General features: G+C 43.0%; 1 protein-coding gene and 2 long non-coding RNA genes across 4 annotated transcripts in view, besides 4 other annotated features; 1 reads left to right on the top strand and 2 right to left on the bottom strand.

Moving 5' to 3' along the window:
* Positions 2,553-3,054: an enhancer, noted in NCBI's record as "NANOG hESC enhancer chr8:8594010-8594511 (GRCh37/hg19 assembly coordinates)". NCBI's record gives its function as "activates a minimal SCP1, AML or CMV promoter by ChIP-STARR-seq in primed H9 embryonic stem cells {active_cell/tissue: H9 hESC(primed)}" and the evidence as "EXISTENCE:reporter gene assay evidence [ECO:0000049][PMID:30033119]".
* Positions 35,458-37,617, bottom strand: CLDN23 (claudin 23). The gene has a single exon (NM_194284.3). The coding sequence runs from the start codon at positions 37,153-37,155 to the stop codon at positions 36,277-36,279; it is 879 nt and encodes a 292-aa protein (NP_919260.2). The 5' UTR covers positions 37,156-37,617; the 3' UTR covers positions 35,458-36,276.
* Positions 36,824-37,791: an enhancer, noted in NCBI's record as "H3K27ac-H3K4me1 hESC enhancer chr8:8559273-8560240 (GRCh37/hg19 assembly coordinates)". NCBI's record gives its function as "activates a minimal SCP1, AML or CMV promoter by ChIP-STARR-seq in primed H9 embryonic stem cells {active_cell/tissue: H9 hESC(primed)}" and the evidence as "EXISTENCE:reporter gene assay evidence [ECO:0000049][PMID:30033119]".
* Positions 36,824-37,884: a biological region, named in NCBI's record as "H3K27ac-H3K4me1 hESC enhancer GRCh37_chr8:8559273-8560240".
* Positions 37,265-37,884: a silencer, noted in NCBI's record as "silent region_18900". NCBI's record gives its function as "represses an Ori minimal core promoter by ATAC-STARR-seq in GM12878 lymphoblastoid cells {active_cell/tissue: GM12878}" and the evidence as "EXISTENCE:reporter gene assay evidence [ECO:0000049][PMID:35858748]".
* On the top strand, positions 52,281-53,493 carry LOC105379225 (uncharacterized). 2 transcript variants are annotated; one of them, XR_948927.4, is made up of 3 exons: positions 52,281-52,648; positions 52,773-52,880; positions 53,415-53,493. It is a non-coding gene; the product is annotated as an uncharacterized LOC105379225 (long non-coding RNA). The 2 variants fall into 2 exon arrangements; XR_007060802.1 differs by having other exon boundaries at positions 52,281-52,880.
* Positions 53,494-67,651: 14,158 nt separating this feature from the next.
* LOC124901881 (uncharacterized) overlaps positions 67,652-71,691 on the bottom strand; it is a 6,823-nt gene continuing 2,783 nt past the window's right edge. The window contains exon 2 of the long non-coding RNA XR_007060801.1: positions 67,652-70,394. This is a non-coding gene — a long non-coding RNA (uncharacterized LOC124901881). The remainder of the gene's footprint in view (positions 70,395-71,691) is intronic.

The following is a 71,691-nucleotide window of genomic DNA, read 5'->3' as shown; positions in this document are numbered from 1 at the left end:
ACCTCAATTCTTAGAAGTCTATGATATAGAAACAATGCACAGAAAGATTAACTGGTTTGCTAAATGCCATACAGCATGTAAGTGTGAAGCTGGAATTTGAATATACTTGATCACACTTCAGAAATTATACTTTGTTTTTTTTTTTTTTTTTTTGAGATAGTCTGCTCTGTCACTGAGGCTGGAGTGCAGTGGCATGATCTTGGCTCTCCGAAACCTCCACCTCCCAGGTTCAAGCGATTCTCCTGCCTTAGCCTCCCGAGTAGCTGGGATTACAGGCACCTGCCACCACGCCTGGCTAATTTTTGTATTTTTAATAAAGATGGGGTTTAACTCTGTGGGCCAGGCTGGTCACGAACACCTGACCTCAAGTGATCTGCCCACCTTGGCCTCCCAAAGTGCTGGGATTACAGGTGTGAGCTACTGCACCTGGCCTTGGAAATTACACTCTTATCCACTCCTTGGAATCATCATTGACTTTCTCTTTTAGGGTAGGTTTTGTTTCCTCAATTAACTTTTAATAATTTTAGGAACAGATGATCCAATAAGGATTTATTTAATCTGTAAAATCACTTTATATAGAAGCTGGAGATATATTATTTGGACTTAAGAAAACATCTTTTTACCTACCCTAGAAGACAAAACACAGAAATGTTTTTTACCTGCCTAGGGTCATCACTACGTCTTTGATCTGGAAGATCTTTAAGGGAGAATAATCTGACTTAGAGGCTTATTCAATCACTTGCCATGAGGCAGAGGTTGAAGTAAGAGGGCTCTGAATCCTTTTAGCTGAGTCTGTGGAGTCTGGGAGTTCACTAGGCATCAAAGGAATATACCTCAAAATATTGAGAGCCGTCCATTTATGACAAACTCACAGACAACATCGTAGTGAATGGGCAATGTTATGTTGCTCAGGTTGAGTGCAGTGGCTATTCCCAGGCATGATCATGGCTCACTGCAGCCTTGAACTCCTGGGCTCAAGCAATCCTCCTGCCTCAGCCTCTCGAGTAGCTGGGACTACAGGCGTGAACCACTGCACCTGGATTTTAGTCTATGGATTCTGAGTGGCCAAGAGATTTTATCAAACAATAGCCTTGAAAATTGTATGGGTACACACATAAAGTGGATTTGGGGAGGGGCTTTCCTCTCCAAATGTGTACGTATTTATATGTCTCTACAGGGATATGTAAACATGTAGTACAAAGCATAATGTTTATTATATGTTTTAACTTGATAAGTGGGGATTACTGAGAGGAATGTGAAGAAAAAACAAAGACAGGGTGAAGACAAGCAAAGGAAAAGAAAAAAAAAAAAACTGCCCTGAACCTTCCCTCAGTGATGTATAATACAATCAAATTAATGCATTTAAAGTTACATTATTTAAATGAAATTGAAAACATAAACTTGAAAGAAATAGAAAGAACAATGAAAAGAAAGGCTTTCATTGCCTGTGGGTAAATTCTTTGTAGTTTTTGTGAAAAAGGATTCTGAAGAAGAAAAAACAGAAACTGACTTCAGATTAGTGCTGTTAGGTGACATCATACCCACAGCACACCCCGGGTTCCCCTTATGTCCCTGTGGATGCAGGTACTCTATTGTATCTTGATATGGTTTGGGTGGCTTGCAGGAGCATGTTGGAATAAATGAATGAATGAATGAACGAATGGAAGTATCTTTACCAAGAAGAAGAGCTCATTGAAGCTATTGTGGCCATTTAGTATGGGCACTTACTAATTTTTCTTCCGAAGAATTTAGTAGTTTCATGTGGTCAGTTGCTGTAGATTTTTTGGGAGTTGGACATTGATACCAACAGGAAAATACAGCATGAAAGTAACACATTTTACCCTTCTTCAAGGAAGGTTGTTCAAGTTGCTCGGCAATGGGGTTGATTTTTCCATGAATAAATCAAGGATGTCACACTCTGAAGAGTTGTTGAGTTTGAACTGCAAGATTTGGGTTTAATCCCAGAATCTATCATTTACTAGTTGTATTTTTTGGACAAGTTATTTGGTTTCTCTGAAACTCGGTTTGTTTCCTTGTCTGTAAAAAGAGGTGATGAGAGTTATTATCTCATAGTATTGTTGTGAATAATAAATGAGATAATGCATGGGGAAGATGCCGGGCACATAGGATGCATGGAATAAATGTGGGTGTTTGCAGTGAGAAGTGATGAATTTCCAGGCTGGAAAGATGGCATGATTCTGGGATTCCATGCTCAGTGGTCATCTCAGGGTCCGGCAAGGGAAGATATTCCTGGTGAGAATTAATTGCTTTACCGCTGTCCCTTATATGTAGAGGACGTGTCCCTGTAGCTCCTGTCTGGGGATACTTGCCATATTCATGGAGGCTGGATACTTACTTTGGTTCCTTGGGCAATTTGCAACGTAGACGCTATTTAAGGGACCTTTTGGTATGAGTCAAAAGTGGCATTAAGGGCAAAGTGTGCTGCCCAGATTGAGCCTGTAGGTGGCAGCAAAAACTCAGACTTGGAAAGCCAGCCCACAAAGCTCCAGGTGTATCCTAGAGGGTTCTGCTTTTAGTGGTTTATGGAAAAGACCTGGAAGCTGTAAGCAGCTGTAATTTTAGTGGCGTCAACACACCATTCACAGCTGTAGTCTTTTCTCCAGGGTGAGTAGAGATGTCTCAGATCATTAGAACAAACTTCAGAAAAATCACGTATGCACGTTTCTATACGTTAAAAAAAAAATCAGAACCGTCTTCTCGGCAATAGGAAATTAGGCTGTTAGTGAGAGACCGCCCCCAGATGATGACCAATGAAACCATCATTAATGCCATTTATGCTGGAACAAAGGGGTGGACTGGGTTGTTAAGGAAACGTGGCACACCCTCCTCGGGGTAGAAAGAAAATAGGGAGGTATCAAATGATTTCTCATCACCTGCAAACTCATGTGGCTCTCCTACAGCTGATAGCAAAGTCACTGCTTTTGAATTTCATTTTATTTAAATTATTTGGTTTGCCTGTGCTTGGTATCTCTGCCTATCCCTTAAGTTTCAAATTTTCTGTCAAAAGTTTTACATGTGTGTCTTGTAGGAAGCATATAGTTTGGTATTATGTCTTAATCCGTTCTGAGAGTCCTTATCATCTAATACTGGTGTTCAATCCGTTCACATTTCTCCCTGTATCTCATGGATTTGATTTCACATCTTCTTATTACTTTGCATTTTACTATTTATTATACCTATTGTTGTTCATGCTTTTCTCCTTTTCACATTTCTTCCAGATTAATCAGGACATTAATTTAAAAAACTCTCTGTGTCCTTCTAAAATATAAAGCAATACAAATTTTACTATATATCTTCTGTATTTTAACTCATAGGGTTAGAAGTCTCTGTGAATATGTGACTATACTAAAATAGTCACTCTGACTCTCTAAAGATTCATCATCATTCCTATTCCCCACCAACTACGACATTGAGAAGACATTCACTTTCCCCATGGGTCTCCCATTCCTAACCTCTATATTTTATTAATGAAGTTAAGAATTGAGTTATGGATAATTTTTATAACTTTTTTCTTTTTTGAGATGGAGTCTTGCTCTGTCGCCCAGGTTGGAGTGCAGTGGCACGATCTCGGCTCACTGCAGCTTCTACCTCCCGGGTTCAAGTAATTCTCCTGCCTCAGCCTCCAGAGTAGCTGGGATTACAGGCGCACACCACCACACCTGGCTAACTTTTGTATTTTTAGTAGAGATGGGGTTTCACCATGCTGGCCAGGCTGGTCTTGAACTCCTGGCCTCAAGAGATCCACCCACCTCAGCCTCCCAAAGTGTTAGGATTACTGGTGTGAGCCACCACACCTGGTCAATTTTTATAACATTTTTGAAAACACTTTATAATTAGTAAAATACAATAGTACAAAGAATACTGGTAATGCCCTTTACTCAGATTTACCTGTTATTAATATGTTATAACATTTGCTCTATTCATTTGCTTTCTCTCTGTACACACACACACGCACACACACATACACATGTGTGTGATTATTTTCAGAACCATTTGAGGGTAAGGTACGTATATCATGGCTGTTATCCCTAAACACTTCAGTGTGTACTTCCTAAGAAGAGTGACATTCTCTTACATATCCATAGTATAGTTACAGATTTCATAAATTTCTATTAATGTCATATTTTTATCTAATCTATGGCCCATATTCATGTCTTGTTGGTTGACCTAATAATGTCTTTCACAGGACTCCTCACTGCTCTCCAGGGAGGATCCAGGCCAGGGTTAAATATCACATTTAGTTGGCATGTCTCTTTAGCCTCCTTTGACCTGCAACTCCCCACAGCCTTTCTTAGTCTTTTATGACATCAATAGTTTTTAGGCATACATTCCCCTCTGACATTTTAAAAACAGAATGTTGTTTCGTTTGCATTTTTCTGATGATTCTATTGTGATTAGATTCAGGTTACACATTCTCATGAAGGGATTTTGTGTCTTCTTCAGGACATTCTATCTGGAGGCATGCAGCATCCACTGCCCTTCATGAACCATGTTAATTTTGATCCCCTACGCAGGTTGTGTCCCTGATAATTTTAATTGTTTCTGATATTTATCTGATGTGAATGTAGCCATTCTAGCTTTCTTTTAATTAGTATTTGCATAATGTATGCTTTCCATCCTTTCATTACATTTATCACATTTTAAAATATCAATGTCATTGCATTTAAAGTGGATTACTTACAGAAGGCATATAGTTGGGTCTTTTTGTAAAATGCATGTTTATAAATTTCTGTCTTTTAATTAGTTTGTTTAGATCACATCTTAGTCTGCTGGGTTTTTATAACAAAACACCATAAACTAGGTGGCTTATAAACAACATAAATTTATTCTTCAGAGTTCTAGTGGCTGGGAAGTCCAAGATCCAGGTGCTGGCAGATGCAAAGTCTGGTGAGAGCCCACTTTCTGGCTCACATGGTGGGAGGGGCAGGGCAGTTCTCTGGGACCTCTTTTATAAGGGTATTAATCCCATTCATGAGGGCTCTGGTCTTCATGACCTAATCACCTTCCAAAGGCCCCGTCTCCTAATATCATGACTTTGGTGATTGAGGCTCAACATATTAATTTTGGGGAGATGCAAACATTCAGATTATAACCAATTAGTATAATTTAATGTAATTATTTAAATGGTTAAACTTAGGTCTATCATTTTATTATTTGTTTCCTGTTTGCTTTATACGAAAAAAAGAAAAAACAAACCCTGGCAGGGGTGAAGGTTAATAAACACGTAAACCATACATGTGCAGGGGAATTGATCCATTAAGTAAATGCATGGCAGATGGTGGGAGCTAGTTTTCTCACTGTTGGAGTGAGATGTTACAGATAAGCAAGGGGAAAATGCTAGGATGATCCATATGGTAATGGATTAGAGATGCAGACATGACATTAGTATGAATTCATTTTGTTTAATACAAATACAGATGGTTGTAGATGGAAACATTGATAGATATATGTATATATAGGGGTTAGTATACACACATATGTTTCTTTGCTCTATCATCTGAGAAGGCCTGTAAGCAATAACCTGCCAGTGCAATGGGCATATGTTGCGTCCAGATCTTGATTTCGAATCCCATTCTCCAATAAAAGGAACTAGGGCTTCCTGAGAAATGGCTGATTCTAGGGCTTGAGCAGGAAATATACAAGATGAGCCTGGAGGCTGGGTGTGATGGCCCACGCCTGTAACCCCAGCACTTTGGGAGGCCGAGGTGTGTGCATCACCTGAGGTCAGGAGTTCAAGACCAGCCTGGACAACATGGTGAAAACCCATCGCTACTAAAAATACAAACAAACAAACAAACAAAAAAGCTGGGCATGGTGGTGGGCGCTTGTAATCTCAGCCACTTGGGAGGCTGAGGCAGGAGAATTGCTTGAACCTGGGAGGCGGAGGTCGCAGTGACCCGAGATCACGCCACTGCACTTCAGCCTGGGTGACAGAGTGAGAGTCCATCTAAAAAAAAAAAAAAGAAAAATAAAAAAACAAGATGAGAGTGGAGTATCTTGTAGCATCAGAAAGTGAGGAAATGCTCAAAGAACAGCAATAACAGTAACATTAATGAAGATATGTCAAAAGACTGCAGGAGCACTCTCAAAGGTCAACTTGAGCAACAGTTTTTCTTCTCATATTCATTTTTAAATTTTCATTCATTTTTATTGTAGTGCTTAAAAATATTACAAGATTAGAACAAATCTTTTTTCAAGTCAGTCTTGGAGTATACAAAAATATTAGTCATCTCTCTACCTTCTAATACCACATAGCGAAGAATGGATGTTAACAGCTGATGCATCTTTTTACATTTCTTTAAACTTTTATTTTAGATTCAAGGGTATATGTGCAGGTTTGTTACATAGGTAAACTCATGTCATGGGGGTTTGGGGTACAGATTATTTTGTCACCCAGGTACTAAGTATAGTACCCAATGGTTATTTTTCCTGATCCTTTCCCTCTTCCCACCCTTCACCACCAACATGCTTTCATGTCATGACCATAGCGAAAGGTGCACATAGAGAAAGTATCATTCCCTCCCAGGTTCCTCCTATCCATTTCCTGCTCTCCTCCACTCCTTGTAGGAAATCCACTTCTTTGATATCTGGTTTATCTTTCCTGCGTTTCTTTTTATAAAGATAAGTAGAGAAATGTATGTGTTCTTATTTTTCTTTCTTCTTACATGAAGGTAACATAAATATATGTTTGTTTGCAGTTTGATTATTTTTCACTTACAGTAATAATGTCACCAATTCCAGGTCATTAAAATTTTTTCCTTATAAGATATTTATTTTTCTGTTTCAAAAGCATTTATTATCACTCAGAGTTTACAATTATATTATTTGGGATATAACTGTAGGAAAGTGTCAGATAGGAAAATTGTTTCTTTTTTCTCTTTTTTTTTTTTTTTTTTTTTTTTTTGAGATAGGGTCTCGCTCTATTGCCAAAGCTGAAGTACAGTGGCATGACCCCGGCTCACTGCAACCTCCACCTCCCAAGCTCAAGCCTCATGCCTCAGCTTCCCAAGTAGCTGGAACTACAGGTGCACACCAACATGTTGGCTAATTTTTGTATTTTTTGTAGAGATGGGGTTTCACCATGTTGGCCAGGCTGGTCTCAAACTCCTGGCCATAAGTGATATGGCTGCCTCAGCCTCCCAAAAAGGAACAATTAACACTTGTGTGATGAGGTAGGACCCACAGGGAGAGTACAGACGCCTAGGTGTGCCACAGCAGAGACTTCACTCCAGAGTGTGATGGAACAGAGTGCGGGAGAGACTGCCAAAATTGGGAAGGAGAGAGTAGTGGAGAGTAGTCAACTTAAGAGGCTCAATGGCCTTCTTGAGAGGCACATGGCCAGCCCGGGAGACTTTGCCAGATGGTGAATGAAGACTCTGACCTCACTCTTCCCTTCCTTGAGACTCCTGATGGGGCTCCTCAGTGTCTGAACCCAGTGGTAGCCAGAGGACACAGGGCCTCATTGAAGAGTCCATGTCTGTCAGTCTCCCAGGCAGGGCGGGGAAGACAGAAGGTGACCTTCACACACTTTTGCAGTATCTAATGAAATTGTACTTTTTACAAGAATATATATTCCATTCCCAGTATTCTGTATTCTTATTTTGCTTCCCTGTCATTAAATCTTAGAATTGAATTAATCTTTACTTTCTTTTTGAGCATTTTGTGATTTTCTTTGTAGTGGTACAACAATGATCAACTTCTGAATTCTTGAAAGTCTAAAAATATCCTTTTTTTTTTTTTTTAAATGAGACAGAGTCTTGCTCTGTTGTCCAGGCTGGAATGCAGTGCCATGATCTCAGCTCACTGCAACCTCCAGCTCCTGGATTCAAGCGATCCTCCCACCTCAGCCTCCAAAGTAGTTGAGATTAGAAGCATGTGCCACCATCCCTGGCTAATTTTTGTATTTTTAGTACAGATGGGTTTTCGCCATGTAGCCCAGGCTGGTCTTGAACTCCTGACCTCAGGTGATCCACCTGCCTTGGCCTTCGGAAGTGTTGGGATTACAGGTGTCAGCCACTGCACCTGGCCTAAAAATAGTCTTCTTTTGCACTCATATTTGAACATGATGCATCTGTACAGGATTCTCAGCCCATGGGAAATAAGACTATCAATAGAAACTTCCATGTTTCTTTCTATCGAAAGTCTGAAATGAGAAGTTTGGTGCTAGCCTGGATTCTCTTCCTATTCAAGAACTCGTTTTCTCTGTCTAACATGTTGTACAGCTTGAGGGTCCCTAATCCGAGTATGCAAAATCTGAAAGGCTCCAATATCTGAAACTTTTTGAGTACCAACATGACTCCACAAGTAAAAAATTCCACACCTGACCTCATGTACAGAAAGTTTGTTTCAAGTACAAAGTTGTTAAAATAATGTATAAAATTACCTTCAGGCTATGTGTATCAGGTGTATATGAAACGTAAATGAATTTCATGTTTAGACTTGGTACCATCTCCAGGATATCTCATTATGCATATGCAAATATTCCAAAATCGGAAAAGATCAGAGATCTGAAACATTTCTGGTCCAAGCATTTAGGATTAGAGATACTCAATCTGTGTTTTCTCCATCCTCGGGGTTCAGAAATTTCAGTGATGTATGGCCGAGGATATCCAATCTCATTCATTTTGCTTGGGAATTAATGAACACTTTCTAACAGGAAACAAGTCTCTTCAGCTCAGGGAAGTTTTTCCTTCCTTCCTTCCTTCCTTCCTCCCTCCCTCCCTCCCTCCCTCCCTCCCTTCCTTCCTTTCTTTCTTTCTTCCTTTTTTTTTTCTTTTGAGATGGAGTTTTGCTCTTGTCACCCAGGCTGGAGTGCAATGGCGTGATCTCGGCTCACTACAACCTCCACCTCCCTGGTTCAAGTGATTCTCCTGCCTCAGCCTCCTGAGTAGCTGGGATTATAGGCACCTGCCACCTTGCCCAGCTAATTTTTGTATTTTTCTTAGAGACGGGGCTTCACCATGTTGCCCAGGCTGGTATTGAACTCCTGACCTCAGGTGATCCACCCACCTTGGCCTCCAAAGTGCTGGGATTACAGGTGTGAGCCACCGCAACTGGCTTTTTTTTTTTTTTTTTTTTTTGAGATGGAATCTCGCTCTGTCACCCAAGCTGGAGTGCAGTGGCACCATATTGGCTCACTGCAACGTCTGTCTCCCGAGTTCAAGCGATTCTCATGCCTCAGCTTCCTGAGTAGCTGGGATTACAGGTGCCTGCCACCAAACCCATCTAATTTTTGTATTTTTAGTAGAGACGGGGTTTTGTTATACTGGCCAGGCTAGTTTCAAACTCCTGACCTCAGGTGATCCGCCCGCCTCGTCCTCCCAAATTGCTGGGATTACAGGCATGAACCACCACACCCGGCCTCAGGGAAGTTTTCTTATGTATACATATGTGAACATTACCATTTCCTCATCAAGTGCTTTTTGTCCCTCTGAAACTGCTATTATTCGCAAAATTAAACTCCAGGCTAGGATCTCCATTCTTATCTCTTCTTTCATATTTTCTGTTTCCTTGTATTTTATTTGGTGTTCTCAGCTCTTTCTTCCATTTCTCCTCCCCAAATCACAGTTCATTTATCAATATTTTTCGTGTCCTTTCCATTAAGTGTATAAATCTGTAAATCATACTTTGAATTTCTGAACATCTTATTTTTGCTCCCATTACATCTCCTAAGTGTTCTCTAATGTTTTTTTTATCAACTTTCTCTCCTGTCTTATCAGTGAGTTCTGCCTCAGTAGAAACCACCTGTCTACCCTGGCCAGGCATCCTACCTGTGAGGCAGGTACTTCTTCAGTGTCTGCCTGTTCGTGAAGGTGGGCTCCCTCAGTCACCACAAAAGTCAGGATTTTGAAGAACAATGGCAAACGCTGGACTGGCAGGAAATGATGAATGAGATGGCAGATTGGTTTTATGGTGGACGAGAGGAGGCCTTATTATTTTGAGGGTGAAGAGAGGTGCAAGTTATGGGGCAAAGCTCAAGGGAGAGAAGAAAAGGCACTTACAACCATAGAGCCTTGGAACAAGTCATTTCTCAGCTGTCGCTCAGCCCAGGTTCTTCAGTCTCCCAAAAGATCACGTTCAGCAAACATGCAGAGTACCAAAAAAGGGACCCAGTAGAGTCTCTCAGTTGGACTTCAGCATTTGCAGCCTGTACCTTGGAGGTTCCCTGCTGGGGGGCAAAACCCATCTCATTAGCCTAGGCTTTCTGCTTTCCACATAGCATGTCAAGCTGTGAGTCTCTGCACCTGTCCATCCTCTGGAGAATTCAGTCCTCAGGTGCACTCAAGAATCCCTTTGGAGATCTGTGCTGCGCAAAGAGGGGACACGGGTCAATGGCATTAGCCTTACGTTGGAGTTTGTTAGAAATGCAGAAACTCATGCCTCACCCCAGATCTATTCAAAGGAATGTACATAGTAACAAGATCCCCAGATCATTTGTGTGCACCTTAAAGCATAACAAATGCATGCCCTTGGCCACTGCCCGCAGCCACGGGCACCTGCTGGCATGTCACCCTTATCTCAATTGTTGGGTAGTGCTTGCAAAAAGGTGGGAGGATGAAAGGTCAGGAAATTGCATGCTTAACCTGGCATTTTCTCTGAATCCCTTCCATGTAGATTTTCAAGCATGTTTTTAGACGTTTGTAACAATATGGTTTGGGATGTACAGAATACTGACGTTTGAAAATATCTGAGATGACTGGGTGTGGTGGCTCACGCCTGTAATCCCAGCACTTTGGGAGGCTGAGGTCAGGAGCTAGAGACCAGCCTGGCCAACATGGCAAAACCCTGTCTTTACTAAAAATGCAAAAATTAGCCAAGCATGGTGGTGGGTGCCTGTAATCCCAGCTACTCAGGAGGCTGAGGTAGAAGAATCCTTTGAATTTGGGAGGTGGAAGTTGCAGTGAGCCAGGATTGCACCACTGCACTCCAGCCTGGGTGACAGAGCAAGACTCTGTCTCAAAACAAAACAAACAACAACAAAAACTAAGAGAGGGCCAATCTCTACCTTCTGATTTTACATAAGAATCCCAGAGGGTCTAAGAAACTTAACAAAAATCATACAGCTAACAAGGAGCAGAGCAAGAAATAGAATTCCAGTCTCTTAATTTCTTGGCTGCTGCTTTCTTTTCCCATTTATTGCCTAGATCTTATTGGGGAATAATTTCTGTTGTTCCATAAACAAATGAACATTAATCTTCAAATATTAGAAGGACAAACCTAAATAAGAAGCAAATTGGTAAAAACAAAAACAGCAACAATCACAAAAAAAAAGAAAAGAGAGAAAGAAGAGAGAGAATCTGTTAAATAAAGTAGCAAGCTACACTTTTTAAATTTAACTTTTATTTTCAGGTCGGGGTAGATGTGCAGGTTTGCTATATAGGTGAACTCACGTCATGGGAGTTTGTTGTACAGATTATTTCATCACCCAGGTATTAAGCCTAGTTCCCATTAGTTATTTTTCCTGATCCTCTCCCTCCTCCCACCCTCCACCCTCAACCAGGCTCCAGTGTTTGTTGTTCCCCTACTTAAGTCCATGTGTTCTCATCATTTGGCCCCCACTTATAAGTGAGAACATGCGGTATTTGGTTTTCTGTTTCTGCAAAAGATAAAGGCAGTTTCTGTTAATTTGAAAAGGATAATGGCCTCTAGCTCCATCCATGTTCCTGCAAAGGACATGATCTCATTCTTTTTAATGGCTGCATAGTATTCCATGCTTTACATGTATAAAACAGATGGACTCTTTCAAAGTGACTCAGTTTGCCATATTGCCAAACAAATAGCTGAGAAAATTCACACAGATTTGACTTACTTCATAAACAATCCTCTGTGGCATGTTTCTTTTTTCTTTCAAATTGCTGGTTAAATTTCATCTTGTTCGTGAAATCTTTTCAGGCTAGTATCTCCTGGCACATCATCATTCAACATTCATTCTCTTTAGTTGTTTGATGCACACACCCACACAGCTCTCTGCTATCCAGAATGAAAGAGTATAAAGTATTGGTGAATTGACTCATAGATGGAGATTAATATACTGAACATACATAAATCAGCAAATTTCACAGGTAGAAAACAAAATATAACACTAAATAAAAACATTTGTGTAGCAATTTGCCTCATCTATTTTGTTATTTTATTTTTGTTTGCTATTTGCTTTTTTTTTGTTTTTGTTTTTGATGGAGTTTTGTTCTTGTTGCCCAGGCTGGAGTGCAATGGCATGATCTCGGCTCATCACAACCTCTGCCTCCTGGGTTCAAGCAATTCTCCTGCCTCAGGCTCCTGAGTAGCTAGGATTACAGGCATGTGCCACCACACCCAGCTAATTTTGTATTTTTAGTAGAGAAGGGATTTCTCCATGTTGGTCAGGCTGGTCTCAAACTCCTAACCTCAGGTGATCTGCCTGCCTTGGTGTCTCAAAGTGCTGGGATTACAGGCATGAGCCACTGTGCCCGGCCCTGCTATTTGCTTTTTATTTTATTCATACATAATATATGTACTTATTTTCAGGGTACATGTGATATTTTGATACATTCATATAGTGTGAAAGATCAAATCAGGGTAATTGGGTTATCCATCATCTTAAGTGCTTATCTTTTTTTATGCTAGGAACATTTGAATTACTGTCTTCTAGCTGTTTTGAAATATACACTAGATTAGTGTTAACTATAGTCCCCTGCCGATCTATTAAACACCAGCTCTTACTACTTCTATCTAACTGTATTAATGTATCCACTAATCAACCTCTTTTCATGCCCCCTCCTCTTCCTGGCCTCTGGAAACCACTAGTCTACTCTTTATCTTCATGGGATCTGCCTTTTTAGCTCCCATAGATGAATGAGAACACGCAACATTTGTTAAATGTTCATTTATATGGTTTCAGAGGTTCATATGTTTCCTTAGCTAAATTCCAAGCTGTACATGTATAGGGTGGGATTTCATGAGGCCAGGCAAAGAATGACTACTGAAGAGTTATAAGATAAACAACTCATGGATCTTAACAGGTTTCAGAGACGTTTGAGTTCTGAGCCATTACTGAACACCTGGGATATTTTGTAGGTTCCCGGAAGCCTACTGGCTCTAGAATAAAGGCTTAAGAATTATTAAGGCCTGGGCCCATTGGTGTATGCCTGTAGTCTCAGCTGTTTGAGAGGCTGAGGCCGGAGGACAGCATGAACCCTATAGTTCTAGGCTATGGTGAGCTATGATCATGCATTGCAACTAATCATTAGAAAATTACCACTTCTTGGATTTTGGTGTTAGTATCTACATAAATTTCCTAGGGCCGACATAACACACTATCACAAATTGGATGGCTTGGCAGAACAGAAATGTATTGGCTTACAGTTCTGGAGGTTAGACGTTTGAAATCCAGGTGTCAATGGGTCTGGACTCTCTGGGAAGCCTCTAGGGAAGGATGTTCCTTTTGCCACCACAGCTCCTGGTAGCCCCACACCTTCTTTGGCTTATGGATAATCCTGCCCTCGACCTCCCTCCATCTTTCCATGGCCTTCTCTCTATGTCTCCTCACATTGGTTTCCTTCACAGATAGGTATGTGTCTGTGTCCAAATTTCCCCTTTTCTTTCTTTTTCTGAGATGGAGTTTCACTCTTATTGGCCAGGCTGGAGTGCAATGGCTCGATCTTGGCTCACCACAACCTCCGCCTCCTGGGTTCAAGTTCCTCTGCTGCCTGAGCCTCCCAAGTACCTGGGATTACAGGCATGCACAAGCACGCCCAGCTAAGTTTTGTACTTTTAGTAGAGATGGGGTTTCTCCATGTCGGCCAGGCTGGTCTCAAAATCCCAACCTCAGGTGATCCACCCGCCTCGGCCTCCCAAAGTGCTAGGATTATAGCCATAAGCCAACATGCCCGGCCCAAATTTCCCCTTTTCATAAGGACATTGGACATCTTGGATTAGGCCACATTCTATGAATTTGATTAAATTTGCAAAGACCCTATTTCCAAATAAGGTCATGTATTGAGGTACTGGGAGTTAGGATTTCAACATATCCTTTTTAGGGGACATAAATGAACCCATAACAGCACCAAAGAAGAATATCAGCAATTATCTGAAAGGGCTATTGAAATACTTTTTCCACGGCCAACTGCATATCTGTGTAAGGCCAGATTTTCTTTGTATACTGGAACCAAAACAACACACTAATAGATGGAATGCAAACGCACAGGAGAGTGCAGCTGTCTTCTATTAATGTCATTAAAGAGGCTTTCAGAATGTAAAACAATACTACTGTTGTCATTAGTTTTTTATTTTGGAAAATGTGATTATTCATAAAAATGTGTTATATATGTTAACATGTAATCAGTTTATTATTGCTATTTTAATTGAATTAATAAATAAATATTCTTTACCATTCTTAGCTTTAATTTAGGATACAGTAAGTATTGATAGATTTAGGTAGATATTCATAAACAAAAGTTCTTGGTGGAGGGGGATCCTAAAAATTTTTTTTGTTTGTTTTTTTTTGTTTTTTTTTAGAGACAGTCTATGTTGCTGAGGCTGGAGTGCAGTGACTATTCCCAGGCATGATCATAGCTCACTACAGCCTAGAACTACAGGGCTCAAGCCATCTTCCTGCCTCAGCCTTTCAAGTAGCTGTGACTACAGGTGAACACTTTAGAGCCAGAAGCCTTTTGGGCCCCTGTGAAATATCTCAGGTGTTCAATAACTGCTTAGAACTTAGATGTCTGAAACCTGTCAAAATCTATGAATTGTTGATAACTCTTCGGTAGTCATTCTTTCCCTGGTCTCGTGAAATCTCACCCTATACATGCACACCTTGGGATTTAGCCAAAGATACAAACAAACTCCTGTAAAGATTTTGTAAACTCTTTTATGTAGCTCTTTTTTTTCTTTTCTTTTCTTTTCTTTTTTTTGAGACGGAGTTTTGCTCTTGTTGCCCATGCTAGAGTGCAATGGTGTGATCTCTGCTCACCGCAAACTCTGTCTCCTGGGTTCAAGCGATTCTCCTGCCTCAGCCTCCCAAGTAGCTGGGATTACAGGCATGTGCCACCACACTGGGCTAATTTTGTATTTTTAGTAGAGACGGGGTTTCTCCATGTTGGCCAGGCTGGTCTTGAACTCCTAACCTGAGGTGATCCGCCTGCCTCAGCCTCCCAAAGTGCTGGGATTACAGGCATGAGCCACCGCGCCCAGCCAGCTCTCTTCTCTTTAGTGCTCTGCCTCTCAAGTTCCAGCTGCTTCAGGCTGCCCAAATTCTGATCTCTGTGTATCTCTGTCTCCTTAATTATATGAGACTACTGTGTTCCTCCTCTATTGCCAGGTTTGGCAAATGCCTCCAGATGGAAACTCATGGTGATTGTTTTCTTTCTTTGGGGGATTAATCTCCCTGAAAACAATTTTTTCATGGGAAGTTGACCAGTTTTCTAGGTGTTTATTTAGAGGGAGAGGGTTGGTTCCCTGCCAGTTCCTCTGTCATACCCGTGACCCTATGCCTTTTATAACAACAGCTCTTAATTCATCTTTTTTTTTTTAAGTTCTGGGGAACATGTGCAGAACATGCAGGTTTATTACATACGTATACATGTGTCATGGTCATTTGCTGCACCTATCAATCCGTCATCTAGGTTTTAAGCCCTGCATGCATTAAGTATTTGCCGTAATACTCTCTCTCCCCATTCCCCTTCACCCCCAACAGGCCCCGGTGGGTGATGTTCCCCTCCCTGTGTCCATGTGTTCTCATTGTTCAACTGCCACTTATGAGTTAGAACATCTTAATTCATCTTTTAAACATTTTGAATTTCTTTTCGTAACTACTTTCAGATTACCCAGAGCTCCTAGGGAAACTGAGCCCGCACCTCGCGCGCCTCTCTGCTACTCCCAGCGAGCGCAGCTGCAGCCCGGAGACGCCGGTATCCAGCGCCAGGTCTTCCACGCCCGACCCCTCCCGGGTCTGGGGCGCTGGACACCCGTCCTCCTCCTTTCGCCGGGATTGGCCACGCTGGTAGCGTCGCGGTGTCCAGGTCAGGTGAGTGGGTCGGGCTGCCAAGGGCGCCCAGAGAGAGGACTGCTCTGCAGGGCGCAGGCGTCGCGTGTCGCCGAGGGGCGCGGCAGGGGCCGGCGGCTGGGGCTCCCTCGCGGGGTGTGTCCTGTCCCATGCTGCAGCGTCGGGTTGTCCAGGATCTAGCAGGGCGTGGCTGGGCCTTCTGCAGGGGCCGCCGTCCATGCCCCGGGCTCGGACCACCTGCTTCTCGGCCCTTTACAGACCTCCCAGTGGCTGGGAGGGGAGGTGGGCTCAGCGGACAAATTCAGTGTCTTTCCGTTTTTGCACCCTCAAACAGGTGGGAGAAGAGGTCCGCTCCAAACCTGAGAGCGGGCCGCACCCTCCCACCTGGGCTCTTCCTTCTAACGTCGGGGCCGAGTGGGATTCGCTTTCGCCTAGATCTCGGTGGGTCGGGCCCCGCGCCCCGGGTTTTACAGGCAGCAGGTTTAGCCTCTTGGAGACGCCGGACCTCGCAGACAGGTGCCCAACTCCAGAAACAGCCCAGAGGAAAGGGTGTTGGGGGCTTGAGGTGCATTTAGGAAGACACTTTCTGGAGGCACTTATTGACACCGTTCAGGTGTAGGCAGACCCCAAAGCAGGGGTGAGATGAGTGCCGGTTCCAGGGTGACCCAGACACGCACAGTTCCCGAAGGGTGAAGGCGGTGCCTGGAGATATAGCCCGGCGCCCAGCACTTGTTAAACCACCTGGCCAGGCAGGTGCTCCTGGTTAGCCCCCTATGATTGGAAAGTCGATTTTAAGCCATTTTAACTTATGCAGACTCTTTCTTGGTCAAGATACTGTGAACCAGTTTGGAGGGGGCGCCACTTAGCATCTGAGTTGCATCTCTTTCAGGAAGGATTCTAACCCTCCGATTTTGCTTCAGAATTTTTGCCAAACCGGGTCCAGCCTCTCTGTTGAAGCTGATCTGCCCACACCAGTTCTGAAACAGGAGTCAATGTTACTTACCTTTCTTGCTTCTACCAAGCAGTGATTTCTAACACCTTCTAGTGTGAAGACACCTTTATGATGTCTGTTTTAGAACGGCACGTAGTCATTGTACTTGGTATAGTGACAGACTATGAGAAAGCTACCAGGAATTTAATATGAAAATAAATACATTCATAAATAAATTGCTTATGTATTCACAGCAAGCATTTCCTTAAATTTGGAAAGTAAGGTTTGAGACTCATCTGCAGATAATGTGTAGAATCCACATGCACTTTTGGTCCCTGGACCAAGAATCATCATTGTTCAAGTTGTCACTCACCTGATGTGAGTCTTTGAGGGCTGACTGCAACCTTGTGATCCTTCTGGGAGAATCTGTGGGAAGAGGGAGCAAAAGAGTTACTAGTTTATGAGCATTTATGTGGTGGGTATTGTGCGGAGCGGTTTTGTGCTCACTTAATTCCTGAACCTTCGTAGCGTCACTTATTTACTACCCGCATTTTATGAACAAGAAAACTGAAGTCCAGAGAGAGGAAGGAACTCTCCCAAGGTCGCGCTTCTAGTAAGTGATCCAACTGAAACTTCAACCCAAGTAGCCTGTTGACTGAGCCTGAGCTCCCATGTTAGTTACTGACATCGACTACTCTCAGTTTAATAGTTTTCTTCAAGTCATGTGAGGTACAGATAGAATGTGAGTAGACAGCAAAGTTGTTAGCTATCCATTAAAAACTAATATTGCCTCAGTATTTTATTTTTAATGGTTTTTATAAGCCAGACTTTTAAAATCAAATGACTATCTATACTAAGTACAACTTAGTAAGAACTAAGTACTGGTTTTTTATAAGCCAGACTTTTAAAATCAAATGAGTAACTATACTAAGTACAACTTAGTAAGTAGTAAGTACTAAGTACTTAGTGGTACTACACTAAGTACCACTAAGTATTTAGTACAAGTACAACTAACTACAACTAAGACATGATCCCTTTACCAAGATACTTGAACATTGGTGTTCAATGATCTGTTTGAATTTCTGCTTTCAATTCTCTAGATATAAACCAGAAGTGGAACTGCTAAGTCATATGGTAATTCTGTGTTTAACTTTTTGAGGAACCGCCAAACTGTTTTCTGTAGTGCTTGTACCATTGACAGTCTCACCAGCAGTAATTAAGTGTTTCAGTGTCTCCACATCCTCACCAATGCCTGTTATCATCCTCTTTTGTGGGAACTGCTGGTCAACTGTAGCCTAATGAGAAAACATTAAATTTAACATATTTCTCTTATGGTATTGAAGGGTTTCTGTCATGGAAAAAAATAGATGTTTGTTACTTCATGGCCATGTCTGAGGTACACACCTTGGCATCAGAACAGATTCTGAAATTAGAACCCACTGTATGTTTATCCTTTCGTGTTTCTGCTAGCTGAGCTTCTCCAAGTCTTCAAGTCTCATTTCTCCTCTTTATAAAATGGGATTCTTGTGCCAGAATGGTTGAAATAAATCTCATATATCTTCACCATTCATTAATAATGTGTAAAGGTTATGGCTGCTATTGTAGCACTTGTCCATAAAAATACAGGATGGTATTTTAGGTTAAAATGTGATTAGGAGGTTAAAGGATTTATTGTCTTGATGCTTTGGCCTGTTGGGTAGATCAGTCTTGCCACCCTGAGCCTTAATATCAGTTACCCTTAATCAATAGTTCCCTCTGTCTACATGGGCTCTACCTGCAGCCTTACCTATTTAGGTGGGAAGGTGTATTAGTCTGTTCTCACGCTGCTAATAAAGACATACCCAAGACTGGGTAATTTGTAAAGTAAAAGAGGTTTAATGGACTCACAGTTCCACATGGCTGGGGAGGCCTCACAATCACGGCAGAAGGCAAATGAGCAAAGTCACATTTTACATGGTGGCAGGCAAGAGAGCATGTGCAGGGGAAATCCCCTTTTTAAAACCAACAGAACTCATGTCTTATTCACTATCTCCAGAACAGCACGGGAAAGACCTGCCCCCATAATTCAGTTACCTCCCACAGGGTCCCTCTCATGACACATGGGAATTATGGGAGCTACAATTCAAGATGAGATTTGGGTGGGAACACAGCCAAACCATATCAGAAGGATACAAGAGAAAAGGCCCTGGTTTAATAACATGAGAGTTACAGTCAATGATGATTTTATATTGAGAATTCATCAATAAGTTTTTGTCATATTATGAATAATTATTAAGCCTATTTTGGATAAAACAACTTATTTATTCATTCTTTATTAGGAGTCTGAAGTCAGTTTCTGGTCCTGACCCTGGAGAGGTCTGGGTTTTGTATTATACATACGCCCAGGCTCCTGCGGCATCTTTCCGCAGGCATCCTGCAGCATTCCGGGCCCACTGCAGGACTTGACTGGCCACTGAACTTGACTTGTAGCCATACATTGATTATTCTCCTGGGATGGGAAGGCATCATTCTATTCTAGAACCCCATGGTTTTGGAGAAATGATGTTTTTCTGGCAATGCCCCAAGGAACCACACTTCTTTCTGCCAAACAAACAACAAACACCAAAATAAATCATTCCTGGTCCTGTGACTCATATTCTAAAGGGTCCCTGCCGTCGAGCTTTGAGAAATGATAATACTTGATCTAAATGTCACCAGTTATACCTGGGAAGCTTAAGTTGTTTCCATCACCTTGGACAGGTTGTCCCATGACACCAGTAGTGAAGTCCAGGCAGTAACATTTGTCATTCTGAGTTACACTCTGGCCAGCTTGACATGTGGCATCCCAATAAATGTTGCTAAAGTAACATAAATCAATATTCTGTACCAGTCAAACGTCTGGGGTTCCTATACTGATGTGTCTGTTAAATTATATTCATGTGAGTGGGAACTCTATAGAGAAAGAGACTGTCTATTCTGGCCCCTGGCTCAGTGACTTCCACATAGTACATATTCAGTGAGCATCTGGGAAGTGGCTCCGGAGAACAAAAATACTGAAAAGATTGTTCCTGGGTCCTCTCTAACTTAGGGATCTCTGTCATCACATGTAGACGAGTGCTCTCTGGCATGTGGTCCTAGCAACCGACTATGTCATGATACCCCAGGCTGTTACTCCTGTGGCTGTATTCAAGGTCACCAGCTCTACGATGGCAACAACTGTCCAGTTACAAGTAAGTTTCAATACTGGAGGCAAAGCCTGGCTCCTGCTCTATTCTTAGCAGTAATAGATAAAAGTGATATAGATGATTCATGTGAAAGTCTAGTATAGAAACGACTTTATTTTTTCCATAAGGAAGCTGCTATTGTAACATTCCTTGTTCTGTTTGAGGGTCAGTTGCTATTAAATGTCTTTAAAATAACGTCATCTATAAACTATAGAACTAGGTGCTCCAGAGACCCAGTCAATATAATCTCACCTTCTCCTGTGTTTCTTTACCACTGGGACACTTAATTACATTCAGCTACTGTGTATGAAGCATGGATAGGACTTCTGTTGAGGTGAGAGAGGAGCTGACTCTGAAACCAAGTAAGGCAGTAAAGTTCCGACGATGAGTTATAGTATGTTGAGGTTCAGAGGAAGGAGGGGGAACTAAGGAGATCAACTAGCTTTCTTCTGCACACACAGTCCAGACTTCAGGGATAGGTAGATTTTGAGATAGGAGATGGGAAAACACCTTTAGTTAAAGGAAAAAGTGTGAAGTAAAGCTTCAAAGTAATGTGTCACTACTTCTAGTACAGCTGATAATGTTAAAATTCTTATAGCAGCAGATTGAAAGCTTGATGTCTTGGATCAACAAACAGGCACCTGTGAGATTCTCATATCTTTAAATTCAAGGCCAAGGTTGATTGCATATGATCTTGAGAGAAGCATGTGTATACTTCTAGGTGGATGAAGTCTTAAATGTGTTTGTCCTTGGGAAGTTGAACTCTATTCTCCTCTATCCAAGTATGTTTCTTGGTAGGAAGAGCCTTACCTTCTTCAAGCCACATAACCATAGTCTAAGAAGCATATGTATTTATCCGGACGATCTTCTTCTGTGACTCACCTGTCCTGAAGCATAAATGTATATATAATTTTGATTTGAGACTTCTATAATAACTATTGTCTAAAACTGAGGTCACATTCTCTTGGATTCCTCGGTTATGTTTCTGTTAAGGTCCTCCTCCTTCCTAATGGCCCTCTGTATGTTGGAAACACCTTAGCACATCTCTGGCCATTATTCCTTTTGTCCTATTTCCCTCACTGTAGTATGTGAAATTAGAAAATGCAGAAAAGTTGTGCTGTCTGTTATCCAGGCCTGTTTATAGATGGCAGGGTTTCTGACAAGCCATCAGCATATAGTTTTCAGCTCATCTTTACATTGAGTGTGCCAGTGTCAGTGTTGTTTTTTCTTGAGCATGTTATTCATATTGAAAATTGATGCTAGAAAATACAGACGAAATTTCTAGTGAAAAATGGGAGGCTTCCAAAATTCTGTTTCAGAACTAGAGTGCATGCCTTTAAGAACCAGTGTAGCATTGCTCAAGGAACATTCTGTGACCCTGAGCTTTCAACCTTGAATCTGTGCAGTGCCAAGGCTAAATTTATAACTCCAGAGGAAGGTGCATGTTCTCTGCAAGTGGCAGAGCCCAACAAAGGGGTCAAACCAAATATGGCCAGCCTCATCTTAACAATTTCCAATAATTTCTAAGTCACTTCTCCTTTCCTGGGTAGGAGTAACTTCATGGATGTGGGAGTATACAGAAATGTAATTTTATGGAAGTTCCTCCATATGCAAGTGCGAGGAAATAGTAAAGAAATTCTCCCACTCTAACACCCAGTATGTAGGAAGAATTTTACAGCATGTCAAGCCCTGGGGGTATCAGCGTCCTCATTCTGCTACTCCAGCCCCACCTTCATGCTTTGCCTGTTTGTCAACATCCCTGGTAGTTAATATTTGAGTTCTTACTATAATACCTATTGATGTGCTGGGAAATGTTTAACAATCAGCTCTCTGGGAAAAAAATATGTGCACATATATACCTACATCTGTTTATAATTAAATGTACTGTATAAAGGATATGTAACACAATGTACAAATAAGAAAATACACAATATTCTTTTCTTTGCTTTTTGTTTTGTTTTGTTTTGTTTTCTTTCTTTCTTTTTTCTTTTTTTTTTTTTTTTGAGATGGAGTTTCACTCGTGTCGCCCAGGCTGGAGTGCAATGGCGCAATCTCAACTCACTGCAACCTCCACCTCCCAAATTCAAGCGATTCTCCTGCCTCAGTCTCCTGAGTAGCTGGGATTACAGACACACGCCACCATGCCCAGCTAATTTTTGTATTTTTGTAGAGATGGGGTTTCACCATGTTGGGCAGGCTGGTCTCGAACTCCTGGCCTCAGGTGATCTGCCGGCCTTGGCCTCCCAAAGTGCTGGGATTATGGGCATGAGCCACCATGCCTGGCCTGTTTTGTTTTCTTTTTGAGACAGGGTCTGAGTCTGTTGCCCAGGCTAGAGTGCAGTGGCACAATCATAGCTCACTGCAGCCTTGACCTCCTGGGCTCAAGCAATCCTCCCACCTTAGCCTCCCGAGTAGCTGGGACCACAGGCATAGGCAACCATGCCTGGCTAATTTTTTAATTTTTTGTGGAGATGAGGCCTCACTGTATTGCCCAGTCTGACCTCCACATCCTAAGCTCAAGCAATCGTCCTGCCTCAACCTCCCAAAGTACTGGGTTTACAGGTGTGAGCCACTACACCTGGCCATGATATTTGTTATTACAAATTTCATATAGCTAACTGATTTTCACAGACTGCTTTTTTATTTGGAATTCTTAGATCAGAAGCCAATCTATGGTTACAATTCAAGATTTAACAAAAGCGATGAATAAGTGCTTGATTACTATCTGAGTAGGCAAAGAAGTCAGTGCGTGAGTGTTCTTGACATGAATGTTTTTTGATGATTTTATTTCCATAAACAAGTGAGATGAAAGTGAAGCAATGAAGACTTGTGGGAATTAGTCCATCAGTGACATAAATGACTTCTTTGCTGAACTGGATAATAGATTTCAAATACTATGGCAATATTTCCTCAATTTTTTATGGTATTTAAAATTTAATGGTTATAGACACAATACACATATATTTAGTCTGCCTCATTAATACTTCACCACTTCCTTTAAGTCTAGACTAGGGATTGGCCAACTTTTTCTCCAAAAGGTCAGATAGTAAATATTTTAGGCTTGGTGGATTCTCTGCCATTGTCTCACAGAATTAGCCATTGATAACATGTGAGTGAATGGCCATAGCTTTACTCTGCTAAAACTTTACAAAAACAGGCATTAGGCTGAGTTTGGCTCAAGGGCCATTGTTTGCCATTTCCTGGTCTAGAAATCAAAATGAAAAAAAAAAAAAAAATGAAATCCCCGTTTGTAGTGTTTGCCAATTATCAGGGTGTAAATACTCCCACGATGCCAGATTTCAAGCTCCCAATGTAACATTAAACATACAATTGGGAAGGAATGTGCAGTAGCAAACCTTGACATGGCATTTCCACCATATGCACACAAAAGACACAATTAAATGGGACCCATGCTTTCTCCCATCATAGGTGACTTGTTCAGTATTAGTTAATAAGAACTTGACTCTTAGGGTTGCAAAGTCTGAGTCTTCTCTTTTTTTCTTTTTTTTGAGACAGAGTCTCACTCTATCGCCCATGCTGGAGTGCAGTGGCGTGATCTCGGCTCACTGCAACCTCCGCTTCCTGGGTTCAAGTGATTCTCCTGCCTCAGCCTCCTGAGTAGCTGGGACTATAGGCACCCACCACCATGCCCAGCTAATTTTTGTATTTTTAGTAGAGACGGGGTTTCACCATGTTGGCCAGGATGGTCTCAATCTCTTGACTTTGTGATCTGCCCACCTCGGCCTCCCAAAATGTTGAGATTACAGGCGTGAGCCACTGCGCCCAGGTAGTCTGAGTCTTCTAAGAAATAGAAATAAAACACACTCTTTAAACAAATCCTGGAGCAACGGGATTAGAGGAGCCTACGAGTCCTACCTGGTGACTATGGACAAAGCCGCTCTTGTGCTGTGGAACAAGAGGATGCAGCAGCCTTCTCGGTGTTGAAAGAGCCATATATAAAGAAAATGATCATCTTGGCAGACAACCAGGAGGTGGCCAGCTAGCCTTCCTCTGTGGGGTTATTCTTTGAGATCCACTTTACCTGTCTCTTTTCAGTGTGTTTTTCTAGGATAAAATCCTGGGCATCTTTATGTTTGCACTGGCAGTGGTCCCAACCCACAATTCTTCAGGCCTTCTCTCTAAGTTGTCTATGTTCTGGAAATTTCCCAAAGGCTAAAGTTAGTAGGCTGGGAAGGAAAAAACTCCTTGCCCAAATTCACTGTGAGTTGATGATAGGCTAACGTACCACACTTAACCTAAGGATCCAGGCTTTGGGTCAGTTGCACATTTTCTTCCTGTGAGATAGAAAAATGTATGTACGCAGCCATGACGTGATTTTCTGAAGGAGGGGGACAGTAGGGGCACGTGCCCATTGCTGGAACCTACTGGACTGACTTGCTGAAGCAGCTGTTTGCTTTGGATCCCGGGGTTGAAGGAGCAGCCCCAACCACCGCTCCTGCTCCTCCCGCTCCTCCTCCGTCACATGTGCTTTGCATCCATCCTCTGTTCCCTGTGGGAACGGGGAGGAACGTGTTTCTTGGGAGCACCTCCATGATGGCACATGCACCTGTCAGGATGGCTCAGATAAAGAGTGATCCTCCCAGTCCTGCCACAGGCCAGGTCTGCCACCGTCTTCTCTTCTCAGGCTTCTGTCCAGGCACATTGACTCAGCTTTGAGTGCATGGTATGAATTTCCTGAGTGTTTACTATGATCATACTAACTGTCCCTAGACAAATTAATGTGGATGAAAGCCATCGCATGTCAGAATACTGAATCTGTGCGTGTTTGTTTTATCACAATTAAGTGTTTTACCAGGTATAACTTGAGGGGCAAAGAGAACTCACAATGCGGCCCTGAATGAGTCGGAGTTCCCCTCAGTTTTTCTTAAGCCATCCAACATCTGAACTCCTAGGCTTCTAAAACCATCCTTATCCATGAAGAAAGAATCTCCAGTCATTCAGTATCTAGTTGAGTAAAAGGAATTAAATTGAAGAGCAATCTAATTTGGGGAAAACATTTGGGTCCCGTAACTCTGATAATGTATTTGCAAGAAGTTTGCAGAAGACCTTTAAGAAACCTAATAACTCAGTATGCTTTTCAGGGAGGTGGTGGGAATATTCCACAGGTAGTAACAGGTGCTCAAAAGACCATGGAGGATGTGGCCATATTTGTATCCCAGACCCTGAAGGACAGATTCTTAGATGTCCCAGGGAGTCCTACGAGGCTGATGCAAACACATGCACTGGAGCCGTTGTCTGCTTGGCACCGTCACATCCTGTAAGGATGCTCAGACATGCATTTCCATGGGGCAAGTTTATGATGGTCCTGCTGACTGTGTGGATGCATCTGGTAACATGGGCTGGAGTAATTTATTCATCACCACGCATGACTTATTTTTATTAATATCTAATTCTGCAATATTCCTCAAGTTTTCATCCTATAAATTATTACCTTGTTAATACTGTGGGTTCTTTAAACTGAACAAGATGAAATATCTAACTATCGGCAACAGATATAGACTATGAGGACTCCAGAAAATTCATGTGCTCTCTGATTCTATTTAATTAAATTAATTAATTAATTTGTTGAGACAGAGGAGTCTCACTCTTTGGCCCAGGCTGGAGTGCAGTGGTGCAGTCTTTGCTCACCACAACCTCCACCTCCTGAGTTCAAGTGATTCTCCTGCCTCAGCCTCCAGAGCAGCTGGGATTACAGGCATGTGCCATCACACCCGGCTAATTTTTGTATTTTCAGTAGTGACGGGGTTTCACCATGTTGGCCAGGCTGGTCTTGAACTCCTGACCTCAAAAGTGATCTGCCTGCCTTGGCTTCCCAAAGTTCTGGGATTACAGGCATAAGCCACTGTGCCTGGCCTTGATTCTATTTTAGAACAGACAATAGGATAGTGAGCTCCAAAGGGCTAGACTATTTGTATGTTGTCTCAGAGAACATGCTCTTGATGTAGATTTGATTCAGTCAATTTAAATAGATCACATTGTGACGATAGCCAGGGGTGAAGGAGGTTGGACAAACTATTTGACCCGCCTTGGTGTTCCTCCTTTTAAAAGTGGAAACAGCACTTTCTGCCTTGTAGGGTTGTTAAGGAACACAAAGAATGTGGAGAAAGCTGTCCTGTTACAACTTGATACTGTCATGTTCATACTCGAATACTAGCTGCAGATGGTTACAGAAATATCCTGCCAAGGCGAATCTCTTGAACCAGGGAGTCGGAGGTTTCAGTGAGCTGAGATTGCGTCACTGCACTCCAGCCTGCTTGGTGACAGAGCGAGACTCCGTCTCAAAAACAAACAAACAAACGAAAAAGAAATACCTTGCCAAATAGGGTCTTCACGGAAAGGTGTTGTCACGGGCCGTCAGTTGAGCAACTGTAATATCCAATTCTTCTGTAACCACCATCCTCTAATTCTACAGCTCCAGCTCCAATGGTATCTAAGATTTATAAGGTATAGAATAGAAGAGACAGTGAGCTCAGTATTGAATCTGGTCATAACTAGTAAAGAAAAAGATTTGGAACGGGAATCTTATAGTCAATAGTTCTCATTGACTTCACAATTTAAATTCTCTTCTTCCTAAAACTTCACTAGCTAGACGTCCAAGCAGTTATGACCCCTAGTCACATCATCTTAAATAGGAAAAGAAAATGAATTTTGACTCCCAGAGTTGAATCTAGATGCTAGCAAATGAAGATGCTTTTGTGGAAGACCCTGTGTTGCTGTCACCCGATGCGGGGGGTCATTGAGTGGGGGAATTTGTTACCTTCACCACTTGGTTTTAAAACTAAACCAGAAATCTGATGTACTTCCACTTGCTTTTTCATTCCTGATGGCCTAGGCCAAAGAATTGGCTCTGCTCCTTAATAATTAAGTCACCCTGAGTTTTACATAAAGCTTTGAGAGGGTTGAGGGGAAGGGTAGCAGGTGTATAAAGTTAGGCTGGCTTCCTCTGGATATACCCTGCCACAGAGGTCCCCCAGCTGCACAGGAGTGGAAATAGCCCGGTGATACCAGCTTAAGGCAGAGGCAAGATGTAGTTTTATTGCTAATACTGCTGTCTTCCTACCCAGCTGTTTTGCCTGTAGCGTTCACGAGGGGGAGTAATTCTTGTGCCAATAATAATAAGGAATATGGTGAAATCACTTAAACACAACTTTAATTTTTGGATTTCTCTTTTGTTAGAAGCACGCTGTTGGCTACTTCCTGCCTTATGTGTGCACCTTCTACCACTTCCACCAGATCCGTTTCCATATCTGCAACTTATAGATTTGCTGAACCTACAATTTACGTGGATTCACAATATAAAAATAATTCCAGATACACCTACTTACATGGGAAAAATATTTCTAGTCCATTTACTCACCACTTTGATCTACCACATGAATCCTTATAGAATATAACTTTGGTTAAAACTATGCATATGGCCATTTAAAAATAGATTGGTATGATAAATAGACTGCAGTGGTCCTGAAACCAAATATTTTAAGTGTCTTAAGTTATATAGTTTTAAAAATATATATAAACTTTTGATTGTTTTTCTGTTTGACCAAAAGTAATGGCAGTGATATTGATTTCATAAATTCAAACTTATCTAGTTGAGGTTACTAGAATTCTTGTTCTGAAATGGTTCTTTTTTTTTTTTTTTTTTTTGAGACAGTATCTTGCTCTGTTGCCCAGACTGGAGTGCAGTGGGGCGATCTCAGCTCACTGCAACCTCTGCTTCCTGGGTTCAAGCAATTCTCCTGCCTCAGCCTCCTGAGTAGCTGGGATTACAGGCACACACCACCGCGTCTGGCTAATTTTTTTGTATTTTTAGTAGAAATGGGGTTTCACCATGTTGGCCAGGCTGGTCTCGAACTCCTGACCTCAAGTGATCTGCCCGCCTCAGCCACCCAAAGTGCTGGAATTATAGGCATGAGCCACTGCACCTGGCCTAAAATGGTTCTTAACTAACAAATATGTATGCATATATATCCACACCTCACTACTTGTGTTTGTACGTACCTTGTCCATCACTTAAGTCCATCACTCTGTCTCTGTGACTGGTGGACAGAGCAAGCATCATTAAGTTGCCCTAGAGGCTCAGCTGTATCTCAGAGAAACCATGTCAGCTTCACCAAACTCTCAACTTGTCATACACAGAATGAATCTTACTATCTTCTCCCAAGAGCCAAGCTCACTGATAATTTTGCTTTAGGTAAATCTCTCCCTATGCACAAAATGCATAAAATGACATGAAAAAATCAGGCTCAAAAGCATGTACAAATGATGTACTACAGGACGATCACTTTGTCTGGACAGATTTAAGTTAGTGCCTTGGCCTCCTTTGGACCTTAAGCCTTCCACCAGCCTTTCAGGGCTTGTGTTCCAGCTAGCTCAGCTGACTTCCCCAGGCTCTGTGAGAAATGTTACCCTCAGCCTCTCTCTTCTGCTCTGCAGGTCTCATTTCCTACTTGGATCCAAGAAACACCTGCCATTTCCTCTTCCTGGGAAGGTTGCTGACTATATGCAGCCACATCCCTGTATATCAGATATGTACCCTCTTCCCCTTGCTCTGTCCCTGGCTTATTTATACTATACCTTTTTTTTCCTATCTTTGGTCTCCTATGAATGTATGCCTAGGTGTTACCCTACCAGAACCTAGTTTAATATATCCTGTTATTATGCTTTCTCCATTCAAGAATTTACAAAACACATCCAAATGTCTGTTTTATCAGAAATACTTGATCTTGTAGATGGATACTCAAGATTTTATATTTAAAAATTCTTAGCCATCCCTGTCCCCTAAATAGATTTTCATACATCAATTTTCTAACTGTATCTATTTGTAGAAATGTCTTGTTATCAATTTTAAGAGCCTTCTGTTGTGATCATCTCTACATTACATGTTGGTTTCTCACTTAATTTCTCTACGCCCAATAGATGGAGCAGTGAGCCTGTGGCAGATGCAAAATCTGAATTTCATTCTAGAAACTCAACTTCTGTAATATAGTAATAGGTTTGGGTTTTCTTCTGGAAAAACAAGACGCTTTAGAAAAGTTAATTGGTTCGTGCATTAAGCTGAAAGAGCTCCACACAACGCTTGACTTTTTGTGTATCTAGCAATTAAGAGTTAGATTAAGCACTTTATGTTCATTCTCTTTAGGAAGTAAATGGGTGATGGTCATGGATGGTGAGGGGGAAGTACTAAGTTTCTACTGTTTTAACTACCGAGGAATAGCGACGGAATTCAGAGAAACCAGGAACTAGAATATAGAGTTTGTTGGGTTCAGACTAATAATTAGCTTTTGTTTGTTTGTGTTATGTTTTGTTTTTGAGATGGGGTTTCACTTGGTCCAGCTCAGGCTGGAGTGCAGTGGTGCAGTCATGGCTGTCTGCAGCTTTGACCTCCTGGGCTCAGGCAATCCTTGAGTAATTTGCCGTCAAATTGCCCCTCAGCCTCCTGAGTAGTTGGGACTACAGGTGTGAGCCACCACACCCAGCGAATTTAAAGGATATGAACAGACACTTCTCAAAAAAAGGCATATATGTGGTCAACAACACATGAAAAATAGCTCAGCGTCACTGATCATTAGAGAAATGCAAATCAAAACCACAGTGAGATACCGTCTCATGCCAGTCAGAATGGTGATGATTAAAAAGTCAAGAAACAAGGCTGGGTACTGTGGCTCAAGCCTGTAATCCCAGCACTTTGGGAGACTGAGGCGGGTGGATCACCTGAGGTCAAGAGTTCGAGACTGGCCTGGCCAACATGGTGAAACTCCATTTCTAGTTAAAAATACAAAAATTAGCCACGTGTGGTGGCAGGTGCCTATAATCCCAGCTACTCAAGAGGCTGAGGCAGGAGAATTGCTTGAACCTGGGAGGCAGAGGTTGCAGTGAGCTGAGAAGTGGCCACTGCACTACAGCCTGGGTGACAGAGTGAGACTCTGTCTCAAAAAAAAAAGTGCAAGAAACAACAGATGCTGGTGAAGTTGCATAGAAATAGGAACACCTTCACACTGTTGGTGGGAATGTAAATTAGTTCAACCACTGTGGAAGACAGTATGGTGATTCCTTAGAAATTTAGAACTGGAAATACCATTTGACCCAGCAATTCCATTACTGGATATGTACCCAAAGGAATATAAGTCATTCTATTTTAAAGATACATACACATGTATGTTCATTGCAGCACTATTCACAATAGCAAAGACATGGAATCAACCCAAATGCGCATGATAGACCGGATAAAGAAAATGTGGTACATATACAACACGGAATACTATGCAGGCATAAAAAGGAATGAGATCATGTCCTTTGCAGGGACATGGATGAAGCTGGAAGCCATTATTTTTAGCAAACTAACACAGGAACAGAAAACCAAGCACTGCATATTCTCACTCATAAGTGGGAGCTGAACAACGAGAACACCTGGACACAGGGAGGGAAACAACACTCCCTGGGATGTTTTGGAGGAGGATGGTGGGAGGAGAGCATTAGGGAAAAGAGCTAATGCGTACTGGGCTTAATACCTAGGTGACGAGTTGGTTTGTGCAGCAAAGCACCATGGCACACGTTTGCCTGTGTAACAAACCTGCACATCCTGCACATGTACCCTGGAAGTTAAAAAAAATTATTATTAAAAAAATTTTACACATCATTCAGCTTCCTCAGGCTCCACTGTTCAAATTTTACTTCTCTCCTCTCAGCCTCCTTTAATTCTTAACTGCCACCCTCAGAATAAATTTAGAGAGGCCCTTTGAAAATATCTAATTCATTCTTCCCAGTTTAATGGATGAGGAAACAGAAGCCCAGCAAGGGCAAGGCTTACCCTCTTGGGAGACAGGTATCATCAAAGTTCTAGAAAAATTGCAGTGATCTTGTCTAGCCTCCCTCAGCCCCGTGGTGAGAGCAGCTCTTTGGGAGCCACTGTGAATAGCAAACATGGTGGTGGGGGAGAAGTGTCAGTGGCCTCAGGCTCCATGTCACTTTCTCTATGCAAAACAATGGAGAGTCATTTGGTACCTGTGAAAGGCATCTCCTGGCTTCCCAGGCTCTCAACCCAGCTTATTGGTCACATTGCTTTACAAGAGGGGCTGCTGGCTCACCTTGTCAGCGCCTTGGTATAACTTGGGCCACCAGTAGGACAAGAGTTAAATGGGTTCAATCAAGTCTTAAGCCATTCTCTCCATGTGCCACTGAAGAATCAAGTCCCCTTGTCAGCACTGTCCCCCCTGCTAAGCTCTGTCTATATTTTCCTTGATTTGAACAAATGAAACCTCATTTTCATGTGTTCAGTCCTGCTTAGTGGAGGACTATTCACACATGAAGTTGCTTATTTTTTGCTTACATGGTGGCTCACGCCTGTAATCCCAGCATTTTGGGAGGCTGAGGCAGGTGGATCTCCTGAGCTCAGGAGTTCGAGACCAGTCTGGGCAACATGGAGAAACACACTCTCTACAAAAAATGCAAAAAATTAGCCAGGCGTGGTGGTGTGTGCTTGTGGTCCCAGCTACTTGGGAGGCTGAGGTGGGAGAATCGCTTGAACCTGGGAGATTAAAGCTGCAGTGAGCCAAGATCATGCCACTACACTCCAGCCTGGGTGACAGAGGGAGACCCTGTCAAAAAAAAAAAAAAAAAAAAAAAGAAATTGCTTATTTTTGATTCTGGAAATGTTACCCCCCCAAAATCAGGGTTTGTTGGTCCGATGAATAACAAACCACGCTCCTTGAGAACGCAGGTGTGTGATCAATAGGAGTTTTATTACTTGGCACAAGGAAGAGGGGCACTGGGATTATTCTCCAAAGCAGTGTCTCCCAGAGGGAATGTGACAGGAGGGTTTTAAGGGGTAATGGAGACAGGAGGGACTGCGTCGCATGCCGAGGAGGGGTCCCAGTGGCACCAATGCAGTGAGTCCTCATGCCAGCACATAGGTCGCATGTGGTTGCTGCTGAAGCTGCTCTTCCCCTGGGGTGGAGACTATAGAATGGCCATGAGGAAAGTTCACCGAATTCATCTAAAAGTTGTTGGGGCCTGTCAGGAGCTGCTTTAACCTGCTGGGTGACCACGCAGGGTCTAGGAAGAAACAGACTGCAGGGCACGAGGCTGCAAAACAGGCTGATTGCTCAAGTTGATTAAATTCCTAGAATCCCCAGAGACCCTCCCTGTCTGCTTATGGAAATATTCTAGAAGACAGGGTGAATTTGTTCCAGATGGTATTCCCTCTGAAAGAATCTGTTAGCCTGGCAAAGAGTAGATGACAAGGTTGACTCAGGGTTACTCCGTTGTACCACCAGCTGCTTCTTGGCCTTACCACCCGATTCTAGAAAGAGAAGCAAAACTAGCTGGTAGTAAGACTGAGACGCCCACCTGTTTTCACATTTTCTCTAGTGGAAACTTGAAGTTGTTCCTTCTGCCTAAAAGGCTCCTCTCTCTCTTCTTTCAGTTCTCTGCCCAAGTACCTCCTTCTTCTTGACCACTTTTCCTAAAATATCACCTTTGGCCAGGTGTGGGAGCTTTCACCTCTAATTCCAGCACTTTGGGAGGCCAAGGTGAGAGGATCACTTGAGCTCAGGAGTTCGAGACCAGCCTGGGTGACATAGTGAGATTCTGTCTGTTTAAAAAAAAAAAAAATTAGCTGGGTGATGTGATGCATATCTGTGGTCCCAGCTACTTGGAAGGCTGAGGCTGGAGGATCCACTGAGGTTGGGAGGTTGAGGCTGCAGTGAGCCCTGATCATGTCACTGCACTTTAGCCTGGGTGACAGAGTGAGACCCTGTCTCCCAAAAACAAAACAAAAACAAAAAACACCTTTCTTCCTCCATCCCTTGATTTCTGGCTTAATCTTTTTCATTTTATTTGTACATGATCACAGGAGATTATTTAAGTTCCACACAGAATGGGCCTGGATGGTATTGTTTTTCATGGTGCCCACAAATGTGCTGGCAAAATGTCAGACGCTCAAAAACATACTGGGTGAACGATCTACACAATGAAGGGAAGGATGGTTGCCAAAGCACCCTGACAGCACCTCCCGCAGCCTCCACGGTGGAGAACCAGCTGTGTGCTCAAAGCCACACCCCTCCTTGGTGAGGGCGTGTGTCCAGATAAGAGCCAGATTGGCGAACGGGTAGAGCAGGGATGTGTTAAAGCAGTTTCTGCCTTACCTTCACAGAACTCACCGTCCTCCTGGCATCACTTGAGTAATCTAGAAAAGACTTCATCCATTCAATGGGGACTTATACTTCCTTTGGGGATTGGGAGGATTAAACATGAGTCTGGTAGGTCAGAGGGCTTGATACAAGACAGAAGTGCTTTGAGTGTGTTCTCTGTGGTGCAGTTGCTGGGCTGGTCAGTGGTAAGTTTAGGAAAAGTTTAGGATAAATTCTTGCCCACAGCAGCAACTCCTGAGACTTGCTGTGGCAGAGAATGACCCGCAGGGCAAACGTGGATCCCAGACTGATGCAGGACTCTCTTTCCATGCTCTCCTGAACCTTTTTTTTTTTTTTTTCTTTGAGACAGAGTCTCGCTCTGTCACCCAGGCTGGAGTGCAGTGGCACCATCTCGGTTCACTGCAAGCTCCGCCTCCCGGGTTCACGCCATTCTCCTGCCTCAGCCTCCCGAGTAGCTGGGACTACAGGCGCACGCCACCATGCCCGGCTAATTTTTTGTATTTTTAGTAGAGACGGGGTTTCACCATGTTAGCCAGGATGGTCTCGATTTCCTGACCTCGTGATGGGCCCACCTCGGCCTCCCAAAGTGCTGGGGTTACAGGCATGAGCCATCATGCCCGTTTTTTTTTTTTTTTTTTTTTTTTTTTTTTTTTAATTTAAGAGACAGTCTCGCTCTGTTGCCCAGGCTGGAATGCAGTGATGTGCTTTTAGTTCACTACTGCCTTGAACTCCTGGGCTCAAGTGATCCTGCTGCCTCAGCCTCCTAAGTAGCTAGGACTCTAGACATGTTGCCACTATGCCTGACTAACTTTTAAAAATTTTTTTGTAGACATGGGGTCTAGCTATGTTGCCCAGGCTGGTCTCGAACTCCTGGCCTCAAAGCATTCCTTCCACTTGGCCTCCCAAAGCACTGGGATTACAGGCTGTCTTGAATATTTCTATAGCAAAAAGGAGTTTGTATTTTTAAAGGAGGAGTTTTGGCTTCGTTCTCTTGATAGGGGAAAAGTAGAGTTTTAACTCCCAGCAACCGAATCCTAATCCTCAGGCAGGAAATGTTTTGCATATAAGGCAGTGGAGAATCATTGGGATGGGGAGAAAAGCAAAACACACAAAAGTTTTGTGTGTTTTTACCAAAGCTTCCCTGGAGATAGAATTATGATGCAGCCCAGACTCACCATTTGCCAGGAGCCCAGTACCTGTACGGTGTCTGCTAGGTGCTGACTTCTCAGGTCCCTAATTGCTGCCTTCGGAGGTGTTAGTGGAAAAGAGCCCTGTTGCACTTTCTCCCTTTTGGCTCTGTACCCTCGAGCAAGTCCCCAAGCGCATCTCGGTAGCAGGCACTCAAAGGTCTGAATATGAGCCACCAGTTGGGATTGAAATTTGAGTGAGACAGTCCCAGCGAAAGCCTTGCAACTCCAAGTGTGGTCCATGAGCCGGCAGCATTGGCATCTCCTGGAAGCCAGTTAGGAAATCTTTTCAGGGCCTCACTCCAGATCTACTGAATCAGAATCTGCATTTGAAAGAGATTCCAAAGTGATACCGCCTACACGTTAAAGCCTGGCTTCAGAAAGAGAGAAAGAAGTGATTCCAGTACCAAATGGCAAGGGAAGTGAATCTCTGTCATCCCTTCCACTCTAACAGGCAGCATGTGCTATTAAGTTAGCCTCACTATAGCTATTATCAGTGCTTGCTGAACTGAATGAATGTTCCTACCTCTGAACGGCAGGTTTTAAAGAAGAGATTCAGTTCGGTTAAAGGTACCCTTAAATCAACCACTTGGAATTGAAGCCAGCCCTGCTGGAGACCCAGTCCCCTTCATGGAACACATAGCTGCCTTCCTGTGATTCTAAACACCACTGCTACAAAGGAAAAGATTTCCAGTCTCACCTCAAGTGGAAACTGGTGCTTCTCGTTTTCTCAGCAATAGACTTGGCTTTGCACAGAAATGGCATGAACCTAAAACCAAAGCAATCAGGGACTTAAGTGGGGCCCGTTGGCTTTTTTTAGTAACCTTATGCTAAGAGGTGCAAAGATTTGAGTGCTAGATTTCAGACACAAGTGCCGAGGCAGCCAGGAAATTGTTAGTAATGAATGTTTAAACTCCCAAACGTTGTACTGAAGACAAAAGAGCTTTTGTGGCTATACTGAAACTATTGTTTTAAAATTTTATTTATAAATAAAAGATATATACATATGTGCTTTAATATGATTAACAGGTTCCATTTTGTACAAAATGTTAAACCTAGAGTCCTCTGCGTCCTGGATGAGGCGTCCAAAGGGTGGAATAGTACAGCATTAGGACCTTTGTTCTCCTCTTGGCTTCTGGAAGAGAAACTCTTGCATGCCCTCGACTTTCACCGCAAAAATAAGTGAGAAAAAAGATAAATCCCATTTATGCAATGATATGTAGCTATGAGTTAATCACGGTATTTCATTCCATGAAATCCATTAAGCTGCTGGCATTTGCATGGCTCTAAGTTTATTTTAAGAGGCTCATTCAAACATGGCCAGGAATATATTGGCCTCTTGAGAGTTTGCATGGCAAGGAGTTATACAGCAGGAAAAAGAAAAAAAACCCAATAATTATATTGATGCAAGATTCATCAGTATTTTAGAATATTGTCGTTTCAACATGTTAAATTGTTTCTGAGCACTGCTGATTTCAGCACTGTCCCTGGTCCACGTGACGCAAATGCCACCCTTTCCATATATTCTTCAGCAAAAATATATGAAAAGCCCGTCACTCCCTAAGAGGACCCTGATCCCTCTGGAGAGGAAAACTAAACTCTTTAAGAAGAAAACCAAACCCAACCTGAACTAATCGTCCAAGGAGTCCTGTTTGGTCCCACGAAAGGCAGATTTCCATCCACACCAGTGAGGGGCAAGTGTCCGGGTTCCAACTCGAAGCCAGGCGGGCCTGTGCGGGGGTGAGTCCTTTGCCACCCGGCGCCCCCCAGGCTCTACAAGCGTCTAGAGGTCGGAGTCGCAGGGCAGCGAGCTGTCGCAGGGGTGGGTGCTGCACGAGGGAGCGTCCTGGGACTCCCACCCCTCCCCGTCGAGGACGTCCACCGAGTTGGTGTAGGCCTTGGGCCGCGGCCGCGGCATGGGGAAGCCGACCTTGGGCTTGGGCTTGGGCTTGCGGTGCTGGGCAGGCGGCGGTCGGTGCTGGCCGTCGCTGTAGTACTTGATGGCGGGCGCCAGGTCGGGCTCGGGCCACTCCACTTGGATGGTGCTGACGCTGCTGCGGCGAGGCCCGGCGGAGGGTCCCTTGCGGCGGCGGCGACAACGCTCGTCGCACCAGGGCGCGAAGCTGAGCGCCAGCGAGAAGCCGCCCAGCAGCAGGAGGCAGCTGCCCAGGTAGCCCAGGACCAGGCTGTAGCTGACCTGCACCGTGACCGGGCTGGCCGGGGCGGGCAGCACGTCGCGGTCCCCCAAGAAGTGGTTGTACCAGGACACCGGGATGAGGCCGAGGAGGCCAGCGACGAAGAGCACGACGCCCGAGAGCCCTGCCAGCACGAAGTTGGGCTCGTCCTGCCAGCAGCGCACGCCCAGCGACGCCAGCAGAAGCCCCAGGACCGTGGCGGCCAGCGAGGTGACCATGAGTGCCCGCGCCACCAGCACGGGCTGGGCCTCGAAGTAGCCCCACTGGTCCGTCTGGCCGCACTCGCGCTCGCGGCTGCTCTGCTCGCGACACATGTCCCACAGGCCCTGGTACAACTCCACGTCCACTGGCTGGTTCAGGAAGCCCTTCACCAGCCGCCAGCCGGGCGCCAGGGTGCCGGTCAGGTTGAGCAGGAGCCCGCAGGGCGCCAACACCATGCCCAGCGTCATCACCACCGGCGTCCGCATCCCGGCCCGCCGCGCCGACGGCGCCCCTGCAGCCTGCCTTCCTTCTCCGCTGTCGCCTTCTCCGCCGTCGTCTTCTCCCTGCCGTGCCCCAGGCTCCGGGGACCCGAAGTCAGCGCGGACGCCCCGGGCTCCGGGTCGGGCTCCTGAGCCCTGATCGCTCCAGGGACGCTCTTTGTCTCCTGCACGGGGACCGTCCCCACTTAGGCTAGTTCCCTCCTGGCGTCCCGGCCGCTCCGCCCTCCTACTGGCCCTAATCGAAACCAGCCCGCGGGCGGGTCTGACCGAAACCGCGGGTCCGGGCGCGGGCGCCCAGGGGCGGCTGCCGCGGCCAAACCTGGCCCGGGAGGGAGGGACCCGAGGTGAGCGCAGGAAGCGGCGGGGCCACCTCGCCCGCGGCAGGTGAGATGGGGATCCGAGCGGCGGGGACACCCCACCTTGCAGCCGGGCGGCTGGGCCACGCCTGGCCTGGACTGCTCACGGCCGGAGCAAAGGTCGCCCCGCCCCTGGGTCCTCGCGCCGCCCCGCCGGGCCAGGCGGGCGGTGGGCGGGGAGGGAAAGAGGCGGCGCTGGCGGGACGCGGTGGCTGCGCAGCTTCCCTGCTGCTCAGCGGATCTCGGTTCCTAGAATTTGTTTCCGGTCCCTGCCCGTCGACCCTGCGCTTATAGCTTAGCCCTTTACTCCCAGAGGGTTCCAGATCGCCCCCTGGTTTGCTCTGCAACTTGCAGCCACTCGCAGAGAAGTGGGCGGTGCCGAGCGCTCCCGGGGATTGGAGGTGCGCTGGGTGAGTGTGCAGAAGCCCACCCAGTCCAGGAGCGTGTCCCAGAACGTTGCACCGGATTATTTCCTTAATAAAGGCTCCACACTCTGGATTAAATTCGTCTCTAAAGAATCTGTGCCAGTGTACTTCTGGGCAGAAGGGTTACACAAGGATTTTACTTTCCTTTTTCAGCCTTGTGAGACTTTCAAGGGGACTAGAAAGAGGGACCAGTGTTCCCGGATGTCCTGCTTAGCGTTTTTTGCAGGTTTATTTAATTTTACAGTGTACTGTGGCCTTTCTCGTCTGTAGGTTATTTTACAACTCTATAAATTATAGAAAGCCTGTAGTATTGCAAATGACTTTTGCCAACATCAAGGCTAATGAGTTCGTCCCAGTGGAATGATTATTGTCCAATGGATACTGACCAGTATGGCATTGATTTGTAAATTCATTTTAGCATTCCTGTTTGTCTGTATATGTGTGTCCTTTTGTTCTTTGCTTTTTTTTTTTCCTTTTTCTTTTATTTATTTATTTATTTATTTATTTATTTATTTATTTTAAACAGGGTTGGGGAGTTTCGCTGTGTTGCCCAGGCTGGTTGCAAACTCCTGGGCTCAGGTGAGTCTCCCGCCTCAGCCTCTGGAGTAGCTAGGACTGCAGGCAAGTGGCCAGCTTCTTTGGTTTTAACATCATACTGGTTTCCTTATTCAATAATGAGTTAAATAACCTCTTTCACACATATTCATTTTATATTTGTGTGAAAGTCACGATGTTTACATTTTTTCTAAAAATTATCCTTTAATAACACTTTTTTGTATTTTCTAGATTTTTACAATGAAAACGTATTGCCTTTATAATTGTTTAAAATTAAAACTATTTTTAAAATTCAAGTTAATTTAGCATTGGTTTGAAATAATTTTGAATATTCCAGAGTGGACAACACTAGGAATGACAGTGACTGCTTTTTTTAAAAGAATATTTTTAAATTAAAAAAAAAACCTGTGGTAACATATATGTAACATACAGTTGACCGTTGTAACCATCTTTAAGTGTACAGCTCATTGGTATGACATACATTCACATTGTTGTGATACCCTCACCACCATCCACTCCTGGGATTTTTTCCTCTTCCCAAACTGACACTGTACCCACTAAACACTAACTCTCCTTTCCTCCCTCCCTCACAGGCCCTGGTGATCACCATTCTACTTTTTTCTCTCTATAAATTTAACTACTTTAGGTACCTCATAGAACTGGAATCGGACCGTATTTGTCCTTTCGTGACTGGCTTATTTCACTGAGCTTAATGTCCTCCAGGTTCATCCATATTGTAGCATGTGTCAGAATGTCCTTCCTTTTGAAGGTTGAATGATATTCTATTGTGCATAAATACCACATTTTGTTTATCCAGTCTTCCATCCATAGACACTTAGATTGCTTTTACCTTTTGGCTATTGTGAATAATGCTGTTGCATCATTTATGTAATAGTGATATATACATCACTTTTAATTTTTTTTAATTAAAAAAATTTTTTTTGAGATGGAGTCTTGCTCTGCTGCCCAGCCTAGAGTGTGACGGCAAAATCTCGGCCCACTGCAACCTCTGGTTCCTGGGTTCAAGCAAGCAGTTCTCCTGCCTCAGCCTACCTAGTAGCTGGGATTATAGGCACCCACCACCATGCCCAGATAATTTTTGTATTTTTAGTAGAGACGGGATTTTACCTTGTTGCTCAGGCTGGTCTCGAACTCCTGACCTCAACTCATCTGCCAACCTTGGCTTCCCAAAGTGCTGAGATTACAGGTGTGAGCCACTGTGCCTGGCCTATGCATCATTTAAAATTTGTCTTGTTTCATTAACTGTGTGGTGATTAACTATCTAAAGCAGGAATCAGTCTGCCATCCCTCTCATACATGTCAGAAGGTATCATGTGTGACACTGCCACTTCATAAATGCTTCATGTGATTTGAATCCTCTTCCAACATAGTTTCGTTTTTGCTTAGATCTCTGTGGAATGAGTGAAGCCCAGGTGTTATTTACCTGTGGGGAGGAAGGGCATCCTGGGGGTTCTACCTCCTAAATCTGTCTTTCGTCCTTCCATGTCTCTTTCTTCTCTACTGCCTCTTCCCAGTACAGGCCATTCTCCCATCTTTCTCCTTAAGCTGCTAACTGGTCTCCTACACCGGGCTTTGTGGCTCCCTTTTTATTAGCCACACGAACCTCACAGCTGGCCTGCATCAACCCTTTACAAGACCATTCCCAGTCCCACCCAGCCCTGCATTCCAGCCCTGTCTCTCCCTCCCTGCCGCCTCATCTCCTCACATTATAACCCAAAGAAACTGGATTTCCCCCCACATTTTCCCCGAACATTGTGTGCCCTTTTGCTTCCAGACCTTTGCAAATGCCCTTCTCTTTTCCTAGTGCCCTGCCTATCACTTCCCCACTCCAGTGCATCCTTAGATCTTTGCTTAAGTGCCATTTTCTCTGGGAGGGTTTCCTCATCCCCTAGATGAAGTTAATTAATTTTTCCTTTCATATACTTCCGTGACACCCCTTCTGTCACACCACTTACCACAGTTCCTTAGTCCTTGAATCATTTTGTTTTCTAGCTGGTCTGGGAGTTCTCTGAGGGCAGGGACCACATAGATCTTGTTCTGTTCTGTCCTCCAAACACATCTTGGTGCCTGGGCCACCGCAGCCACTCAACAAATCAATATTATGTCTTTCTGCCCTGAGTTCTTCCACATAGTACCTACTGAATTTTCCAACAAATGACCGTCTGGCCAAAACAGATTGTGACATACATCTCAGTAAGCAGGTTGATTTGTTTGAATGTTTCTTTTTCCTTAGCATAGAAAACAATCTATCCCATACGAGTATGGGATAGCTCCAGATATTTACGACAAATAAGCGTAGGCCTGTGGGGCTCACTTTCTGCGACAATAGAGAAAGAAGTGACTGTGTTAAGCATAGCATCTGGGGATAGAGCTGACCTCTGTTCCCTGGCCTTCTGAGTTCATCTGAAGTCTGAGGGAGAAATAAAGCATGAGTCACTCTGTGGTAGGAATGAATGAATGATTGCTGACATTAGGACCTGGCTGTGTAAGTGGATACCCAGGTTCTACCACAGATTTCTTTTCTGAAGAAGGGCCCGGTAGTAATGCAAGAATCTGTTCACTATGCTGCAGCTTTTGAAATGAATAGTGAGCCCCCAGCAGTGAATTCTGAAGGGACTGATGCTGAGTCCCCTGTTTGCCTGCACTCTAGGCCTCTGCTACCACCTCGCACAAAGGTGCAACCTGCAACAGCTTCATCTTGGAAAGTCACATTACCAACTTTGGCTAGGACAGAGGGTCCACTAGATCATCAGTCCTCAAACTCTTTGGCACCAGGGACAGGTTTCATGGAAGGTAATTTTTCCATGGGGTTGTGGGGGTAAAGATGGTTTCGGGATGAAACTGTTCCATCTTGGATGATCAGGCAACCTAGATCCCTCGCATGTGCGGGTTACAATGGGGTTCACACTCCCATGAGAATCTAAAGCCACCACTGATCTGACAGGAGGTGGAGCTCAGGCAGTAATGCTTGCTCGCCCATGGCTCATCTCCTACTGTGTGGCCCAGTTCCTGACAGGCCACAGACTGGTACTGGTTGGTGGCCCAGGGGTTGGGGACCCCTGCACTAGATCACTTTGCCATAATAAGATGTCCTCAGATTCCCTCTGCCAGGTCTTTATTTTACTTTCTCCAAAGGCTATTTTCTCTTTTTCTTCCTGGAACTCTGAACACCCTTTCCTGTGTTTGCTAAGCGATAAGACAATTTTGTTCACAATGTTATACTATGAGAATTCTGAATAGGAGTGAGAAATGAACTCCACTGATAATCATCCTATGGTAAATCTACTTCAGTGAGTTATAGAATAAAAATTAGACTATGAAAAAACTTAAACTATGATCTTTATTTTTAAATAGCATTAAAACAGCCTGAATTGAACAAAGCCCCTTCAATATTGTATTAGTTTTTCTTTTTGGCCAGTAGTCCAACAGCTGTTTTACCAACTGTGAGTGCCTAATATTGTAGAAAATAAATCAATAACTTTTCACATCGAGTGTGAAATAGCCCTCTTGTTAGCTCAGTATCACTTCCCTCTAATTTGTTCTGTTTATAGAATTTATCACTGCCACGTGTTTTCTAATATGTGTGTACTGACTTATCTATATTGTTTCCTACACCGCATTGTAAGTTTCAAAGACTAGAGATGTTGCTTGTGGCTATATCTCAGCTGCTGGAATAGTGCCTAGCTCTTAGTGGTACTCAGTACAAATCTATTAAATAAATGAAAGAATTTTTGTAAAGTTCCTGCATAGTAACACAATAGAAGAATGTAGCATACATCGCTTTTTAAAAAATTATAGTAACATCCACATAAAGTTTACCATCTTAAACATGTTACATGTACAGGTCACCTAGGTAAAGGTCAGTAGTCTTAGGTTCATTCACCTTGTTGTGCAACCAACTGGCAGAACTCTTTCCATTTTGCACGACTGGAATTCTATCCCCATTCATCAATTCTCCATCCTTGCTATCCCCCAAGCCCCTAGCAATCACCCCTCTATTTCCTGTCACTCTGAATTTGACTACTCTAGATAGCTTATGTAAATGGATTCATACAATATTTGTTATCTTGTGACTGGCTTATTTCACTTAGCATAATGCGCTCGAGATTCATCTATGTTGTAGCATATGTCAGAATTTCCTTCTTATTATGGCAAAAAATAATATCCTATTGTCGATAAATTCCAGATTTTGTTTATCCAGTCATCCATCAGTGAACCCTTGGGTTGCTTCTACCTTTTTTGGTTATTGTGAATGCTGCTGTGATGTATACATTTTTTTTTTTTTTTTTTTTTGAGATGGAATCTCACTCACTGTAGTGATCTTGGCTCACTACAACTTCTGCCTCTCGGGTTCAAGCGATTCTCCTGCCTCAGCCTCCTGAGTAGCTGGGATTATAGGTGCACACCACCATGCCTGGCTAATTTTTGTATTTTTGGTAGAGACAGGGTTTTGCCGTGTTGGCCAGGCTGGGTTCAAACTCCTGAGCTCAAGTGATCTGCCTGCCTCGGCCTCCCAAACTGCTGGGATTACACACGTGAGAGTATACAACATTTTGAATTTGTCTTATTTCATTTCTTGTGTGGCGACTTTAGATGGCCACTAAAACAGGAATCAACTTGCCACCCTCTCACACAAATCAGAAGGCATCCTGTGATACTGTGCCACTATTTCAAAAAATATGCTTAAGTTTTATCTTCTAGTGGCTTCAAACCCTTCTTGGCGTACAGTCACAGTGGCCTCCCTTGACAAGAGGGAAATGCTGGGTGGGAGTTGGGGTGGGAGTTGCTGTTCTAGGAATCAGCAGCTGCCTCTGTCTTGCCATGCTTGCTTCTCTTCAACCCTGGCCCTTCCTGTCTACTGCAGGGCAAACATATTTACCATGCCATGGACAAAATTCATTGAGGTCTTTGAGATAATTTTCAGTTTCTGTTGTTATTTATTTATTTATTTTTATTCACAAGGGGTTTGTTTCATTTTTGGCAAAATTTATCTTTTGAGAAAACCACATGGCCACTGGGCAAAGTCCTAAATGTAAAAACCGAGTACTACACTGATGGTAACCCTTTCCACGTTAATGTACAGACCCAATCCAATCCCAATAAAGTGTCAGACAGGAACTGGACAGGTGATTTCAAAGTTCATTCAAAAAAAAAATAAATGAATGAAACACATCAAGAAACTTTTAAATAGAGCAGTTATGAAAGGGTCTGCACACTCCAGCTGTTAAATGTAGTTTAAAGCTATAATAACTTAAATTCTATGTTAGCACTAGAATATGAAGGTAGATCAATAAAAATATCATCAATTGAAGCAAAAAAGTAGACCTTAGTTATAAATTTATAATATGAGAAAAGTGGGATTTCAAATCATAGAGAAAGGCATGAAAACTCAATAGTATTGTGGCAATTGTTTAGCTTTGGAAGAAGAAAAAAACCTAAGTTCATACATATACATTACAAAATATGTAAAAACAAAGTCTAGGTGGACTACCTAGTTACACGTAAAAACTAATACTGGCCGGGCGCGATGGCTCATGCCTGTAATTTAGCACTCTGGGAGGCCGAGGCAGGTGGATCGCTTGAGGTCAGGAGTTCAAGACCAGCCTGGCCAACATGGTGAAACCCCATCTCTACTAAAAATACAAAAATTAGCCAGGCTTGGTTGCGAGTGCCTATAATCCCAGCTACTCAGAAGGATGAAGCAGGAGAATTGCTTGAACATGGGGGTTGGAGGTTGCGGTGAGCCGAGATCGTGCCACTTCACTCCAGCCTGGGCAAAAGAGCGAAACTCCGTCTCAAAAAACAAAAACAAAACAAAAACAAAAACAAAACAAAACAAAAAACCACGAACAAAACACAACGAGACAAAAAACTAATAATAAAAGAATTAGAAGGAAGTGGAGGTGGAGGTAAAGCTACAGGAGTGAAAAGGTTTTCTAAGCAAAACATCCAAGATGGCAATGATGGAGAAAAAGGTTGATAGATTTAGCTACGTAAGAGTTTAAAATATTTTGATTTCAACATGCCTCACACAAAATTAAGACAAATCTTTATTAGTTTACGTGGCGGAAAAGAAGTTGATGTTTCATCTGTCTGGCAAATCAACAGGAAATCTTAGTATTGCGGTGAAAATTGGGTGAAGAATATGCACAGAGAAAAAGAAAATAGACATCAACTAGTCAAGTTCCAGGGTGATGAATTAAATGACCCTTTTATTCACAAAAATGCCAAATAGAACAAAGAGAAACCATTTTTTTTCTTCTTAGATTGAAATCATGTAGGGGGAAAAATACTACCCAAATTTGGCCAGAGTTGTGGAAAAAAATCACTACTAGAGGTAAAGTAAATAAACATTTATTTCAGACATGATGTTGAAATTTGTTTTTAAAAATCTTAAATATGAACCTTTATTTTGGTTTCTGAATTAACTTTCTAGGTGTTTGCTTCAAGGAAATAAACAGAGTATGTAGAAAGATTTAGTATAAAGATATCCACTAGAGTACCTTTGTTGTTGTTGTTGAGATGGAGTCTCGCTCTTTTGCCAGGCTGGAGTACAGTGGCGTGATCTCTCCTCACTGAAACCTCCACCTCCAGGGTTCCAGCGATTCTCCTGCCTCAGCCTCCCCAGCAGCTGGGACTACAGGTGTGCCCCACCACAACCAGCTAATTTTTTTGTATTTTTAGTAGAGACAGGTTTTCACAGTGTTGACCAGGATGGTCTCGATCTCTTGACCTCGTGATCCACCCACCTCAGCCTCCCAAAGTGCTGGGATTACAGGTGTGAGCTGCCACGCCCAGCCTAGAGTACCCTTTATAATAAGCTGATGATAAAGTAGTGGGGCAGTATGAAACCAATTAAATCTTAAAAAGAATATCTGTGTATACAAAAATACTAGAAGGAACAATGGGATGTACAATTGATTTTTATTTTGTTTGAGATTTTACACATTGTATTTCTCTAGAATTTTAAACATATGAAAAAGATTATTTTAAAAAATCATGATCAGTTAAGTGTCTCCGTTTTTCTAATTTTGAAGTAAAATCTCACATTCCTATGACACACATTTTTTCTCCCATAATTGTGAATGTGCCATAACTAGCTCTAGTCTTTTATGGCCGTAACTAGCTCTAGTCTTATGTGAACAGAGCTAAATTCTATTTTGATACAATAACAGTCAGGCCATTCACAGAAATACATGCAGAATAAATGATGTGCACATATTCCAGGAAAAAATGGAGTGGTATATTTCCACATTTGTAAGTATTTTTTATGTTTAAACATGATATAGAAACAGTCTTTACATGGAAACAAATAGCAATGATGAAATTCAACATACAAATCAGTCATAACAAAATTCATATATGGCATTGACTTTGAACTTCAAGAATATGTTCAGCAAATACGCTGTATACTGGTAAAGAAAAAAACCAGACAGCCTGATTTTTCATCTTTATATTATTTCTTCTTTCCAAAGGTCATTTTAAATATTATCATATTAATACTGGTGAGCATAGCATCCTTAGAAGTATTAACAAACATATTTTCTTATTTTTTTCCTGGAACTCTGAATACCCTTTCTTTCCTGTGGTCGCTAAGCAAATAAGGCAACTCTATGAATGGTCTAATTTTATGTGTACAATATTATGCTATTGGTATTCTGAACTTATGTCCAAAATATGTTGAACCTAGTAACGCAGGGAAACATTGTATATTTCTAGTTCATAAACTTCAGTTACAATGTTTAGGCCAGGCACGGTGGCTCACGCCTGTAATCCCAGCACTTTGGGGTGCTGAGGCAGGTGGGTCACCTGAGGTCAGGAGTTTGAGACTAGTCTGGCCAACATGGCAAAACCATGTCTCTACTAAAAATACAAAAAAATTAGCCGGGCATGGTTGGTGCATCCCTGTAGTCCCAGCTACATGGGAGGCTGAGGCACCAGAATCATTTGAACCTGGGAGGCAGAGGTTGCAGTGAGCCGAGATCGCACCACTGCACTCCAGCCTGGGTGACAAGAGCGAAACTCTGTCTCCAAAATAACAATAGTAGTAATAATGACAAATAATTAAAAGAAAGTTTAAATTATATAAAAGGGAAAATTTTAGCCGACAGATGTCAAATAAAACTGTGGTGGTTCGTAAGAGAAGTATTGCCCCATCCCATAGGACTTACTGTTTTGGAGAAAGTAAAAACTAATTAATTTAACAAGCCATTTTGACTGATGAATGCCCTGGACTTGGGAAAGAAAAAGGAGTATAAAAGCAAGTGTCTCCTTCCATATTTTCAGGGCATAATAGCCTCCCCTTCCCTGAACAGTAATACATTGTCATAATCTGAGTAGCAGGACGGACATGTGATTTTTCACCAGTCATTGCTAAGAGTGGAACGCACTGTAAACCTGCACTGGAAAGTTCTTTATCCTGTCTCACTGCTGCTCTCAGTTATGTTTTACCCAGACAGAAATGGGATAAATTCCACTGAAACAGCTACAATATGAGAAATAGAGGAGTTAATCATTATTAACATTGATTAATACATACTGATTTCAAAAGTACACCATATAGACACATGCAGAAATGCATATTGCTTGCTTTATGGTTGATGTGAGAATTGTTTAAAGTCTAGTAAAGTGAATGTCGTAAAATAGAGACTTTCTAAGCATATGCTTTTGAGAAAGACCATTTTGTCATCAGCTTAGCTTTCTCTGCCACCTCTACCTTGCAGATGCCTTTCAAAACGGAACCTGTTAAACTTACCAAACTTGTCATTTGTTTGCAAAGCTTGATGCCATGGGTTAGGCATTTTATCGGTTTTCAGTTCATTTGGATCAATAACAACATATAATGTTAACAATTGGGCAGGTATACTTTCATTCCTGACCCTGTTACGTGTCACAGAGACCTGGGAAAAATGCCCAGCGATAGGGAACTGGGCACACCTACTATAGTATGTGCAAATAAGCCAACGTTGAGGCTGGAAGGACATTAGAGAGCATGTACTCTAACGTCTTACTTTCTTAATGTAGGTACCATGGTGCAGGCAGAAGTGACTTTCGAACTGATGATGGGAAGGTAATTAGCACCAACTCTGGGAGCCTTTTTTCTTCAATAGTAAGATGAAAGCCAGGTGTGGTAGCTCACACCTGTAATCCCAGCACTTTGGGAAGCCAAGATGGGAGGATCCCTTCAGCCTAAGAGTTGGAGACCAGCCTAGGCAAAGAAGTGAGAAGCTGTATCTATCAAAAATAAAAAAAAAATAGCTGGGTCTGATGTTGGGCGCCTGTAGTCTCAGCTACTTGTGAGGCTGAGAAAGGAGGATTGCTTGAGCCCAAAAGGCCAAGGCTGCAGTGAGCTGAGGTGGCGCCACTGTGTGCCAGCCTGGGTAACAGAGCAAGACCGTGTCTCAAAAAAAAAAAAAAAAAAAAGTAAAATGAAATGGTTTCTACTCAGTAGGATTTCCATAAGGATGGGTGAGAAAACCTTTATAAAATACATAACATATAAAAATCATTTTTTTTTTGTGAGGTGGAGTCTTGCTCTGTCACCCAGGCTGGAGTGCAGTGGCGTGATCTCGGATCACTGCAACCTCCGCCTCCCGGGTTCAAGTGATTCTCCTGCCTCAGCCTCCTGAGTAGCTGGAACTATAGTCATACGCCACCACGCCCGATTAATTTTTTGTATTTTATTAGAGATGGGGTTTCACCATGTTGGCCAGGATGGTCTTGATCTCCTGACCTCGTGATCTGCTCGCCTTGGCCTCCCAAAATGTTGGGACTACAGATGTGAGCCACTACACCCGGCCAAAAATGATATTTTTTGTTAATACTAACAGAGCTGGATTAATCTATATTTGGGTAATATTGAGTTTCAACCTCCTTATACTCATCATCTAGTGTTTCCGAAATTTATAATAAAAATGGGAACCTACAAGAGTATAGCAGAGAGCAGTACATTTGTATTGATGACATTGTTAGTGATGTGAGAAGGCAATATTTAGGTATATCTAGCTTTCTGTACCTATGGAATATAAGCTAAAGAGTCAACATACATTGCAACATTTTTATTTGAGGCAGAGTCTCGCTCTGTCGCCTAGGTTGGAATGCAATGGCGCCATCTCAGCTCACTGCAACCTTCTCCCAAGTTCAAGTGGTTCTCATGCCTCAGCCTCCTGAGTAGCTGGGATGAGAGGCGTGCGCCACCACACCTGGCTAATTATTGTATTTTTAGTAGAGATGGGGTTTCACCATCTTGGCCAGGTTGGTCTTGAACTCCTGGCCTCAAGTCATCTCCCACCTCGGCCTCCCAAAGTGCTGGGATTATAGGCATAAGCCACTGTGCCAAGCCAAAAATATTTCTCTCATTGACATTATAATTGAATATTTCTGAAAGTAGAATTTTTTCATTTTAATTTCACTTAGGTAATTTAGAGATGGGATCTTGCTATGTTGCCCTGGCTAGCCTCAAACTCCTGGGCTCAAGGGATTTTTCCACCTCCACTTCCTGAGTAGCTAGGACTGCAGGTGCATGCTACTGCACCCAGAAGAATATTTATATGTAACTGGACGATTTGAATGTGAAATTTCAAACTGGAATGATAAAATGAAGCTGTGAAAAGGATACAAATTGCAGTGGGTAGAATGGGGAAGATAGAAAATCAAAAGAAAGCAAACACATTAGGAATTGGCAGCCTTCTTTAAGAAACCTACAGTGGCCAGTCAACGCCCTGTTCTGTTATCAGCCCCCAGCCACATGTTATTTGTGTTTTGATTTAAATAGGTTTTAAATCTCTTAGAAAATTGATTCTATTAGAGAGTAATTCATGAACAGTAAATTCTAGTGATGATGTTGCTTGGTTGCCAACTCTGCTCTAAATACCAGATTTAATGAATTTGAAGATATGTGCTCCCTCTCTTGCCTGGGGAATACCCGCTGATCCCATTGGGAGGAGGTGGGCTGGATTTAGAGGATGTGTCAGCTGAAAGATACGTGGGAGAGGTAATGACCTGTGTCACCTGTTAGTCACATTACCTGTGAAAAGTTACTTATTGTGCAGGCAATAAAAGTTACCTCATGGAGGCAAGAGTGCCTATCTGTCACTGGTTGGCAAAGAAGGAAGTTGCTTGAGAGAAACCCATAAAGTATGTGAATTTTGAACTGCATGATAAGGAAGATAGAAAGTAAGGGAGAAGACATTGGTAAGAAATGACATACCAGTGACAGGTTTGTCTAGTTTAAAATAAAATTGCAAGAGACTCTAGAGAAGTTGGCAATCAGTTTCACTAATTAAATTGAGGATGGCCAGTGCTCACCATACACATAGCATGATTTCCATCTTAAAGACATAGAGCATTGAGTTGGTTGGCCTGTGCTGCATAAAAATTATATCCAAATTTTTGTGACAAAGCAACAACGGTTTCTTATTTCTTTCCATTCTCTGGCTGGGCTGGGTAACACTTCTGCTGGTCTTGCCTGGGGTTAGTCATGGGGCTGATGTCAGCTGGGATCTGGGCTTGGCTGGAAGAAATGTGTGAGACAGCATGGCCTGTCTTTCTTTATGGTCTCTCATCCTCTAAAAGGCTGGCCTGGCTGCTTCGCTTGGCGGTTCAGGGTTCCAGCAGCAAGAGAGGGCAACCCTAATACACAAACACTTTTTAACCCTCTGATTGCATTTGCTAAGTCACGTGGTCAAACCCAGAGAAGAGGGGATTATCTAGGGCATGTATAGAGAGAGGTGAGAACAAAGCCAGGTCACAACTCTGACTATGGATCACAAGTACGTTCAACTATCTCCATTTTATTTTATTTTATTTGAGACAGTCTTGCTTGGTTGCCCAGACCGGGTACCATGGCACAGCTCACTGCAACCTCTGCCTCTGGGGTTCAAGCAATTCTTGTGCCTCAGTCTCCCGTGTAGCTGGGGCTACAGGCATATGCCACCACGCCACCATGCTCAGCTAATTTTTTGCATTTTTAGTAGAGAAGGGGTTTCACCATGTTGGCCAGGCTGGTGTTGAAGTCCTGGCCTCAAGCGATCCACCCGTCTTGGCCTCCCAAAGTGTTGGGATTACAGGCGTTAGCCAACGTCCCTGGTCAACTATCTTTAAACAGGAATATCAAAATATCTTAGGAATATGTACAACCAAAGAGTAGAATTCCTCTAGATCAGTGATGTCCAATAGAGATACATGTAGTTATGTATGTAATATAATTTAAAATTTTCTAGTAGTGAGATTAAAAAAGGTAAAAAAAGAAATTTTCATATGATATTTTATTTAATCCAATATATCTAAAATGGCTTCATTTCAACATGTACTCAATATTAAAATTATTGGTGAGAGATCTACATTCTTTTTTTGGTGCTAAGCCTTCAAAGTCTGTGTGTTCTACACTGTGTCACACTTCAATTCAAGCTCACCATATTCAGAGTGTTCAGTAGCATCAGGTGGCATATTGTGATTGGGTTGGACAGCACAGAACTAGATGCTAACAGCTGGGGAAGAGGAAGAAGTGGAACTGGAAGGCTGAAATCCATTGACAGTCTGTATGCAGAATAGTCATCTCTTGACAGCTGAGGGTGGGAGGCCGGAGAGGGAGGATCTGTATAAAAAACAGAATGAATGCTCGGTAGTGAGAAATCTATTCATATAACCCGTTATATTAATTAAAAAATACTAACAGATTCTTTTTGTAAAATTTAAAATCAATTTTTAAACTTTTATTTAGGTTCAGGGATACACTTGGAGGTTTTTATGTGTGTAAATTGCATGTCACGGGGGTTTGGTGTACAGGTTATTTAATCACCCGGTTAATAAGCATAGTACCTGATAGACAGTTTTTCGATCCTCTAAGATTCTATTTTGTTAACATTCAACATGAACGACTAATTAAAACAACAACAACAACAACAACAACAAAAACCCGTGGTGAAATAAAATAGAGGGATATTTCCCTCAGTGGTAAAGAATATTTACTTAAATCAATGATCAACTTTATAAGTGGTTTAATAGCAGAAGCATTCCCAGCAAGTTCAGAACTATTTTTTAAGCATTGAGCTGGAAGGGCTAACCAATTAAATTAGATAAGGGCCTACATTTAAGGGTAAAAATATTGACAGGAAGAGGCAAAATAGAAAAAAGATCCCATTTACAATGGTGGTGACAAGAAAATTAATAGGATTTCAATGAAGTCGTAGTAGATTAAAAATGACTACAAATTATTTGCCACTTTGCTTAGAAAGAGGCTGAATCTAATTCACCCCTCAATGACTAGGCTTGGCCACGTGACTTGCCTCGGTCAATGGGACACCGGCAAGTATGGCGTAGCAGAGGCTTGATAGTTGCTCACGCATTGGAGCTTGTCCAAGTAAAAAAGCTAGTCTAGTGCGTGGAGGATGAAAGGAGGCTTGGAAGAGGACCAAGGTACCCAGCTGCCAGCTCGATCCAAGGCTCCTGACAAGTCCATCTTGGTCCCTGCACTGCAGCCAGCTGAATGTAGTCTCATGAATGAGCCCAGACAAGAACATCAAATGATAGAGAAATGATATATAGTCAATCATTAACTTTGGGGATAGACTGTCATGCAGCAATAATTAACTGATACAGAAGAAAACTGCTTTAGAATCCCGGAGTTGTAGTTATTTTGGAAATCATCTGATGGCCTTGCCTTACAACAAAGGGATACTGGAAACTGGGAGTAGACAGTTTAAGAGAGGGGATGACATGGGCAGGTTTAAGGCCAGCAATTTCATCTCCATTTATGCATTAATTTAGTAATTCTTTCATCAAGCATTCTTTGAATGCTCACTGAGCTTGGTGCTCAGAAAAATGGAACAGGCTGAGTTCAGAGGGAGAGACAGGCATAGGAGGAAACAGCCATGATATCAAGAGATAAACAGTATAATAAAAGTATATGCAGAGGGCTGTTTCCAGGGACATGGGGCCAAAGTGGGAGGGTCACTGAAGTGACATTTGGACTGGGTCATAAAGGATCAATAAGATTTTATGAGTCAGAGAAGGTTGGGGAAGGACATTTCAGGCAGAGACAGGAGTAGCAAAGGCCCAGAAATGTCTTAGTGTAAACCAAATCAAGGAAATGGTAGGGGGTATGGACCAGTCTCTAGCCAGGTGATAAAAGGACATGATTTAATTTGACTTTTGTCCTTGCAGACCTCATTCTGCAAATCCATTGTGGATTGCCTTCCAAGGAATCTTGATTTCAGCTAACTCTTCACCACCCTTTTTGCAACAGGTTTCAGCTAGGACCTACAAAGTGAAAAGGACACCTCCTATAATATTTAGCTAGACGGTTCAGAATTTATACCTTGTCTCGTCTTTGCTGTTCTGTCTTTAACATAATGTAAGTTTCACTGCTGATTCATTTTATCTTAATAGACAGGTAAGCATAATTTTGCACATGACATTTGGAGATGATCTGCACTTGGAAAATGAACTGATTTGTTTTCTTCCCTGCAGAACATGGGAAAGGAGAACTCTAATAGGTTACAACCAGTTTACTTCACCAGCTCCCCCTTTGGCATTGAAATAAGCGTTTTGACTTCTTTGTAATATACCTGAATATCATTTATTAGAATTTGACACAAAGACAAGTGTTCTTCATTGTTTGTATCTGTAACTAGGGAAATATGTTTTCTGAGAGTTTTAACATTCCAATCCATCATCTAGCTAATCCTTTTAATCCCTGTAGATAAGTAAATAGAAAAAAATGTATCAATCATTATTTTTATTTTTACTAGCCCACATCCTCATTCAGAGGTTGCACTGTTGATGATATTAAGGCAATCATGTTCTTTTTTAAACACCTGACTCATTGCTTGTTTCTAGTTAATATGGAAATAAATGGCGCTCTCTCTCTCTCTCTTTTTAATAAAAGGCTGGCTTGTGCTGTTCCAGTGCTTACAGTGAAACTGAATGTCAAGTGAAGCCATCTGAAAATAAAAAGGGACCAGAAATCATCTTGTCTCTTTATTTTGTGACATGTTTCATTCTTCTCTTTCCAGCAACTTTAAAAAATTCATTCAGTTTGCTTCCATTTCTGTTATTTTAAAAATATGTCCTCTTGTTTCTTTGATTTTCTTAAGTAGCATAAGCCACTCCTGCCTGTAGACACACACACTCATTCTGCCTTGTTGTGCTGGGCCGTCAGCAGGAACCACTCTTAACTCTAGCTCCATGTGAGCTCTCTTCCAGGAAGTAATAGAGCTGGGGAGCTGGTACTTGAAGGATGAGACTTCACCAGGCAGTTAAAGGAGAAAAGCGATCCAGGCAGAGGAAACAGTGGGAGCTAAAACCTGGAAGAGTAACTCCTGAGGGTCATGAAGTTTGTCCTACTATAAATGTACAAATGTGTGTGTGTGATCTCACCATCGCCATCACTGTGACGCTGCTGAGGCAGGTTCAGAAAAAACTTGAATGTCACGCTGGAGGGTGTGGTCTTTATTCTGCAGGTGAGAGAACTATGAGTGGTTTTAAAGCCAGGTAATGCCATGCCCTGATTTGGTTTTGAGCCATCACTCTGTAGCAGAACAGAGAGAAAGGGGGGCTGGTTAGGAGGCTATTTAATTGCGGTGTATCACGTGACAGATGTTAGACTTGGAAGTCAGTATTCCAGAAGAGAAGAGCAAAAGTAATGTGGTACTGGGGGTGGTGGTTAGCCTGGGGACTGGGTGCATGGCGAAAGCCAAGTTTCACAGCAAGACAGGGAAAAGAAGGTGTGTGTGAATGGCGAGGCCAGGGACAGGGACGTGGGAGGGGAGGAATTTGGCTTTGGATATTTAGAAAGTTCAGGGAGGAAGATTGCATAGATGACTCTGAGATCTGATAATGGATCAAGGTGAAGTCTGATGCCTTTTGTTTGCTTGCTCGGTTGCCAGCATTTTTAGACACTTGTTTATCTGTTTGGGTGTTGTCTCTTTCCACCTGCAGCTCCCTAGATGTTTACGGTCACTTTTCATACATATATATATATATATATATATATTTTTTTTTTTTTTTTGCGACGGAGTCTTGCTTTGTTGCCCAGGCCGGAGTGCAGTGGCATGATCTCGATTCACTGCAACCTCTGCCTCCAAGGTTCAAATGATTCTCCTGCCTCAGCCTCCTGAGTAGCTGAGATTATAGGCACATGCCACCACACCCAGCCAATTTCTGTAGTAAAGACGGAGTTTCACCATGTTGGCCAGGCTGGTCTTGAACTCCTGACCTCAGGTGATCCTCCTACCTCAGCCTCCCAAAATTCTCAAATTACAGGCATGAGCCACCATGCCTGGCCAACTTTTCATTTATAACAATGAAAGTTTCCCATTGCCTTTTTTTTTTCTTTTTGCTGAAATGTACTCTTCTAGCATTTAAAGTCAAAGTGAATACAATGTCAGGTTAACCCACTTGAAAATAAAAGCAACCAACTGCCATAACAAGACTTAAAAAATAATATAGAGCTGCTGCTTTTCCTCTCTCTCATGTTTTATTTTTACCCTTATGATTTTCTCATAATCACTTTGATTTTTTTCTTCCAATATTCTTTTCCCATCTTCCCACTTAGAAGGAAGCAGTAGATATTGGGGCATTTTTCCTGGTCATTTTCAGAGCATTGGTTCTGCACTGCAGGGTTAGTTACCTACCACCTACCTAGGAGATGGGGGAAGTTACCTCCCCCTCTCTCAAGCTGTCTCGGGGAAATAATTAGAAACTCAGATTAAAATTTTCATTCCCATAGCTTGAGCTGTGAAACAACAAGATACATGACAATATTCTTGGAATATCCTTACTCATAAATGTCAGAAAATGCCTTCCTTAAAAAATAGAAATGTAAAAATTTCTTCTTTTTATTGCAACACTTACCTATGGGCATGTAATAGCCCTCACTGAATAGTTGTTGAATGAATTAAAATATAAATTATTCACTTTTTTAAATTATTATTATTTTTGAGATGTAGTCTCACTCTGTCACCCAGGCTGGAGTGCAGCGGCACAATCTCAGCTCACTGCAACCTCCCAGGCTGGAGTGCAGTGGCGTGATATCGGCTCACTGCAACCTCCGCCTCCCGGGTTCAAGCGATTCTCCTGCTTCAGCCTCCCGAGTAGCTGGGACTACAGGCACATGCCACCATGCCCAGCAAATTTTTTACTTTTAGTAGACACGGGGTTTCACCATGTTGGTCAGGCTGGTCTCAAACTCCTGACCTCAGGTGGTCCGCCTGCCTTGGCCTCCCAAAGTGCTGGGATTACAGGAGTGAGCCACTGTGCCCGGCCTAAAATCTAAATTATTAAAAAAAGGTTTATGAACTCTACGAATGACTTCTCCTTTTTATTACACAGCACCACTGTTGTAACAAAATGATGTTAGTTTTAATCTCCAAACCAGTTCCGTAAAATGCTAAAAACTCATGATGATTCAGAGACATGTTGACTGTCATCTGCCACCAAATCACCATTTAAAAAGATAAAGAGTCCTATATTAGATAGAAAGAGGCCTCATATAGAGTATTTCATCCCCCAAAGCAGGTGCTCATCAAAATAGATTCTAATAATTATGGACTCTAATTCAGTGGATGATAGGCTTATGTTACAGCAATCAAAGTGCCTTTTTTCAATTAGTGCATGTCAAATAGAATAGGAAGGTTTGGGCTTCTCTGTAATGACATGGTTATTACCGATTTCTTAGAGTGTTGCAGTAATGGGCCGAGCGTGGTGGTTCACGCCTGTAATCCCAGAACTTTGGGAGGCCGTGGCTGGTGGATCACGTGAGGTCAGGAGTTTGAGACCAGCCTGGCCAACATGGTGAAACCCCATCTCTACTAAAAATACAAAAATTAGCCAGGCGTAGTGGTGCACACCTGTAATCTCAGCTGCTTGGGAGGCTGAAGTGGGATAAGTGCTTGAACCCAGGAGGCAGAAGTTGTAGTGAGCCAAGATTGCGCCACTGCACTCCAACCTGGGCAACAGGGCAAGACTCTCTCTCAAAAATAAAAAAATAAGTAAATAAATAAATAAATAAAAAGGACGTTGCAGTAATGTAATGTTTTCCAACATTATTTTAACGAGGTTCAGCTGAATCAAGTTACCTATCCATGGTTTGGCGTCAAATCAACACACCTGGGGCAGGTTCTAAATTTGTCTACATTATTTTTCTTTACGGAACTTTCCAAACTCTTGCTAGGCCACAACATGAACCTGACAATTGTTTCTTTCTGAGCGAAGATCCTGTCAGACAAGTGAGCCATTGAGACTGGAACCCGCTGTGGGTTTGTGTGTTGTATGTTGCAAAAGGCAGGGTCCTTTTTGCATAACGGATCCTCCTGAGACTGAGGCTGGACTTGAGTTTGTTAGTCACAATTTTCATTTCCGTAATGAAAAACCACTTTCTTAAAGACAACTTTATTAATCAGAGAGTGGAATTTCAGATTATAGAGACAACTAAAGATTTGGATGAATTTTAGCATCCATTCTGTCTATAGTAAAATGAAGATGCTGTACCTTCCATATACCATTTCCTGGGTGCCAGGCATTGTGCATAGTACTTAGCTCACATCAACTCATCCTATTCTTTTGCAACGGGGTGTGAAATGTGACTTTTCCTGTGCCCTCCTTGTGTTTGGCAGAGGCTTCAAAGCTCAACCACAGCAGGTGCCAGACCATCTCTGCAGAACCAGTTTGGCCACCATCACTCATCATGCTCCTCCAGGCTCCATAAGAAAAAGTGCAAAAATTCCCTAGGAAGATCAGGGCAGAGACATCCCTCTAGAAAGAGTCTTCTGCCATGGTGTGGCCTCCCCATTTTCCCGGTATCTCCCAGGGCTCTTTGTACAAGGCGGGCTCTGCAGAGAGACAGTAAAAACCAACCTGATTCTTCCTCAATATCATGGCATGTATTTTTCCAATAATTGCTCTTCTCTGTCCTTGGATGAATTTCTGAGTTCATTGATTTACCTATCACCTTCAGATATTAAAAAATCTGATACATAGTTGAAATGCCAACACACATTTATTTTTTATTTTTATTTTAAAAAATATTTTTAAAGTAAATACATAAAGACATAGGCTTGCTGTGTTGGCCATACTGGTCTCAAATTCTCAGCCCTGAGCGATCCTCTCGCTTTGGCCTCCTGAATTATTGGGATTATGGACACGAGACACCGCACCCAGCCCCAACCCACATCCAATTCACCACAGTGTTTCCTCTCCTTAGACGCATCCTGCCTCCAGCTAGGAGGTCTACAGTGTGGCCAGGCCACAGTTAACTTCCTTCCTATCCCCTCATCTGTCTTCCACTAGTCCTTTCCCCGAACTTACTGTGCTCCTTTGGGGTTCAAGGGAAGAGAGGAGAAGTGTTGAGGGGCTGAAAAGGCTGTCTTTGACTGGGGCAGTGCTAATCTGCCCACACAAGTGTGGCACATGGCCACATATGGATTGTGTGTCTCCTGGGTCCCTCTTGTGGGGATCTTGGACAGCCCCATTGGGCACAACCAATGATCATTCCTGGGTTGGCCTCTTCAACTTCTATCCACTCTGACTCCCTGTAGGTGGGGATTACTGCTGCCACCTCCCCTCCTCCCAAGATGGTCTTCTCAGATGGAGTCTCCTTCTTTCTTTCTTTGGCCCAGATCAAGGCCATCTGGCCCATGGAAGTCATAGCCGCTGTGATGCCCCTGGTGTGGTGCTTCTAGCTCCTCCTAGAGCCCACTCCTCCCTCTGCCTCCAGGGAAGTTCAGCCACAGCTTCTCGCTTTCAGCCTTTTTATAAAACACAAGTGAGGCTGGGCATGGTGGCTTACACCTATAATCCCAGCATTTTGGGAGGATGAGGTGGGAGGATCGCTTGAGGCCGGGAGTTTGAGACCAGCCTGGGCAACATGGCAAGATCCCCTCTCTAAAAACTTTTTTTTAATTAGTCAGGCATGGTGGTGCACACCTGTGGTCCTTGTTCCTCAGGAAACTGAGGTAGGAGGATTGACTGAGCCCAGAAGTTCAAGGCTGCGGTGAGCTATGATCATGCCACTGCACTCCAGCCTGGGTGACACAGTGACACCCTGTCTCTAAAAAACAAAGCAAAACAAAAACCATGAATGAGACACCAGTCCATGCATACTCTCCACACTTCAAGTTTTCCAACATTTTCTAATATTTTCTGGTTTCTCTCTGATCTGAAGCAGGTGGGTTGCAGAAGGGCACCCCTTTCCTTACCTGCCTCCTCCCATTTGGGTGAACTGCATGGCACCCCAGCAGCCCTCCACAAGGACACTCTCCCTGGCAGCCTCTCTAGCACATCTTATTAATATTCTCTTTTATATCTTGAGAGGAGTAATTGGCTCATTCGGCAATGGCGGCAAATGGGTTTGGGGATAATTCTGCAAGTCTTGTGGAAATGGCCAAAAGCCTGCCTGAAAACGTGGTGGTGCTTGACACTTCTTGTTTTCAGTTTTCGGTCCTTGGTCCAAACTCTGCTAACACTTAATCTGTGGATTAGGAGTTTACAAATGTCCTTTTTACAAATGTTGAAACTAAGACTCAGAAAGATTAAATAAGTTGCCCAAGTTTGCATGACTAATAAATGGTAAAATGGAATTCTGCTTACTGCTGTCTCGTGATTTCCCAGAATCCAGTGAGTGTTTACAAAACCCGGGATAGAGGTTAGGAGAGGTTGCTTGAGTTTCTGACTCAGCAGTTTTGTTGCTATTCATGTAATGGAAAACCATATTCTAAAACACAACTTTTCAAGCACAACCGATCTGTTGTATGGTCCTGAGTTTAGCTAAAATTTTATTTCTTGTAAAAACTGAGGCTATGTGGACTGTAGGTGAGTCCTTTTTGGTTCCCAGAGTTTAGAACAAAGAGTCAGGAGGCTGACCCCACAATCTCCAAAGTCCATTTTTCCATCTGAACAGATAAATAGGGTCCTTTAAGGTGGTGGAAAATAAGTACCTTTTTAACATCTCTCTAGAATAAGAAACACAAGGATATTGTATAACAGCTTAGGACTTTTGTTTCCCTTTGACTTCTCACATTGCTTTTGTGTAATGTTGGCATTCAAAGTTTCTTTATTTTTTTGATTAACATCCGTGTTTTTTCCTAGGGCTGCTGTTGCAGAGAAACACAGAGTGGCTTAGAACAACAGAAATGCATTACCCTGCAGTTCTGCAGGCTATGGTCTGAAATCAAGGTGTCAGCAGGGCCGCGCTTCCTCTGAGCCTCTAACGGAGGATCCTTCCTTGTGTCTTCCAGCTTCTTTTGGCCTTAGGCAATTTTTGGTTTGCAGCGGCGTTAACTCCAATCTCTGCCTCCTTCATTACGTGGCCTTTTCCTTAAGTGTCTGGGTCCACATTTCCCTGTTCTTAGAAGAACACCAGTGATATCTGACTAAGGACCCACCACTCCAGTCTGACTTCATCTTCACTTAGCTAATTGCATCTGCAAGGACACTATTTCCAAGTCAAGTCACATTCAGTGGTACTGGGAGTTGGAACTTCAGCATACCTTTCTAGGGGGCCACAATTCAACCCATCACAACTCTCAGTTACATATTTCCATCCCCATGGAAACAGGAGCTGCAAAGGGCATTTTTGTGAAGAAGCTAAGGTTGTCTTTGAAGCCTGCCTTCTTTTCCCAAGGGCAGAGGAAAACTTCTGCCACTCAGCATCCTACATTCTCAAAGCCCTCCATTTGGGACACAAGGAATTTTATACATTCACACATCCAATGTACATTGGTTTGGCTGTGTCCCCACTCAAATCTCATCTTGAATTGTAGCTCCCATAATTCCCATGTGTTGTGGGAAGAACCCAGTGGGAGATAATTGAATCATGGGAGTGGTTTCTCCTATACTGTTCTTGTGGTAGTGAGTAAGTCTATCAATATCTTTTGGTTTTTTAAGGAAACCCCTTTCACTTGGTCCTCTTTCTCTCTTGTTTGCCTCTATGTAAGACGAGCCTTTCCCTTTCCGCCATGATTGTGAGGCCTCCCCAGCTGCATGAAATTGTGAGTCCATTAAACCTCTTTTTCTTTATAAATTGTTCATTCTCGGGTATGTCTTTATCAGCAGTGTGAAAGCAGACTAATACATACATTGCTAGCCCTAAATTATTTTATGGTTATTCCTCCTAGAATCTTTCCCTTTTAAATGTTGGTAATTTGAGCTGAAGGAAAAGAATTTCTGGTTAAAGCAGAGACAGAGAAGGGGAGAAGGAAGCTGGCCTCGAGGAAGCTTCTTTGGATATGAATATGCCATAAGAACAAATCAGAAACACGGAGCCAATGACTTCAGCTCTCTGTACACTCCTTCTTACAGAACCAGGAAAGCAGACCCTGGGCCCAACCACTCTGCAACACAGGGAGTGTAAAACGCCTCCTGGGTGTCATACTCTACCTCTGTTGACTACTTGTGAGTGCACACCAGCAAGTTGTGCAGAGCCATTAAGAACTGCCCTTCTCAGCCGGGCACCTGTAATCCCAGCACTTTGGGAGACGGAGGCAGGTGGATCACTTGAGGTCAGGAGTTTGAGACCAGCCTGGCCAACACGGTGAAACCCCATCTCTATTAAAAAAAAATTACAAAAATTAGTCAGGCGTGGTGACGGGTGCCTGTAATCCCAGCTACTCAAGAGGCTGAGGCAGGAGAATCGCTTGAGCCTGGGAGGTGGAGGTTGCAGTGAGCCAAGATTGTGCCACTGCACTCCAGCATGGGCAAACAGAGCGAGACTCCATCCCAAAAAAAGAACTGCCCTCCTCAGCCAGATACCACCTGAGCGGGACCTGAATTTGGCAGTTGTGGTCAGCCGCAGTTCTAGCACGAACAGTTTTTGGCATAGTGTATTTTTCTAAGAATAACAGATTAGGTTTATTATCTAAAATGAAAACTTTAATATAAATAGAATACTACATGTAGTATGATTATGTATGCTGTTGTGTTATATAATTTACATAATAATATAATTTTATCTAGACTTAAAACAATTTACTATAACTAGTTCTATTCATAGCATGTGTGTGTATTTTATTCTAAATAGCTGTATATTATTTAATATAAAAAAGTTATAAGAACTTTCAACACGCTTTTTAAAAACTAATTCTAGGACGATTGCAAATAAATAAAAATGCTGTTGCCTTCAGTGCATATAATGATATAATGAATCGATTGTTTTGCATATAAATTCAAATATAGAGTTTTCTCAGCTCACACCAAATAGGTTACTATTCACCCCTAGGCAGATTTCTCCGGGCTGGTTTTCCCAGGGTCTCCCGTGGTTGCTCTGTCACACAACTGCAAGGGCACTGGCAACTTTGTGTTTTCTTTTCTTTTCTTTTTTCTTTTTTTTTTGAGACGGAGTCTTGGGCTGTCATCCAGGCTGGAGTGCAGTGGCGCGATCTCAGGTCACTGCAACCTCTCCCTCCCGGGTTCGAGTGATTCTCCTGCTTCAGCCTCCTGAGTAGCTGGGACTACAGGTGTGCACCACCACGCCTGGCTAATTTTTGTATTTTTAGTAGAGATGGGGTTTCGCCATGTTGGCCACGCTGGTCTCAAACTTCCGACCTCAGGTGATCCACCTGCCTTAGCCTCCCAAAGTGCTGGGATTACAGGCATGAGCCACCGTGCCCAGCCTATTTTGTGTTTTCTACCAGCCTCCCTCTAACACCATTCCTGGCATAGAGCAGACACTTAGTAAATATATGTCTTTTAATCTCAGTAAAATAAATGCTTGAGTTTATTCCTTTTAAGGGTAATCTGTCATGGTTTAAGACAAAATTGGACTTTCTATAGACTGTGTCAGCCTTGATAAGTCTTGAAATCTTGGGTACTACTAAGGTTACCAATTTTAAGAGTTAAAGCAACAATAACAGCAAAATACCTTTTGATGACCTAAAAACTTGTTGCATCATTTCATGTGAAAGATTTGAGAGGCATAGCTAGAAGAAAGACTGCCAGCTTGGAAACCAAATTCAGGCTTGATCAAGGCAGATACTGACCAGTGACTCAAAAGTGACAGAAAGCTTCCTGTATTTAATCAAAGATTCGAAGTCAACAAGTAACAGAAAGATACAAATAAGGCCGCTTAGGCTGCTTGGCATACGACTGCGTCATTCTGTTGAACAGGAAAACAAAAGTACTTGACCTTTGCTGTTGTATTTTATCGGGAGACATGAGGGTCCTGTGGAAACAGTTCAGGTCTCACGTAATAATAGCATTTGCTGTTCTTTAGGTTTTAAAAATTTTGATGCGTGAGGAATTCACTTTTCTGTTTCAGGTTTCTCATGCATAAAATGAGGACAATAATACCTGTAGCATGGTGCGATTGTAAAAATTGAGATAATACAGTATCCTGCGTGGTGCCATCTTTAAAATTTCTTCTGTGGATCGCACATCTCCTTTCCGCTACTGCTCTAGGGCTCTGCTTCTGAACAAAGCGTGTCCTCTCAAAAGACTTGATATTAGGCCTCCATTCTCACAGACTCTTGTCATCATCCTGCTCCAATTAGTTCTTTGGCTCTAGCCCATCAAGTTCCACAATGACCTCCATATCTGTTAAATCTCATGGTCAATTCCTGTCAATTTCCTGTCCTCAGAGCAGCATTTGACACAGCTGAACACTCTGCTTTTCTGGAAATGTAGTTTTCTCCAGGCTTCCAGGATTGCACTGTTGCCTGGAATTCCTCCACTGACACGACTCTTTTACTTATCTCCTTAGTTCCCTTCTCCTTGGTGGATTTCTAAATGTGGGGGTGCTCCAGGATTTTGATCTGGGATATCTTCTCCTCTGTCTCTCCCTGCTGCTAAGGCCATCAAGTCATCTTATGCATATGTTGAAGACCCTTAGCCTCTCATCTGAGCTCCAGAATTGCATATGGAATTGTCCACTTGGATTTCTAAGAGGCACCTCAAACTTAACATGATCCAAAGCAAACTGTCCATGTGAACTTCTCCCCTGTCTTCATCCCACCCACTTCTTGCCTAGTCTTCCTTTTCTTCCTGCATGGACCTCTCTTTAATTTAGCTGCTCAGACAAAAAACTAGAAGTCATCCCTTGTTTTTTTTTTTTTTTTTTTTTGTGATGGAGTTTCACTCTTGTTGCCCAGGCTGGAGTGCAATGGTGTGATCTCGGCTCACTGCAAGCTTCATCTCCTGGGTTCAAGTGATTCTCCTGCCTCAGCTTCCCGAGTAGCTGAGATTACAGGCGCCCACCATCACACCTGGCTAATTTTTGTATTTTTAGTAGAGATGGAGTTTTGTCATGTTGACCAGGCTGGTCTTAAACTCCTGACCTCAGGTAATCCGCCCGCCTTGGCCTCCCAAAGTGCTGGAATTACAGGCGTGAGCCACCGCACCTGGCCTAGAAGTCACCCTTGACCGCTTTCTTTTTCTTTTCATGTCCAGTGCATCAACAGGTTCTATCTGGGCAGCTTCCAAAATGTATCTTGAACCCAACCACTCTTTATCATCTCCCTGACTAAAGCTGTAATCCAAGCCACCATCACCGTTCATCTGGGTTCCTGCCAGTATCTTGTACCTTGATGGCCCAGTAGCCATACAGAAGCTATAGTTATCTCTTGAAAGCATAAGTCAGATCAGGCTTGAAAAGCCCGAAAGCTCTTACTACCCTTAGAATGGAATACCAACTCTTTGGCCTGGCCTGCGGTCCAACATGACCTGGTCCCCCGACTTGTTCTGCACATACCTCTTTCTCATTTTCCTCCTCACCCACTGTGATCTGGCCTCGGTGACGGTTTTTCTGTCTCTCTCACATGCTGTGCTTCTTCTTCCCTTAGAGCCTTTGCAGAGGCTCATCCCTCTTCTAGGAATTTGCTCCCTGAGGTTGTCACACCGTGGTCCTCTCTCATCATTTAGAGCTCAGATGTTATTTTCTCAGAGACTTTCCCTGTTGTGCTTTGCAAAAGGAGTCCCTCACACCATTCAAGCACTTCCCCATGGCCCTCCAGAACCTGGGGTTATATTTACTTTTTTTTCTTTTTTCATTTGTGATAGGGTGTTGCTCTGTCACCTAGGCTGGAGTGCAGTTCACTGCAACTTCCACTTCCCAAGTTCAAGCGATCCTCCCACCACAGCCTCCTGAGTAGTTGGGACCACTGGCACAAACTACCAAGCCTGGCTACTTTTTTGTTGTATTTTTAATAGAGACTGGGTTTTGCCATGTTGCCTAGGCTGGTCTTGAACGCCTGAGCTCAAGCCATCTGCCTGTCTCAGCCTTCCAAAGTGCTGGTGTAACAGCCCAATGGGTTCACCTTGCTTGCTGCCTAGACAGAGCCGATTTATCGAGACGGGGGCGCTGGGCATGGTGGTTCATGCCTGTCATCTCCGCACTTTGGGAGGCCAAGGCAGGTGATTTACCTGAGGTCAGGAGTTTGAGACCAGCCTGGCCAACATGGTAAAACCCTGTCTCTACTACAAATACAAAATTAGCCGGGTGCGGTGGTGTGTGCCTGTAATCCCAGCTACTTGGGAGGTTGAGGCAGGAGAATCACTTGAACCTGGGACGTGGAGGTTGCAGTGAGTCGAGATGGTGCCACTGCACTCCAGCCTGGGCAACAAGAGAGAAACTCTGTCTGAAAGAAAAAAAAAAAAGACGTAGGAATTGCAGTGGAGAAAGTAATTCACGCAGAGATGGCTATGCAGGAGATAGCAGTTTTATTATTACTCAAAGATCAGCATTTTTAAAGATAATTTGGCGGGTAAGGGCTTGGGAAGTGGGGAGTGCTGACTTGGCAGGTTGGAGATGGAATCACAGGGGGTCGAAGTGAGTTTTTCTTGCTGTCTTCTGTTCCTGGGTGGGACGGCAGGACTGGTTGGGCTAGATTATCAGTCTGGGTGATATCAGCTGATCCATCTCTAGTGCAAGGTCTGCGAAATACCTCCAGCACTGATCTTAGGTTTTACAATAGTGATGTTATCTCTAGGAGCAATTTGTGGAGGTTCCGACTCTTGAAGCTAGACACTGCATGGTCCGTAAACCGTAATTTCTAATCTTGTCACTAATTTGTTAGTGCTGCGAAGGCAGACTGGTTCCCAGGCAAGAAGGGAGTCTTTTCGGGAAAGGACTGTTATCGATTTTGTTTCAGTCATCCCACCAACTGAATTCCTTCCCAGAGTTAGTTCAACCTACGTCCAGGAATGAACAAGCACGGCTTAAAAGTTAGAAGCAAGATGGAGTCGGCTGGGTCTGATCTCTTTCACTGTCATAATTTCCTCAGTTATAATTTTTGCAGAGGCAGTTTCGCTGGGATTACAGGCAGGAGCCACCGTGCCTGGCCTATATTTATGATTTATGTCATTTAGCATGTTTCTGTACGGCGTGTGCTCTGTACGGACAGAAGCTTTGTCTTCTTCAGTGATATATCCCAGAGCCTGGCAGAGTGGGCATGCTCATTATACATGTGTGGAGTGAATGAAATTTTAAAAATGCAGATAGTAAGACATCCGATAGATTGGGTCTCTCCAGTTCTTGTTTGCGTGTACATATGCATGTGTTTATAAGGAATTTTAAATCGACGATTTCTGTCTGTGTATTTTTATATTTTTAATTTGATGTCATTTATTTATTTATTTTCTTGAGACGGTGTTTCACTCTTGTTGCCCGGGCTGGAGTGCAATGGCACGATCTCGGCTCACTGCAGCCTCTGCCTCCCGGGTTCAAGCGATTCTCCTGCCTCAGTCTCCCAAGTAGCTGGGATTACAGGCACCTGCCACCATGCCTGGCTAATTTTTGTATTTTTAGTAGAGATGGGGTTTCAGCATGTTGGCCAGGCTGGTCTCGAACTGCTGACCTCAGGTGATCTGCCTGCCTCTGCCTCCCAAAGTGCTGGGATTACGGGCATGAGTCACCACGCCCGGCCGATGTCATTTATTTTAGTTCCTGTGTGTTAGGTTCTGTGTTTGAAGTTGAGGATACAAAAATGAATGAGATCTGATGCTTTGGTAAATTACAATCCAGTGAGGAAGTTAGGTACATAAATAGTTTTTTTAAAATTGTAGTATTATAAAATGTATATACTATAAAATTTATCATTTTAGCCATTTGTAAGTATACTATTTATTAGTACCTCATATAAGTGGAATCATACAGTTCCTTCTGTCCTTGTGTATCTGGCTTATTTCACTAAGCATAATGTTCTCAAGGGTCATCCCTGTGGCATATATAAAATTTCATCCATTTTTGTGGCTGTATAATATTCCATTGTGAGTGTACACCACATTTTGTTTATTCATTTATGTGTTGATGGGCACTTGAGTTGCTTCTATCTTTTAGCTATTGTAAATAAGCTGCTGTGAATATTGTTATACAGGTATCTGTTTAGACCCTGCTTCTAGTTCTTTTGGATATGTATCAAGGATTGGAATTGCTAGGTCATATGGCAATTCTATGTTTAACTTTTTGAGGAACCAAACTATTTTCCACAGCAGTAACACCATTTTAGATTTCTACCAGCCATGTTCAAAGGTTCCAATTTTTCCACTTCCTCACCAACACTTGTTTCCCATTTAAAAAAATAATAGCCATTCTAGTTGGTGTACAGTGGATAAGTAGATGTTTACAATTCATTTTGTGCTGTAGATGAACTAATAGAGGAGTGAATTGGATGCTATGGAAGTTCTGAAAACTAGAATGTAAAGAGATGCTGCTGAGCCATCATAATAAGGTACAAATTTTCAGCTACTTTTATAGTAGTAAAGATGAGTTGTTTTACTCTATCTGTATACTGTCACATAATTCCCTTTGTAACTGATAGTATACATTTCTGAGATGGCTCAGTAGAATAGGAATACATGTAAATTGCTCCAGGAACGAATGAAATTGATTGGTCTACATGGGACCAAATCCTTGGTCTCATAAGCACCACATCTTAACTCACTCTATTTATTGCCCAGATTCTCAGCCATCCATTCATCCATCCACCCATCTATCCATCATCCATCCATTCACCTGTCCATCCATCCATCCATCCATCCATCCACCCATCTCTCCATCCATCCATCCTTGCATCCATCCATCCACCCACCCATCTATCCATTCATCCACCTGTCTATCCATCCATCCACCCATCCATTCACATAACCATCCATTTACGTTCTAACAGAAAATAATTGCAAAATCTGTTGACTCTGGGATGCGAATATTCAAAGTACATGCAATTTAATAATCTAAAATATTGCAAGACGTTTACTTGGAGCCTCAATGGCATTCCTGTAAAAATAGTTTATTAGTGAAGATCGATCAATTCCCAGTGTATTTGAAAAATCCTATTTAACCTATTAAGTAGTTGAATAATGATATTAGGGCTATAGCAAAAAAACAACAAAAACAAAACAAAACAAAATAAAACAAAAAACCAAAACTATTGTTTCTATGGGAAAAGTTTTAGGTTATTTTGGTAAGGAGGAGGGAGATAAGGTGATGCAGGTCAAGGGTCTCATCTAGATAGGGTCTAGAACAGGGTACCCTGAGCATATCTCCCCTTCATAGTGGAAGGAGCGCCAGTCCTCTTCCCTTTCTCCTCTTCCCCAACAACTGGCCTCCCCCTCTTGCCCCTGTGTTCCCAGAGAAAGAGCCCTGGTGTAAGTGAGAGACTATACAACAACAGAAGTAGGGGCGAGATGCTCATGAAATGTAAATTAATCCTGATGTGCCTTCCAACATGCGCTATCCTGTGCTTACCAAGCTCTCTGAATTTCAGTTTCCAGAACTGTGAAGTGGGTATGATAATGCCATTTTACAGTCATCCTAAGAGAATTAAATGAGATAATATATAAAAGTACTTAGCATGGCACTTGGCTTATAGTAAATGTCCCAAAACAGCAGCTATTACGATGATTGCCATTATTATTGGGATCAAGTGACATGTGGAAATGCCTGAAATATAGTCTATTCTCTACGGACATTAGTTTCTTTCCTTTTTCATAAGCAAGGTTGAGAGACAAGTAGCATCTGTGAGGGGGAACATTTTGGCATTTGGATACCCTGATTTGACGATTTTAGGCCTGAGATTGGGGAAAGATTGGAGAGGTGATGGCTACAGGGAGAAAGGCCAGGCATTGCAGGTGGTAGGTCTCATTTATTCATAATGTGGTGGTCGTGGTGGGAGAGTACGTTATGAATAAAAGGACTGCTAATGTGGGGGACATATGAATGGGGTGGATGAATACAAGCTCTTTATAACCTTCTTCACTGATCCCCCGACAATGTAAAGGTTATTAAGAGCTAGAAAATGCTGGTACCCCGCCCTGCCGCCTGGGAGGGCTGAACTGAAATGCGCTTCAGGTGTGATCTTTTGGCTCCACCTACCGGAAAGAGTTGGTACTTCATTCTCTCAAAAGCCCAGACCTCATAGTCGACTTCAGGCCCAATTGTTATCAGAGATTTTGGTTTTGTGTATGGGTTTATGGTTTTTAAAAAATTAATATAAATATACATTATATCAATAAGAATTTAGTTAGGCTGACTCCTAACTAAAGGAGTTGCTCAGGGTTACCCAGTGAGTGGCTAAGGTAGTTTTACTATTTGCATTGTTAGAAATAATCACTGATTACACGTTGCCCAGAATAAAGAACACCTGAGGCCTCTCATCAGACCACGCCTCAGGGCAATAAGGTGCAACGGGAGTCCGTGCACCTGACCGCATGGCCTGGACCAGAGGGGCTGCTCGGATCTCTGCAGACCTACTCCTAGTGCTCTCTGTCCTGGTCTGCATCATCTTCTCCAGAGATGATACGGCCTTTCCTGGGTCTGGGGTTTCCTGCAAGCAGCTCTGATACTTTTTTTTTTTTTCAGACAGAGTCTCAGCTGTGTTGTTGCCCAAGCTGGAGTGCAGTGGTGCAATCTTGGTTCACTGCAACCTCCACCTCCCAGGTTCAAGCAATTCTCCTGCCTCAGCCTCCTAAGTAGCTGGGACTACAGGCGCGCGCCACCACGCCTGGCTAATTTTTGTATTGTTAGTAGAGACGGGGTTTCACCATGTTGGCCAGGCTGGTCTCAAACTCCTGAGCTCAAGTGATCCACTCACCTTGGCCTCCCAAAGTGCTGGGATTACAGGCGTGAGCCACGGCGCTTGGCCTCTAATACCTTTTAATGCAAACTCAGTGCAATCCTCTCATTTGTCTGCAGGTGTCAGCAAATCTCAGGGAGTGACATGCAGTGTACCAAGACACGGTCTTTTGTCACTGCATTGTGGCAGAGATGGGCAGGAGAGGGGAATAAAGAAAATTGACAGTGATTTACGAGCAATGCCTCCAGCAGGGTTTGCCTAGGTTTCCTTCAGGAAGGCAGTGGCATCTTTGAGAAATCCCTTAAGATGTGGTCTAAATACCCGGGCACATCTTTCAGGGACTCTGCCATTTTTGCTGTTTAAATGCCCTAAGCTCTCCAAGCCACAATGTCCTCATCTGCAAAACTGAGAACCATAGTGCACGCACCTCCTAGGATGAAGCGTGATAAAAGATACTGACTTACATTTTATAGATAGCGACTGTACTCTGGAAGTCAGAATACGAAGAAATCCTTTTTGGTGAGAGTCGCCTTTGAGTGCCTCCCCTCATTCCTTCTTCTTGAGCTGACATCTGCCCAACTTATATTAAAAACTGGATAGGCAGCTTCTGCATAGATAGAATTGGTCACATCGGGGTAAACAAGGTGCCTGGAGGGAAGTCTTGGTTTGCAGGAAGGTTCCTGGGGCCTCTGAGAAGGGTCTTTTAGAACATCCGGAGACATTCACTTTGTTGCAGTTACAAGAGACCCAACTCATCCCTCAGACAGTCTCTTTTCCCAGGTCACAGACAGCAGGACAATTGAGTAGAGATTTGTTTTTTCTGACTTGCGTCTTGTGTGGGATGAGGGAGTTCTATGAAGGTGTCTGCTCTATTGGTGTCAAAATGAACAGAGGGTTGGTGGTTAATTTCTTAGTAATTTTACACAAATTCAGAGGCTTAAAAACAACAGAAACGTATTTCGCAGCTCTAGAGGTAGAAAGTTTGAAATCTGGTAGAGCTGTTCTTCCTCTTCTGTGTGTTGAATCTCTCTCTTTTCAAAAAACAAAAAACAAAACAAAAACCACACAACTTGGCAGGGCACAGTGGTTCACGTCTGTAATCCTAGTACTTTGGGAGGCTGAAGTGGGTGGATCACCTGAGGTCAGGAGTTCGAGACCAGCCTGGCCAATGTGGCAAACCCCCATCTCTACCAAAAAATACAAAAATTAGCTAGGTGTGGTGGCGGGCACCTGTAATCCCAGCTACTTGGGAGGCTGAGATAGGAGAATTGCTTAAACCCTGGAGGTGGAGGTTGCCGGGAGCCGAGATAGCACCACTGCACTCCAGCCTGGGTGACAGAGCGAGACTGCATCTCAAAAACAACAACAACAACAACAGCAACAACAAAAACCACCATGATGGCATTTAGGACACACTCAGATAATCCAAGATAATCTCCACATTTTAAGATCCTTCACGCACTCATATCTGCAAAGACTTTTCTTTGTAAGGTATCATTTACAGGTTTCACAGACCTGATATCTTTGGGCAACCATTTTCTACCCACCGCAGAGGAGCTTAGAGAGTCTGCCATTTGTTGCTAAGGGTGGAATCCAGTGGTCAGGAAACGAGGTTACTTAAGCAGAGATTCTGCTGTAATCTCTCCTGTGCTCCAAGACAGGATATGCTGAAGGAGCTGCGAGAAACTTTCTGGCTCAGCAGATGTGAAATTACCAGAAGTGTTAGAAGTATGGAGAATTGCTGTAATGCAATAGCTTTACATAGAGGCAACCAAAATCTGCAATTTGTAAAGAAGTAGGCTGTGGAGGAGGACTCAACACAGATTTCCTTCAGTTGCTCACCTCTGCGTTGCAGCAGGGAAACAGCTGCAGATAACATGTAAAGAAAGGGCCAAGGCTCTGCTCCAGTTAAACTTCTTTTGCGAAAGCAGGATTTCTGCTTCTGGGCAGATGGAGTAGACACACTGTTTTCTATACCTCCCACTAAATACAACTGGACATCATGGGCATTGCATGTCAAAGACAGTAAAACTCTGAGAGGTAAAGAAAAGAAGGCAGACCAGCTTGAAACCCCGGGATCCGAGGAACAACACAGTGGTGAATGCCCTGGTTTCTCTCTTTTTTTTTTTTTTTTTTGAGATGGAGTCTCTCTCTGTTGCCCAGGCT

The sequence above is a fragment of the Homo sapiens genome, chromosome 8 (genome assembly GCF_000001405.40).
Source record: "Homo sapiens chromosome 8, GRCh38.p14 Primary Assembly".
Classification (NCBI taxonomy): Eukaryota; Metazoa; Chordata; class Mammalia; order Primates; family Hominidae; genus Homo; species Homo sapiens.
This window is presented reverse-complemented; position numbering and strand designations above follow the sequence as displayed.

Bases quoted from the DNA above. Each gene is read 5' to 3' on its own strand.
- CLDN23 (NM_194284.3), bottom strand. From the start codon at position 37,155: ATGCGGACGCCGGTGGTGATGACGCTGGGCATGGTGTTGGCGCCCTGC.